General features: G+C 39.6%; 3 protein-coding genes and 1 long non-coding RNA gene across 6 annotated transcripts; all 4 read right to left on the bottom strand.

Moving 5' to 3' along the window:
* Nucleotides 1-3,521: 3,521 nt before the first annotated feature.
* Nucleotides 3,522-6,567, bottom strand: LOC146491389 (uncharacterized). The gene is made up of 3 exons (XR_014872595.1): nucleotides 6,334-6,567; nucleotides 5,709-5,814; nucleotides 3,522-4,591 (listed from the first exon to the last, which is right to left on the bottom strand). It is a non-coding gene; the product is annotated as an uncharacterized LOC146491389 (long non-coding RNA).
* A 13,964-nt stretch (nucleotides 6,568-20,531) lies between these two features.
* On the bottom strand, nucleotides 20,532-34,113 carry LOC146491388 (uncharacterized). The gene is made up of 4 exons (XM_085152870.1): nucleotides 33,625-34,113; nucleotides 31,086-31,181; nucleotides 29,568-29,674; nucleotides 20,532-28,867 (listed from the first exon to the last, which is right to left on the bottom strand). The coding sequence occupies exons 1-4, from the start codon at nucleotides 33,986-33,988 to the stop codon at nucleotides 28,829-28,831; spliced, it is 606 nt and encodes a 201-aa protein (XP_085008996.1). The 5' UTR covers nucleotides 33,989-34,113; the 3' UTR covers nucleotides 20,532-28,828.
* A 385-nt stretch (nucleotides 34,114-34,498) lies between these two features.
* LOC146491387 (uncharacterized) lies at nucleotides 34,499-40,271 on the bottom strand. The gene is made up of 3 exons (XM_085152877.1): nucleotides 36,664-40,271; nucleotides 35,666-35,764; nucleotides 34,499-34,635 (listed from the first exon to the last, which is right to left on the bottom strand). The coding sequence occupies exons 1-3, from the start codon at nucleotides 37,067-37,069 to the stop codon at nucleotides 34,631-34,633; spliced, it is 510 nt and encodes a 169-aa protein (XP_085009003.1). The 5' UTR covers nucleotides 37,070-40,271; the 3' UTR covers nucleotides 34,499-34,630.
* Nucleotides 40,272-41,648: 1,377 nt separating this feature from the next.
* Nucleotides 41,649-67,411, bottom strand: LOC146491386 (uncharacterized). Of its 3 annotated transcripts, XM_085152841.1 has the most exons (11): nucleotides 66,283-67,411; nucleotides 65,829-65,866; nucleotides 52,795-52,868; nucleotides 52,567-52,622; nucleotides 50,368-50,582; nucleotides 49,568-49,839; nucleotides 47,052-47,165; nucleotides 46,328-46,469; nucleotides 45,200-45,289; nucleotides 43,157-43,185; nucleotides 41,649-42,653 (listed from the first exon to the last, which is right to left on the bottom strand). In XM_085152841.1, exons 3-11 carry the CDS (start codon nucleotides 52,816-52,818, stop codon nucleotides 42,375-42,377), a joined length of 1,221 nt encoding a protein of 406 aa, XP_085008967.1. In that variant the 5' UTR covers nucleotides 52,819-52,868; nucleotides 65,829-65,866; nucleotides 66,283-67,411; the 3' UTR covers nucleotides 41,649-42,374. The 3 variants fall into 3 exon arrangements, with proteins under 3 accessions (XP_085008967.1, XP_085008966.1, XP_085008968.1); XM_085152840.1 differs by having other exon boundaries at nucleotides 65,829-67,411; XM_085152842.1 differs by lacking the exon at nucleotides 45,200-45,289 and having other exon boundaries at nucleotides 65,829-67,411.
* Nucleotides 67,412-72,089: the final 4,678 nt, after the last annotated feature.

The following is a 72,089-nucleotide window of genomic DNA, read 5'->3' as shown; positions in this document are numbered from 1 at the left end:
GGTTAAGTCAAATAAGCTTTTTCTTTTAAGGTTTTGGAGACACAGATGAGGGAGCAAGTCGCAACAAAATACCTTTTTTCTTTTTCTGCAACAGAAGTCAAGCCTGCAGTTTTCTGCTGTGAAGTTTGAGTTTGTTTCCTGTGATTGAAAACATGATTTCAAAATCAGAAGAGCAGTAAGTAGCGTCTGTTAGAGACATGCTGTGTCTTGGTTCCATTCTGCACCTTTGCACAGAGACTGTGGAGTTGACCGACAAGAGCTCTACACTTCTTTCTGAAACTGATGACTTGGGCGTTGTACCCACAAACACCTCAAGCCTGACAGGAAGTGAAGCTTTTTCCATCTCCAGACAGTACTGTGCAATTTGGGTTAATACTGTGTTTGACTGACTGGATCCTTCAGGTGTAAAGTTGCATAGACTTAATGTCATGGGCCTGGGTCTGTGTACCCAGAGATCATGGGGTTTTTGTTGGAGTTTTTTTCGGGCTGGCGATCCTCGCAGTTCATCCTGGGTCTGGGTTAGGCTTACTCAGCTCATGTGTCTTGTTTTGTGCTTGCCCGCTGCTTGCAGGGGTATGTGTGTGGGTGGGTGTGTGTGTTTCCGGTAGGCCGGTTTACAGGCACTGTGAGGCCTGGTGAGTGCTGGCCAAGAGGCCAGGAGACTGCCAAACCTGAGGAGGATAATGACACACTCCTCAGCTGGTCAGCCTCGTCTGGAGGGAGCTACTTAGGAGAGTGGCTGAGCTCTCTTTGACGCTGGATCGTTGAGTGGGAAACCGATCTTGGAAACGGAAGGATGAGCAAGCACAAGGAAACAGAGAGACAGAGCGGAGAAACGGATTCAGGGACACGTACTCACTTGGAGCACACCAAGAAGGCCGCTCATGTGTTTTGTTTTTTGCACTGTAAATAAATGCACTGCTTTCATTGAAAGAGTCTGGCATTTGGGTCCTGCATTCGCATCGCTGACACTTACCTGCATGGCCTTCCTAACCTCAGAAGGAAAGAAGAAAGAATAACTGCCTACAAGACCTATCTGCACACTTTACCTCACAATAGGAAAACAGACTATTTCCTGCAATACTATTGCTGCTGTGTATTTACTACATCGGCAGTTGTGGTAAATACCTGCAGCATATATTCCATTAATGTATTTTCCACTCTCTCATTTTACAACCGTATTCTCCACAACCCATTGGTGCCCACTTCAGTCAGAACCCTGAAAGCACACATCTAGATCCACCCACTTCACTTCAGTAAAATTAACTTCATCTGTCACTGAATTTCATCATAATCTCAAGAAATGATCTGTGATCATTACATCTCAGCTGGTCTATTCCTTTGTTGATATCATTAAGATTTGTTTGAGATAATTTCAATATACTGAATGCTTAATGAAAACAATGGCAATGGAGACTTTAGACTGTAACTTAATTAAAAAATGCATTAAAATGAGGCAAATGCCTTTTAGCAAATTGTACATTTTAAATCCACCCAACAGAGAGATAAATGTGTATACTCAGGCCACCTTACAGAAATTTAGAGCAGAAAAGGTAAGACAGCTGTTTAAATCGAATTTTCACTTAACTTTTATTTTAACTGCTTAACATTCATTAGGTCTCAGTTACCTCTTTAAAGAGAGCAGTATAATTTGTCTTAGATTCACATGTACCCGATTTACATCCCCAAATGGAAACATTAAGAAAGTTAAGATAATTTATTCCTGGAAACAGAACTGATACCAAGCAGTGGGTGACAATGTCCTTTGTGAAACCACAACAGATTAAACATAAACTTGTGAGAATGTGTCATAAACTGGTAAAGGAAAATATCTTCCATTTGCAATGCACTAAGATTTTGGTTATTTTAGCCTCTTACTAGACTAATATTCTTTTAGAAACTAGATGATGTCACCTTTCAGATGCAAACTCAGACAGATTGCGGTCTTACATATTTTCTGTTCAAAGCCTTTCAATATGGGTATAACCAAAGAGGCCAAAATCCCACAGCTGCACCTGCTGTTCAGCTGCCTTTTTCTAGAGTAAGTGCAGAGACAAAGATGTGGCCACATAAATCGGACCTGAGATGCTACTCTCAAGCTGTGCACTCCTCTGGAAGAGACTGTCTGGTTTCAATATATTGGAGTGAACAGAGTGAAACTTCTGGTGATAACACATCTGCAGCCTGATGTTAGCTAGACTGAGAAGAACCCACAGGCAGCATCGATGACTGCGACATCTATAATAACCAGGTGGATATTCATTTTAACCACAATTCTTCCCCAATGCATTGGTTTTAAGTTCAAGATGTTTTGATGGTACAAAGAGACAATGAGTCTGTCACTTTGATAGTACGAAAAGGGGAGTGGGCATTTTTGTTTTTTACGTGGCCAGGGAGCTGTTTCTACATGCACCCTATGGTTTCCTTTGCAAAAAATAAGCGCTGCCACAAACCACCACCTCACATAGGCACAACTAACAAAAAATGATCCAAATGTAGACATTTTATCTATTATCCATGTGTCACCTCTGCACCAAGTTTGAGATGCAGTCAGCCTTTTCAAAATATGCTTTACTGCTAATGGATCATGGGCCTGAAGAATAACTAATCCTACAACAATAAAGTTAAATAAACTGTGGTTCTTACCTGAGACGAGGCGAAAAGTCTCCATAAAACAAATGCTGCCACCTCTCTTGATGCCACAGAAGTAAAGCCTGCAGTCCTCTGCTGTCAAGTTTTTAATCACAAGTTTGTTTCCCAGGATTGAAAATTTGGTTTCAAAACCAGGAGAGCAGTAGGTAGAGCCTGCTGAGGAAAAACTGCGGCTGATACATGCTCTGACCTGACTGTGGATCTCCATGTACCAGTGTGGGTCTGATGTCTGATTGGAACAGGTTAGAGTGACATTGGTCCCCAGCTCTCCTCTGACCTCGGTCACGTTCTCGGCCTCTGCACAAAGCAGAAGCACCAACAGGATCATCCACAGGAGAACCATGATCAGCTTCAGCATCCACAACAAGACGGAGTTGTGTGACAACAGCTCAGCTCTGATGAGTTAAATGGTGACTCTGATCAGCGATAGGAAACCTCAAACACCAAGTAATTTATAGGACATGTTGACATCCAGCCCACAGTTTGGGTTAGTATGATGTCACAAACCGAGACCCACAGCTGAATGTGATGCACATCAAAACCAATTACAACACTGTTTTACTTTAAATGAAAGAAACCATAGAACTTAAACTGGTTTGTGATCAGTAAGTCAATGCAGACAATTTTGTGTATTGTTTTCTCTCCTCAACCTTTTGGGATAATGATATTACAAATCCAACTCTACGTTATGCAATCAGTACTGCTATTAAAACTACAGCTCCTACTACATATAATCCTGGTTATTCCTTAACATAGTCACCTCTAGTAGTCATAGTATTTTATTACATCTACTACAGGGGTACTACTCCATTTACAATATTTTTTTACTACAATTACTGGTAATATTGCTGAATTTAACTAGGTGCCAGTGCAACAAAATGATCCCTTTAAGTTTCAAATACTGTTCAAAGTCTGTCAGTACAAAATGGCCTTCACATGTTCAAATGACTGCTGCTGTTAGGAATAAAATTATTACATAAAGCTGTTTTTATTATTTTTATATACAAATTCCTGTGTGCTCATTAAAGAGTTCGCACTCTGTGTTTTTGAGGGTCAAAAGCTTCATCAGTGCTATAACTGAATTGAATTATTGTGATGTGAAGTAGTAGCGCAGACGGTTTTGCAACATGCTTACATATTATAACTAGTTAACAGCCAGGATGATATTTTCTTGGCCAAGGGAGTCCTGACAGAATGTCCCAAACTTAGATAATAAAGAGAATCAGTAGGATAATATTAATGATGAGGGCTAGTCAGGGAGGTGTTTTCTCTTCTCTGTCCTATTCCAGGAAAAGGCGCGGTTATGAGGCGAAGTTGGACATGAATGTGAATGGAGAGAAGACTCGTAGGGAGACAGCAGGACTGTCACGTCGCTTCCGGAAAAAGTTAGCCATAATAATGCTTGTTATTGTTGGGGTATAAAACTGTACAGCCCAATCCAGGCTCATCCTTTTGTGTGAAGACAGATGGCTGATTTCACACAGAGGTCCAGTGCTGTAACCTGTAAGTTCAACTGCTGAAGCAAATTCAATATTTTAAACCATAGACGTTCTCCTGTACTTCCTTCTGAAAATAAAAAACAAGATCACAGCACAGCTTAAAGATTTATTAAAGGATAAATCAAACAAATAAAAAAAAAACAAAGCACAAAAAAATCTAGATAAGTTTAAAGTTTTACATAATAACTGTACAGGTATTTTCTAATGTTTATCCTGACTTAGTCAGCTTTGTGTTGTAGAGAACAAAAATATATACATATTTCAGTTTTTAGTTTAATGTAAACCAATTATTAACCAATTAAATTCTGACAGCAACAATAATAAATGATGAGAAAAACAATATATCCCATCCCCAACGTTTGATGAAAGGCAAAGAAATCTTTCGGTGATGTCTTGTTGGTTCAGCTGGAAATCTACGCCATAATTTGGATCCTCCTATCCTGAAAGACAAGGCAGTTGCTCAGTATAGGGAAGTAGTAATATTGTAGCGGTACTTTTAAGCAGTGTGGGTAGTGATAGTGTTTGTGCTCTGGTATTAGCAGCAGATTGATTATTAAAAGAAGTTATTTGGAAATCGTGTTTTGGAGTCTCAACATTTGTGTTTTGGGTACTGTTATCTATTCTGTTTAAACACTAATAATACTACAAGCTCTAAGCCTGAGGTGAGTCCTGTACAGCTATGGGGGGAGTTATAGACATCAAAACAGTTTTTTAGAGCAGGCTGTAAACATGTTTATTTATCCTGTAAATGCGAATAAAACGTGAAACATGTCACCTTAAAGTGATTATTGTTATCAAAGATTAAGTGAGCAGTAAATCACTTTATCAGAGATGTCTATGTGATCTAACATCTTTTATCAACCAGAGGAGTCGCCTCCTGCTGGTCAATAGAAGGGATACAGGCACAAAAGATTCGGCCTCACTTTTAAGAATTGTTGCCATTTGTGACCATATGACCAAAAGTAGTCACAACACCACTGACTGAAAGTAGAATTAGCAGAACATAAATGCAGACTTAGCAATAATGGCATATAAATAATATCAGTTCAGTTAGTCAGGATTTATGTTTCTGAAATTAAAAGGGGAAAAAAAGCAGTTTCCAAGGTTTTTACTTTCTTTTTACAAGTTGTTGTTTACAGGTGATTATAAGAGAGTTTTAGTATTTTGTAAAACATTTATGAAGTGCAATACTTAATACAGGTCTCATGGTAGTAACTAGTAGTTTCAGCAACAATATTGCAGCATTAGCACCCACAGTTTACTTCCTTTCTCGCCTCACCCCCAACTAGTCATGGCAGATGGCTGCCCCTCCCACAGCCTGGTTCTGTTTGAGGTTTCTTCCTGTTAAAAGGAAGTTTTTCCTTCCTACTGTTGCATAAGTGCTTCCTCACAGGGGGTCATATGATTTTTTTGAGTTTTATCTGTTTTTTGTAATGATGTAGGTTCTTTATATTACAATATTATGAGTGCCTTGAGGCAGCCGTTATTGTGATTTGGCATAATATGAATAAAACTGAGTTAAAAATTAAACTGAAGAATCAGCATTAGTTTGCTTACCTGCTCACCTACAGTGTTATAGAATTCTCATAGATGTGATTCGACGGATCATCCAGCTGTGTGCTGCTGTTTTTCTTCCTCAAGCACAGCAGTGTGAAAACCCCACCTGTCAACAGATCTCTAAGTCACTTTACCTCCAAACTCACAGCTTCATAAGCAGTCTTATGACTAATGAATGAAAACGCTTTGCTCTAGAAGTCAAACTCCTAACAGTGTTGTGCTTTCCAATCAGCAGCAAATTAAAGTTCATTACCATCAACGAATATTAAACTAAAAAGATAAAAGTGAAAATATTGAACTAAAATAAAAAACTAGAACTTAAAGGACATTTTTTTCAGAAGTATGGACAAACTAAAACCCTGAATTGTATAACTGAAATTGTATAATTGAAAACAAAAGCTTATTCATATATTTACAAAAAAAAACAAGACAGATAAAAGACAAATTCTAAATAAAATAAACTAAATGTGATTCCTTTTATATGTAAAGGTATATATATGGATTGGTACAAATATATAAGTAAATCACTATGTTTGGTTTGAATTTGAAGGATCTGGCTGTGAATATTTCTTGTTAAGATCATAAAGTCTTTCAAAATTATTGACAACAAAATCTATACACTGACCCATTATTAGAATGATGACAGTGGCAACAAAGACAGAGATGATGATGATGAAGAACTGACTCGGGATGCAGTTGTTCTGTGGGTTGTTGTTGTCAGACAGAGTGGCATCTGAAAAAGGACAAAGATAAAATTTGAAAGTTGATGATGAAAAGTTAAAACTGTGATAAAGTAAACACATGCAGTTTACACTTGAAGTCCCAAACGTTTTTCCTCAAATATTAGACAAAAATGCAGATGATAAAGAAATAGTTATTTCTTTAAAATAGAAAATATTATTTCGGTTTGCTTTTTCTAACAGCTTCAGTAGACAAACTGATCAAATAATGTTTCTAAAACTTGTACAGACACAAAATAGTTTTGTTGCAAAAAAACTGAAATGATAAGGGCCACACACACAGGTGTAGTAATATAGAGACCAGAGATAGTGGAAGACCATGAAAACATGGCAACATCGTGATAATGAGTAAAGTGACCAATGATGATGTGGATGAGTGTCAAGTTAAACTTATAAAACCTTTAAGGCAAATTGTCTGAAGACAAGTGATGGACACAGCAGCGATCAATTCATTTCCCACAGTGAAATATATCTCAAACTCTACCTGCAGGAATAATCCACACATCCATCTACCTCCCCTATAAGCACTGGCTTTTTCTTTGTGGAAAATAAAGACAAGATCCTCCATGACTCAAAAAGTGTTTTGATGGCCCCCTCCCTTATTCATTTCATATTTATATTCATTTTCTACATATTCTTTATGTTCAATTTGTGCCCATAATGTGGCATCCCACTTATTCCCAGCTTGGCTATTAAGGCCCCAAAAGTCCCTAGCAATTTCTATCCAGCCTTGGTCACATATATAGCAACTCTGGATCTATCTCTGTGTCATTCCACTGGAAATGCAGTCATACTTACTTTTGTTGATCAGTTTTCTAAGAATCTCTATTTCATCTTACCTTCTATTTTTCTAACCTCAATTGCTCAGCACGACAAACCACTGGTTTGTAACTATCCAGCATGTATCACATGTATGAAAAGCTTTATGTTCAGCTCTAGGGGCTCAATTGAGCTTGTCTTCCACCCCCAGATACAATACAGACGAACTCAGTGAATTAATCTGGAGCCGTGAACAACAGTGGTTGGGATCACCTGTCCTTGAAGGAAAATGTTTTCTCCGGGTCACAAAAGACATGTATACTCCCATGAACCCTGAATATCCTTGAGAGGATATGTTGGGAGTGTGTTTGGAGGACTCAGGTGCGGACACAGGTGAGCAGACGGAATTAACTCCAACAAAAGGCGAGCCTTTATTTCGGCTGGTATACGTGGAACATTAATCAAAGCGAAAAACAAACTAGACTGTGAAACTACTACTTGAAACTCAACTGAGACACTGTGACGACTCTGAACTGACTGATTTCTATGACGAGGAGAAGACACACAGACGACGTCATGAGGAACAAATGGAAACACACAGATTAAATACACACAAGGTGACGAGGGGGAGGGAAACACATGTGCAAACAGCTGACACAAATTAACATGATGACACCTGAGGAGAAAGTGGAACTAAAATAATGAACAGAGAACACAAGACCTCTTCAAAGTAAAACAGCAAACATGGAGACTTAGACACGACAACACCAGCTTACCAGACCTGAAACACATGACAGACAAGAAGTGAAACCAAACAGAAAAACAAGGAGACAGATGATAAATAATGGCTAACCTTAACCTCAACTAAAACCTAAATAAGAATAACACACAAACTATAATCACAAACCTAACATGAAAGTCTCAACAATACAAAATAAAATCCAAAGCGCCGAGTCAGAGACCCAGCCTGTGACAGGATAACAGGTTGGTCCAGCGTTCCATGACCAAGATGAAAACCTTAATCCAAGTTTGGACTAATTAATAGATTCTCCTTTCCCATAACCACAAGCCCAGTCCAGAAGAACTATCTTCATGTGACATTGTAAAGGAAAGTCAACCAAGACAGGGCTACAACATCTAGGATGGAATTCAGGGCAATTATCATCCACCTTAACCCTCTCGAGGCAGGCGTTGCCGATTTGCAACAGTTAAAAACTAACAACCTGATTACCCCACATACATATTTTATGAGTTTTTTTTCCCTCAGAAGTACCACTGCAGGACTTGGTTGTGCATTAGCAACAAAAAGTTTAATTTGAGCCTGAGAGGGTTCAGGGCCCTCCCACCGAGGAGGTTCGAACTATCTCAGTGACCTTGTTGTGCAAGTAGTCCCCCTCATCTCCAGACTCTACCTGTTAATGTAATTGAGGAAGTGTTGAAATTATTCATTACACCACCCAACTATATCCTTAGTTGAACTTAGCAGTGCCCCACTTGCAGTGTACTCTGTGTGAGTAGAGCATGCCAGACCTGTCCACCACAACCACCTGATGACAGAAGAGGATGACAATTCAGCTCCTCTCTTTATGCAAGTATAGAGAACACACAGCTGCAAATCTGATGATAAAATTACAAAATCAATCATCAGTCTGCCACCTAGGATGTCCTCGTCCTGCGTGCACTTATGAGCACCTTCACACCACCAACATTCAGGACCCATTCATCAACCTGAGGGTTCAGGGATACATCCTTGTTGTCAACCAGAGAAGAAAATATAAATACATACAGGCTGCAAGCCGGAGAACAGCCCAACAGTCCTGTGGGTCATGGCAGGCCTGGCCCCGGGGTGGGACCCAGAGCCAGGTAACCCAGCTAGACCCAGTAACCCTATCACAGCAACAAAACAACAGCAACCACAATAATAATAATATAATCCACAGAAATAAAAAACAAACAAACAAACAGAACAAAATACCAAATAAAAGGATAAACAACTTCAAACTCCTAAACAAATCCCTAAAAGGTCAAGCAAAACTGAGATACATACTTGACACGAGGCGAAAAGTCTCCTCGAAATGAATGCTGCCATCTCTTCCTGCCACAGAAGTAAAGCCTGCAGTCCTCTGCTGTGAAGTTTTTTATTATGAGTCTGTTTCCCGAGATTAAAAATTTGGTTTCAAAATCAGGAGAGCAGTAAGTAGAGTCTGTCAGAGAAAAACTGCGGCCAATACATCCTCTAAGCTGACTGTGGATCTCCATATACCAGTGTATGTCTGAACTCCTGTTGGTACAGGTTAGAGTGACATTTGTTCCCAGCTCCCCTTTGGCCTTTATGTTCTCGGCCTCTGTACAGAGCAGAACCACCAAAAGGATCATCCACAGGAGAACCATGATCGGCTTCAGCATCCAAAATAAAATGGAATCGCCTCAAAGCAGCACAGCTCTGATGGGACTGACAGAGAAGTGCTCTGCACTTTCCATTTCCTTCACATAGTGATTATGTTGCATGCAACGTCTAATGCCAAACCACAGTTACCAAAAAGGAAATCAAACTTAACCTTGAGCCTACACTCAGCTTAGTTAACTCAGTCTCTAGTTACGACACAAGCGGCAGCAATGATGGACATGAGCAGTACATGAGATGACGTCAGACTGCCTCTACTGTAGGTAAAGACAGTACTGGTAATGTATGTTTTATAGTAACAAAAGAAGTAGCATAGAAGGAAAGTCTAACCAAAGGTCCTCACTTCATTATTTCCTTCTTGATCCGTGGTTATTACAGTTATTATAATTAACTAAAATCAAACAAAAAAATAATAATTCTAACAGAACATTTTGTCCAAAAAAATTAAAGACTTTAAAAAAAGAAGAAACAATACTGAAACAATACCATATAGTGTCGAGTGTATGTATATAACTAACTCAAATGAAATTTAATAAAGAGGAAATGCCCAATTGTCGTGTTTTTGAATGGTAGAAAATGTCAGCTCAATAAGCATCTGGTACATATATGCTGATAATGTTTTGGACAAAGGCACATTTTTGCAGTTTTCCTTTTGTACAACACCACAGTATATTTTAAATTAAACAATTAAGGTTAAATTAAAGTGCAGACTTTAAACTTCAAATCTGGGGGTTTACAAAAATGTGCGAATTACAAAACTTCAAGTCAATATTAACTCCACTTTGAAGGAAAATTGTAAAGTGTAAATTTTCTGAATACAACAAATAGAGAAATTATAAATATATCACAAAAGGTAAAAATACTGGCATAACTACAAACAGTGCCCGTTTATTTAAGGTCATACCACAAACTCCCATATTTCACTCTGGCTTGAAAGTGTCTATAAACCGTTAAAATTTTCAGTTGATCACTATTTAATGTTATACGAATTTGTGGCAATATCCAATTTATTACTGACTACTACACACCCATGTGTATTTCAGAAAAACTCAGGAGAGTTTTCTCCAAGCATGACATCCCAGTGTATTTCAGACCCAGCAACACGCTCAGACAAAAACTGGTTCACCCGAAAGACAAAACGCCAAAACACAGACTTAACAATGTGGTGTATGCTGTACAGTGCAGCGAGGAATGCCCAGACCTCTACATTGGAGAGACCAAACAGCCACTTCACAAGCGCATGGCACAACATAGAAGAGCCACCTCCACAGGACAAGACTCAGCAGTCCATCTAAAGGACAAAGGTCACTCTTTCGAGGATGCCAATGTTCACATTTTGGACAGAGAGGACAGATGGTTTGAAAGAGGAGTGAAAGAAGCCATCTATGTCCACTGTGAGCAACCATCTTTGAACAGAGGCGGTGGTTTACGACACCAACTGTCTGCCATCTATAATCCAGTTTTGAGTTCCCTCCCCAGAAGCCTGAACCCCCACTCACATCCTGGGCCATCTGACCACAGGAATTCGCATGATAAGGTGGGGCCAGGTTTCACAAAGAGCTCACCCGAAACCCTGGCTGATTGGGACCCACACCCAGTTTCACACCTTGGCTCAGGCGATTAGAGGATCATCAGGGGGTCCTTTTGTCCCTCTGTGGGGGGATACTCCCACTAGGTTTAAATCTGGGACTCTCCACCATTTGACCTTAGAACTGAAGAAGCTTCTCGGATGAGAGGTGAAACGTCTTCAAGCAACTTAAAGAAGTCCAGACACTTTTCTTTGCAAGCCATGTTTATAATACTGTATTTTTGTTTTATAAGTAATTCAAGTTTAGGAGTAGGGTAGGGGTGAAAAAACACATGACTGGAACACGACTGGAATCGATTTAATTCCAGGGAATCGTTTGCAAAAATGGCAAACAATTCCAAGGAATTGAAACGGTGGGAACCGGTTCTCAACAAGAACCGGTTTTTGATACCTATCCCTAGTCAGGACAGAACATTACATTACCGGGTTGGTTGGTTGGTGGCTGATTACATAACACTTACATTAGGTTATTTTAGCTAACAAGTAACAAAAATTATAACTCAGTAGAATATAAGGAGACTAACATTAAAAATTGGTTTAAGCGGTCACTTTTGTGCTACCCTGGTTAAAACAGTTTATGTTAAAATCAAGGATTTACTGCCAACTTTCACTCTCTGTGTCATAAGCAGTAAGTGGTTTGGTGTTGTTTGGCTAGCAGCACTAAAACAGGAAAATTTACCTGTTAGCCATAATGTGCAATTTATAAATGAGAACTAGAGTCTGTTTGAATCTCCAGATCAACATGATGGAGTCCAAAACTCCAGATTTTCCTCAACAGATTGATGCTTCAAGCCAACAGCTATGAGCTCAAATTGTGGTCATAAATATTTTGTACTTGTAAATCAGGATTTGTATGTGTAAAAAGAATTTGCGTGTGTGTAAAAAAGATTTGTGTGTAGACTTAGTCAAAAAATATGTGTGAAACTCTGCACAAGTTTTAAATGGTAAATGGCCTGCATTTGTATAGCGCTTTACTCAGTCCCTAAGGACCCCAAAGCGCTTTACACTACATTCAGTCATTCACCCATTCACACACACATTGGCAATGGCAAGCTACATTGTAGCCACAGCTGCCCTGGGGCGCACTGACAGAGGCGAGGCTGCCGGACACTGGCGCCACCGGGCCCTCTGACCACCACCAGTAGGCAAACATGGGGTTAGTATCTTGCCCAAGGATATTTGGCATGCAGCCAGGAGGCAGCCTGGGATCGAACCACCGACCTTCTGATTAGTGGCTGACCTGCTCTGCCACCTGAGCTACAGCCACCCTATTTCTCTTCCTTTCATCTGATTGGTCAATGTCATGTCAATCACACATTTAACTGTCCAATCAGAGAACAGATGGGTTTGGCTGTCGGAGGGGTGCTTTTTGAACTGCAGGTCCTCAAAGGGTAATACGGTTTGAAGCTGGAGGATCTCTATATAAATATCCGATAGCAGCTAGGTCCCCTAACTTTCAGTAGCTGTTGAAAGGATAAAGTTGTGGCATATCAGTGGTTAGAAATACCATTATTATTTTAGGACTAGTTTAACACAAAGTTAGGGCTCACCCGCGAGCATTGCTGTGAGTCACAGTGCGCAGCATAAAGGTCCTTTCACATCGGACGCAGCATGTGCTGCTAATGCTAACTACAAGCCAAGGACCCAGAATTTGTTGCGCTGGCTTCTTGGTAGTGATGGGATTTCCGGCTCTTTTTAGAGATCCGGCTCTTTCGGTTCGGCTCACTAAAAAGAGCCGGCTCTTTCGGCTCCGAACCGGCTCTTCAGGTTGTTTTGTTGCTTTAATTAATTTATTATTAACAATAATATTAAATTATGCACAAAAGGAATTACTAACGTAAAAAAAGTGGTTTTATTTATATATGTTTATATATAAATATATGCGGTGGCCCCTAGAGACAAAACACGTACAAACTCCAAAACACATTTCTAGCATGAACTGAACTTCCAAAGCAGAGCTACTAGATCACTTAAATTACACAATTGAAAGCATGTTTGTGTATTTATACACAGGCACTCATATATATTCAAATAATTTAAAAACAATGTTCATTTACCTGTCACTACCACACACCAAATCCGGTCGTTGGTACTTGCTGGCTTGTGTAGCCACTAGGTAACAAAAGCTCAACACTGCGCCTGCATTCTGGAGCACTTCTGTTGACTTTTGTACGTGTTTTGAGTTTTTATGTGCTTCTGAGTTTTTACATGCTTCGGAGTTTGTACGTGTTTTTACATGTTTTGGAGTTTTTACGTGCTTCTGAGTTTGTACGTGTTTTTACATGTTTTGGAGTTTTTACGTGCTTAGGTAAGGGTATAGTAATCATCCACAACTATTTTCAGTTGCAGATGATAAAGGATTCAGAAAGTTTATTCATGCAGGCCCATATGACAGAGAATATGCATGTTCTTTTTGTTTTCATATTTTAATTTATATTTAATTGTGTTGTGGTTTGCAGTGTTTTGTGTTGTTCCACTTTAAATTTGTTTAAAAGGAAAAAGCTGAAAATTTCAATAGTTAAAAGTTGAAATGTGAATAGTTGATTTTTGTATTATATGATTTATTTATTACATTTTATGTGGAGTGAATAAATAAAAGTATATTTACGGTGGCCCCTACAGACAAAGCAAACTTCAAATCACGTACAAACTCTGAAGCACGTACAAGCTCTAAAACACGTAAAAACTCAGAAGCACCTAAAAACTCCCAAACACATGCAAAACACAACAGAAGTGCTCCAGGATGCTAGAGACAGTGTTGTGCTTTTGTTACCTAGTGGCTACACAAGCCAGCAAGTACCAACGACCGGATTTGGTGTGTGGTAGTAACAGGTAAATGAACATTTTTTTTAAAATTATTTGAATATATATGAGTGCTTGTGTATAAATACACAAACTATACACACATGCTTTCAATTGTGTAATTTAAGTTATCTAGGTAGCTCTGTTTTGGAAGTTCAGTTAACGCTAGAAATGTGTTTTGGAGTTTGTACGTGCTTTGTCTCTAGGGGCCACCGCATATATTCATATATAAACATATATAAATAAAACCACTTTTTCTACATTAGTTATTTCTTTTGTGCATAATTTTATATTATTGCTAATAATAAATTAATTAAAGCAACAAAACCTGAAGAGCCGGTTCGGATTCGAAAGATCCGGCTCTTTTTAGTGAGCCGAGCAGAAAGAGCTGGTTCTCTAAAAAGAGCCGGAAATCCCATCACTACACCACAGACTGTTTTCCTTCCTGGTGATGAAGGAAAACGCTGGGCTGGCATGTAAAAGGGCATTTATTCCCTTCAAGGACCTGAAGCTCCATAAAGCACCCCTCCAATAGCCAAACCCATCTGTTCTGTGATTGGATAGTTAAATTTGTGATTGACATGACATTGGCCAATCAGATAGAAGGAACTTGAGTGCAGAGTTTCACACGTATTTTTTGGCTAAGTCGACATACATATCTTTTTTACGCACACACAAATTCTTTTTACACATACAAATACAAAATATTTATGAACCCAATTTGAGCCCATAAACAAGCTACACATAAGCTAGCACAGCAGTTGGGAAAATGTGATCAGAGCTATTTTATGGATTAAATAATTTCTCTTTTCCTAAACACAACACAGCTTTATAACACAGCTTACTACATTTGTATCACACCGCAAACACAACTACTATCGAAATCCTGATATCCGTCAGCATATCCACATCTTTTTCACTTCTGTTTGGGCTTCACTTTTTTCGCTTCTAATATGAAGTAATTCAGCCAGTAAGATGAGAAAAAAAGGTCACCAAAAAATGTTCCATCTCTCCCTCTGAACCTCCATTTTCTGTGTTTTTTTCCCTCCTTTTTCTCAGAAATTGACCTAATTTCCCTGCAGACATTCTGATGGGATGTTTGTGGTGTTATTAACATGTAGCAACCTGTTTTGTTGTAAACTGTTTGAATTTTCTTTGGAAAAGACAGATTATCGTATTGCATAAAATACCATATCACATCAGCTGATTGCCACCTCCACACAGTCCTTATTCATAAAGTGCTTTACAAACCCACACATTACAACTAACAGGTAGAATTTCCTATACCAGTGCAGCTAGCCAACAAGCTACACAGCAAAGAACTACTTACTGCTAAAGATACAGAGTGAAAGTGGAGAGTACAGCCTTGCACCAGGGGACAGCACAAAAGTGACCCCCTTTAGTTACCTTACTCCTGAGTTATTGTTAGCCCAAAAACTCTGGTTGTAAAGTTTGGTATACGGTAAACATGTCTATGAATTTTTTAATTTTACAATGGTTAATTTATTGAACACAACCAACCAGCCAACTCTGTGACGTAATGTTTCGTACTAACACAACGGTGAACATGTTTTAAAACTTTAAGCACTTATTTCCTGCCACACAAACACTGTTGCATCTATATCGGTTTTTGAGAGCAAGGTTCAGTGGTGTAATTTAGCCTTTACGCATGAAGCTTTTAATGCTGACTTTAAGCCATTAGCATTAGCAGTGATATCAGCATAAAACAGAGAAAAATTACTTAGTTACTGTGACCTAAACTCTTAACCCATTTTGAAGCCTTTAAGGTAACATTTTGCCAATGGTGTGTTTTTTTTGTTTGTTTGTTTTTTTGGAGCCAGAAGTGACCAAAATTAACCTATAGGGTAAAGTGTTTCTAAATAGTGGAATCTACAGCATTCTGTGTCAGTATCAACTCAATTCAATTCATACATGTCAAACACAAATTGAATGGCCGTAGCTTTAAGTGATAAGAAAACCCTTTAGAGTTGTTACAAAGGGGGAATAAGCTATGGAGATCAAAAGTGAATTGTGTAGTAGCTCCTAAACATCTTTATTTTGGATGTAAAGGTTTGACAATTTAACTTGGGAGTCTATAGAACTGAGTGACTTTTGTAGCCTGCCTTAAATAGACATTAGATGAACTTCTGTTTTTGGCACTGTTACACGTCATTTGTCAGCCACAAAGGTTGATCTCAAGTCTGGAGTTTCATCATCAGTAACTTCCATTTAAGACTGAATGAAACAGTGCTGAACCTCGTTGAGGACATTATTCATTCCCACGATGATTGAAACTAAAAATGAAGATCATGAACTAATCATGAAAGTGTTTACAGAGCTCATAAATCAAGTAAACAGTCTTTTTTTCATAGACATGTATGCAGTACACCAGACTTTACAAGCAGAGTAATCGCCCCCTGACATCAAAGAAAATGCAGGGTTAAGGACTTCATTTTCAGACATAGGGGCTATATAAACACGCACACTAGCAACAGAAGCAACAATAACTGTACCCAATGTCACACCTGACATTAGGCCCATTATTAAGCATTCAGTGTTTTTAATAATGAAAAAAGACATCACATTTTCACTTCGTCATTGTGACTTTGTACTTGAAAACTTTTGGAGTCATTTCAAGGGACAGTGGGTAATTCAGGTCTGATAGTGACAAGAACAATTATCCTTCACAGTATCAGTTTTGTCAGCACCAGCAGTGGTTGAATTACCTTGACAGTGTGCAGTATCACTACATTCTTATAGGGAGCTGAAGGATCTTCCAGGTGTTTGCTTCTGTTGTTCCTCCTCAAACACAGCGGTATCAACACGCCGCATGCCAACAGATTACAAAGTCACTCCACTTTCAAACTCACAGATAAACATTTCATCACAAATGTATGAAAACAATCTGTTTTGAAACCCAAGCTGCTGCCAGCAGATCATATTCAGTAGGACAAGCTTGTTACAGTCCACTAAAACTGGTTGTAAAAACTACACATTACTGGGCCCCGGTGCCGCCAGTGTCCGGCAGCCCGCCTCTGTCAGTGCACCCCAGGGCAGCTGTGGCTACAATGTAGCTTGCCATCATCAGCGTGTGAATGTGTGTGTGAATGGGTGAATGACTGAATGTAGTGTAAAGCATTTTGGGGTCCTTAGGGACTAAGTAAGTGCAATACAAACCTCAGCCGCAGCTTCCTACGTCCAAGGAACATTGGTCATTGTGCCAAAGGGCAAAAATAAGTCATAGCGCATGTACCTACTGTAATATCCAAATCCATGCATTATGCACACAGTCATGATATTAGGGCAAATAGTGCAGGTTAAAGCTGAGCTTAAGATTGAGCCTAACCTGTTAGTAACCACACATTTCAATGTTTGTCATTGAACTAGATTTATTAGAAGAAGAAGCTGGATTATATATTATTTATGAATGAGTATGCCTGTTATTGGAATTAAATATGTGTTGTCATTGGTGAATACTGGGACTTCTCTTGGAGTGGCTGTCAGTATTTAGTAATCAGACCAAAGATTCTGCTAAAGCTATCTACAACACAATTTACGCACTCATCCAGGACTAGAACCATCAGGGCAACAGAGACGGATATATATAAGATGATCGTGATACTGAACTGACTCATGGTGTTGTCATTCTGTGGGTTGTTGGTCAGCAGATCTGTTTATGAGAAAAAGAAAAAAAAGGGTTAGGGTAGGAAAAAGAAACCTTACAATTTTGCAAATCAGCCAACTTCTCTTTTTCAAAAACTGTTGTACTTCTTTAAAAGAGTTACATTGTACTCAACGTTTCATCAGAGGCTTTTTCATTTCATCCACAACAAGACGGAGTCGTCTGAATGGAGCTCAGCTCTGATGGACTCTGACGTCCTCTACACTTCCTGTCTGAAATGCTGACTTCAGCCGATATGACACCTGATAAAATCCCACAAGTACCAAGTACCTTAAAGGAAGTCCAAGCTCAGCTCTGATGGTAGAGAAGCGCTCTACACTTCCTTTTTCAAAATTCAAATATGTTTACAACAAGCAAACAAAAAAAACTCCACCACACAAATACCAAGAAATTAAGAAAGTGTTCGATGATGAATCCTAATGAACAGCACAAGCAGCAGCACTTTCATTAGAAAAATGGTTGTACATCTTTCTGACAGTGAATGTCATACTTGTCGAGGAAATACTGACTAACGGTTACAAAAATTACATGAAGCAGTATGTTGTAGTAGAGGTAATAGGAGTCTAAATAATAACATTAACAATAATAACAGATCTTCAAGCTGTTTCTACACTTCTAGTGTGTTTACAGTAAAACAAAAGTCAAACCAAAGAGGAAATATATATAAATGTGATACCTTTGCCACTCAAAAACGTCAGGAACACTTTGGTGTGTGGTTTGTGACTGGCATGTCTATGTGACCAAAGGCTGTGTTAATTATATTATGTATAAAATAAAACAAAAAGAACTTTGACCAGAACTACAACTTTATTGGATTGGAGAAAAAACAAACAAGAAAAACCCCAAAAGAGTGTAAAGCATCTGATACTGTAACAGTGCAACAAATCTAACTCTATGTTACACTATTTGTAATGAATGAAAACTACATCTCCTACTACAAATACATAGAATCATGGTTATAAATGCAGCTATTAACATTACTGCCACTGTTAAATGATGAATTTGAGGTTTTCCATCCTAACCAGACTAGATGGTATTTTCTAACAATACCATGAAAACATAAAGGCTAGTCAACAACAACTGCACAGAAAATAACTACGATACAACGGTTGATGAAGGATAAAGTCATCTTTCAGTGATGTCTTGTTGGTTGGGAGTGGACTGCCCTACCCTGAAAGGAAACACAAATATTTAGTACAGGGAAGTACCAGTACTATGGAAGTATTTTTGATAGTAGTAGTAGATTAGAATACTAGAGTGATACTGTTTGTTGCATTAGTAGGTACTGTTATTGGATAATTAAAGATGGTCTTGGAGGCTGTGACATCCATTATTGGTGAAAGCTATATAGGTCAAAAATACTTTAAACAACATGAATGGGATGGGCGCGTTTGAATCTATTGTGGATTTCCCCCCACATAGTCAAAAGTATAGTCACATAGCCAACAATCGAATTTTTTTTTTCATGTGCAGAGGTGTTTTTTTCTGTTCTCAAACTGATCTCCCTGTTGGAGCTCAGTCTGGGGGGAGTTATTTTTTTCTCCTTATCTTTCCTCATGTGGTGCATTTTCCATTGTTATACCTCTCTGACCTGTCTTCCCCATGTGATGTTTTTGTGTAATGTATGTATGGTCGGAGGGTAAGATGGCGCCGCAATTGCGTGCAATAGGTCGGCAGCCTTAACATGAAATTTCCCCTTGTGGGACTAATAAAGGTATCTTATCTTATCTTATCTTATCACCTTGAGCAAGCACTTAAAGACAGCAGGAAAGAAAAACTCCCTTCTCACAGGGAGGAACCTGAGGTAGAATCCTTTTACAGGAGTTGTTCAACCCTTCTAAACAAGCCATCCTGGTTGAAACATTTTTGTTTGTTTATATTTGTTACGGCCCTAGCAGGAAATTGACCTCTTGTGGGTGTGTCCTGGCATCTCTCCTGCATTAGGTGCCACCCTTTTTGTACAGCTGATGCTAATCAGCTATTAAGAATACCAGAGGGCCTTGGTGGTATTGTAGCTAGTGAGCTGTGTGTGGTGGTTGCTTCTGCTCTGTGGAGAGGGGTCTGTTTTGGTGACTAAACCTTTTTGGACCTTTTAGTTTAGTGACCAACCCCTGGATTTATATGTTTTCTTTCGTTAAAATATTATAACAGCTTTTCCATCTCTTGTGGTTTAATTATAATAGAAACATTAATAAAACCCTTTAACCTGGCCAATTCTGCCTCCCTGTATCCTTTTTTCAACCCGGACACTTTTTTATTGCTTTACCACATCGCTTGGACAGTTTAGGTGAACATACCAATTTGTTTAGTCATATTTTTCACAAGCCTTTACACACAAACAAACACACACAAAAGTAGTACCTAATAGCAAAAGCTAATAGTACAATAGTATAGTTGTGAAAAGTAGAATTATAAAAAGTATCAAATAAAAAATGTTAGAAAACTTAAATGAAATAATCTGGGTTTTTTTATCATTCTAATTTTTTAAAGACAAAATAAGCATGTTTTCATTTTGTGATTATATCACAGTGCAGGTTAATAACTGTGAATGGGACTGAAAACATTCATTCAGTTTACATTGTAGTTTCTAGTTTTTGAAGCCTTACCTTTCAAATTATGAGTCTTGTTAGTAATAGCAGTGGTTTAATTACCTTCACATCCTGCAGCGGCTCTGGTACATCATAGATGTGAAGTGAGATATCATCCCTCTGGTTGCTGTAGCTTTTCCTCTTCAAGCACAGCAATATACAAGAAAAAGCTGCCAACAGATCACTGAGTTACTTCATCTTTCATTCAGCCCAAATGTTCAATGAGCTTTTATTTAATTAGATTCATTAAAAAAAATAACCCATATGGAAAAGAAATAGTAAAAACTTACATGATTTACTCATGAAAGTGGCCACTTTCTCATTACTTTCATATTTTTTTTAGTAAGTATACAAAACATACAAGTTTTATTATATAATTTTTCAAGGGATCTTATATGTGTTTTCACTCTTGTATGCTTTACATACAAGTTTCATACAAGACAGATACAAACTTTATAAGATTTATATATATCTTTTCCATATGGGAACAGCCTTTAAGGCTAGCTGTGGTGGCCAGGATAACTTATCTAGGTCATGGTCTAGAGTTTAGTGACTCCATGTTTATGTTTTGCATTTATTAATTTTTAATTTTTTTAGAGTTTTCTGGGGTTTTTTTTTTTCCATTCTGTAAGTGTTCTCTGTGTTCCCCTTGTGTTCATGCCATTTACATTGACGGTTCCTTGTCTCATGTCTTAAGTGTGAACCCTTCCAGCTGTGCTCTCCTCTTGTGTCCCATGCCCTCGTTATCCCTCAGTGCATTTTAACCCTGTGTTTTTCCCTGTCAGTTTCATGTCCTCCCTTCATGCTATGTGTGTCTCTTCTCCTGTGCTTCCTCAGGTTGCCGTCTGTAGTTTCCCGGTGTTTTGTTATTAGTTCCAGTTTCTGGGTTTTGGTTTAGTTTTCTAAGGTTTTTTTGTGCAAGTTGCCACTGCAATAAAGCAGCCTCTCTACGTTTATGAAGTCAGTAGTGTGCAAAAAAACTATAGTAGTTTTCAGGGCCTTTGATCACAGGAAATGATTAAGCTAGGTGGTATCTGCTGTATATACATGGAAATGTGTTAATAATGTCTTTTAAATGGTTTTTGGATGATTATTTTCAAAGTGGTTTGAAATAAGATATCTCCCTCTGCTGTTACTGCAACTTCTGCATGTGTGTGTCCATTTCAGGTTTTGGAGAGGCCAAGTGTGAAATGGACACAGTGGACCGGTATGTCTATTACACGCTTTGCCATGATATTGGGTTGGACCACAAAATCTACTAAAATTGTAAAATAACAGACTCACTGATTATTAGAACAATGAAGGCGACAACTGACACAGATATGGTGATCAACAGACTGAAAAAACAGTTGTTTTGTGGGTTGTTGGTAGGCCGAGTGACATCTGGAAAATAGAAAGGACAAAGATAAGTTAAGAAGCATTTATAAGTAGCATGGTGGCACTGGTTAAAGCACTCTTATGCAGGCCAATGTAAACAAAAAAACCAAGCCCTTTATTTCAAGCTTGTGCAAAATCTTATAAAAGAAAGCAAACTGGGAGAAGGCAAATTGAAAATCGATAACAAAACACACAGGGTGGAGAAAGAAGTGCTACGACTGGCGAAAGGCAAGGTCAAGATTACAAGTATCTAAACACATGAAGGTAAACAGTGTAGTCGGATTGGAAGGGTAATGGGTCACAGGCAGTGAAGGAGGTGAAACAAAGCAAGGTCTAAATCGCTACCAAACCGAAACAGGAATTGAGAAACACTAAACAGGAAACTCATATACTCATATAAAAACAGGAGTATGGCTCATGTGATTAGGCAGATGATCAATAGTGGGTCTGTGACCCTCATAAGGGACAACTCGCAATGGTCTCAGAAATACTCTGTCCCAATTAGTCGTAGAACTGATTAAACTTCTCAGATAAGACATGAGACGTCTTTAAGAAACTCAAAGAAGTCCAGCCGCTTTTCTTTCCAAGCTCCTTGGTTTGCAGGAGCAAGTCTTAACAACGCACCAGTTTTCCTAAACCAAAACAAGTAGTTTCTGGTAGCTAAATGTTTAGTGTGTGTGTGTGTGTGTGTGTGTGTGTGTGTGTGTGTGTGTGTGTGTGTGTGTGTGTGTGTGTGTTGTGTGGGTGGTCACAAATTTGAAAACTTACCACATGAACTCATTTCCTTTGTGTTCATAATAGCACGTAGTAATGCCTATAAAGGTCAGACTTAAAAACAAACGTTTGCATGTAATAATCTTGTGCTATCACAAGACAGTATAAGAAGTTGTCCCAAAATTCCTCAACATCAAGTTATAATAAAAAAAGTAGATGGTTTCCGACAGTAACATAAACTACTTTCTTGTGTATTTAAGATGCTGTCAGCCATTTGAAAATGTGTATTTAGGCCTAAACACTCACTAATCCAACAGCAATAATCAGAAATAAATTCTTGTACTTACCTGAGATGAGGTGGAAAGTGTCCACAAACTGATTGCTGCCATCTCTCTTGATGCCACAGAAGTAAAGCCTGCAGTCCTCTGCTGTCAAGTTTTTAATCACAAGTTTGTTTTGCAGGATTGAAAATTTCATTTCAAAACCAGGAGAGCAGTAGGTAGAGCCTGCTGTGGAAAAACTGCGGCTGATACATGCTCTGAACTGACTGTAGATCTCCATGTACCAGTGGATCTCTGATGTCTGATTGGAGCAGGTTAGAGTGACATTGGTCCCCAGCTCTCCTCTGACCTCGGTCACGTTCTCGGCCTCTGCACAGAGCAGAACCACCAACAGGATCATCCACAGGAGAACCATGATCAGCTTCAGCATCCACAAAAAGACGGAGTCGTCTGAAAGCAGCTCAGCTCTGATGGACTCTGACACAGAAGTGCTCTACACTTCCTATTTGACATGGTGACTTTGGGCAGTGGTATGTCTGATAAAGAAAACCCACAAACACCTTACATCTCTTACAGGATGTTAAACTTTATCGCTTCTGGCTAGCACTTTGCCCTTTGGGTCAAAAGAGACTTTAAATTTAAACAGGTTGTAACAGCTTCATGCTGCTTCCTTTCCTTCTGCTGTTCTGTTTTAATAACAAGAGCGAGGCTATTTTATTTTCAATATATCTGTGCAAGAAATAAACCAGCAGTCCTAAACAAATCATAAAACCATCCTAATAGGTTTCAGCTGTTTATTACTGCTGTGAAGAAGAAACACTCAGTGCATTGTGGAAATCTCACAGCAGCCTGGGCCTATTGCAGAGTAGGGGAAGGTTCAGGGTCACCTGATCCAGTCTTACATGCTATAGGTCCATATAAAAAGGAACGTTTTAAGCCTATCTTTAATAGGTGTTTGTCTCCTCTATCCAAACGGTAAACTGCTAGTGAGAAAGAAAAGTGTGAAGAACACTGAAGGGTCCTTAATCACCAGAAACGATTAACACTTTCCTGTGACTATTTTCCTGCTTGAAATTCAATATCTCCCTCTGCTGGTAATGCTGTTACCAGTACCAGCAGTACCAGCAGATTACTGTAACTTCAGCATGTGTGTGTATTTGATGTTTTGTGGAGGCTAACCTTGAAATGCACATGGTAGATTGGCATGTCTGGTGCACCTCTTGCCCTGATACTGATTTGAATAAACATTTAATCAGAAGTTCACTGGGGGTCAATTCTTGGCTCATCAATTTCTTCATTGCTCTAAATTGATACTGTCAAGAAGAATCAAAATAAAGCCTGCCACTCTAATGCAGAAGATTCACAGTTGTATTCATATTTTTCCTCTTATTACCAAACTCCTGTTCACAAATGATTGAGCAGCACTGATGACATGAACTACTGGATTTCTGAAAAACTTTTAAGATTTGCACAGCGATAAGATGGAAATATCTTTGCTGATCCAAACAGTCAGAGAGATTCATATTAATCATCCCTGTCTCAGAAGCACAGTGAGCAAGTCGGGAATCTTGGCCTTATTTTGGACAAAGATCTGGATTTTTACAAAAAACATCAACAAAGTTACCAGAACTGCTTTCTATAATATAAAAGTGTGATCTGAAAAGGGCTCTGAGAAATTGGGAAAACTGTGATGCTCTATTTCAGGATTCAGCAGCAGCAGCAGTATGTGTAGGCACTAAGAAAGAGCTTCCACAAACATGGAAATCTGACCATATTACTCAAGCTGTCTGCTCACCTGAGTCCACACATCTACTCATACACTTAGAAACAGACTCAAAACCCTTTAGTTATCATAGGCTTACACATAATAGCTTTCTGCTTTTGTGCGTGTGTGTGTGTGTGTGTGTGTGTATGCTAATTTGTATTGTTTTTACTTCTTTGTTTTTTATTTACAGTGAGACACTGTGGACCTATATAGTTTCTTATGTTTTTATCTCTTGGTGAACACATTACATGCAATGGAATTTGCTCTGTAAATAAATTTGGCATGTGCATTTTTTTGGTTGGTTTAAACTTGGTTTAGCTGATATAAAAGGTGAATGGAGAGAATTTTGTAAAGGAGCTACGGTCAGTGTTGGGGAGTAACGGAATACATCTACCGCCGTTACGTATTTAAAATACAAAATATGAGTAACTGTATTCCGTTACAGTTACCGTTTAAAAAGGTGTTATTTAGAATACAGTTACTTTGTTGAAATAAATGGATTACACTGCGGTACTTCCCTGTTTCATATTGTCGCGGGTCAGGACTGTTTGGGTTTTGTTTGACAGCTAGGTTCTGTTGTTCCAGGCGGCAACGTTGCGGTTGCCATGGTTACAGGGTGACGCTGTTTCCTGGGTGAGAGAGGCCTTTTTGTTGTTGTTGTGCTAAGCTAATAGGCAGAATGCTACCGGTATAGCTCTAAAGAATGTAGCATCATAGGCAGCGTCTGTGAGCGAGAGAGGGAGAAAAAGGAAAAGTACGAGCTGTCATCGAGCAAAAACGGGAGCTGGAAGCATGTAAATATAATAATAACCACTGCAGCCAAGAAGAGTGCCTGACAAGCCCAGTTGTAAGTAAGCTATTAAGACTCGACTGTACACCGTGTTCATGTTTTCCTCCAAAAACAACAAGTTCCGTTGGAGCAGCCTTTCAATGCCTCTCTCTGTCTCTCGCTAGCAAAGTTGACCCAGACAACAAAGTAAAGCTAGTTTTCGGCTACGAGCCTGACAAGGAACCAGAGTCAGAGGTCCCTTTAATACGGTTCGGAGCCGTGGACCTTCAGTAACAGTAATAAATCACAGCAATAGTACATTCATGTAGTTGTAAACAGCATGATAATATATTAAGTAATCCAAAGTATTCAGAATATGTTACTCTCATTGAGTAACGTAACGGAATACGTTACAGAATACATTTTGGGGCATGTATTCTGTATTCTGTAATGGAATACATTTTAAAACTAACCTTCCCAACACTGGCTACGGTGCATCGCTATCTAGTACAGATGTACTCAGCAGGGGAACTCAAGACAAGACTGCTCAATGAAGTTCCACCATTAATTAATGCTTCAATCATAAATACTATATCTATTAATGGGCTATGTGCCACAGGAGTTAAAGCTGGCAATAATTAAATAATTTCTTAAATAATTTCTTAAAACGCCATCACTTTGAAACAGCCATCTTGGCTAATTACAGGCCAATCTTTAACCTTACTTTCATCTCAAAATGTCTTGAAAGAGTAGTTGTAAAACTGCTTACTGAGTTTTAATCAGGTTTCAGAGCTCATCACAGTACACAAACAGCTTTAGTGAAGGTTAACAACTAGTGGCAAGCCATTGCTGTCCCTCGTTGCTTTGGAGAAGCTCAGGGGAAGAAATGTGTAAGGTAGAGGACTCAAGCTTGAAGGACAGACCGCCTGATTTTTTAAAAATATCTCTCTTTTGGGGGGAATCTAGACCAAAATGTGTGGTCTGAGAAAAAAAATCACATTTCTATACATTTAACTATAGTTTTTATTTCAAAATGTAACATTAAGTCCAACAGTGATCTGACACTTCAAGTAATGTAAAGAGTACCATAACACTGCTACAAAATAAAACACAAGCGTGCACCCTTTGGTACTACCAGTGGCATGCAATAACCTTTATAGGAAGTAAAAGAAGAAATGAGGAATAATCTTTTACATGAAAGAAAGCAAGAGAAACATGAAAGCTTGCTACACTCCTTCCTTGGCTGACAAACTGTAAAATCTGTCACTTCTACAGTGATCAGCTTAAAATTTGCCTCTAGCAGACAATGTCAATGACAGGGCACTGGGTATGGCTACCCAGTGTTTGTGTTTTTTGGGTTTAGTTATACTTTTTGAGTTTTGTATTATACAGTTCCTGGTTTCTAGGTTTCTGTTCTCGGTGTTTTATGCCCAGTTTTGTCTTTATGTCTTTCCTGTGTCCTGGGTCTTGTTACTTTTGTCTCTGTGCTTCATGTTCCCACTGTTCCCACTGTCTGTCATGTTTCTATGTCTCAGTATCACGTCCACGTCTATGTGTCATGCTTCCTTTGTTACTTTGCTACTCCAGTGTTCAGTGTTTTTGAGTTTTGCTTTTCCCCTGTCTCATCACGTCGGATTAGTCCAACATGTGTGCTTCCTGTTCCCCATCCTCTTGTTAGCCGGCCTGTGTATGTTAGTCCTCAGTCTTCCCCTGCTTGTTGTCATGTCTGTAACCCTCGTGGGCATCCTCTTTGCTGTGTGTTTTTTCCTCCGTGCTCCTCTTAGTTTTCTAGCTCTCTGTTTCCCAGTTTAGTTCCTTAGTGTCCAAGTTTAATTGTGTTTTGATTTAAGTTCATTTTTTCTAGTTCTTTGCTTTTGGTTTTTGTTTCCTGTATGTGTGAAGAGTCTGTTTAACTTGTTTTAATAAATCAGACATTACAGGAGCTCTTCATTATTAAGGATTTCTTTGCAAATTACTCTGCATCATATATATGTATCAGACATGTTATTAGTAAGAGGAAATGTAAGTGTTGAGATGGTAAATCACAGAGGAATGACATTAAACTGAACTTAAAATACAAATTGAAATAAAATGAAAAAAATGAAGTTCTGCTCTGATCGTAATGTATTTTCTGAACATTGTAAATCTTCCCTTAACAACAGCTCATAGCTGATACTGAAAAGAAAGTGACTTAAAGTGACAGTTAAATATAAATTAAAATTAAGTAAAAAGTATAAAACATTTGACTCCATTTACATTTTTTAAATTACACAGTGAAACAAACAAGTGGAAACAGACAAATGAGTCAAAGACAAACTCCATCTTGTACTATCTGCATGGTTTTACAGGTCCTGTGCTACAACTACCATTAACCAAGGGTATTACTACTTCTAGGGCAGCCTTTACTATATCTATTAATAAGTTAATCATTAAAAATCCTACTACCATCTATGTTGCTAACAATAAGAGAAAACTAAAAGCAGAAGTACAAACAGTACAGTAGTTAATGTTACTGCTATGATTGTAAAACATCTGAAACAGTCAAATAAGAAAAAAGGTCTGCCCTCCATCTACACCCTGACAGAGTTATAAACTCTTATTCAAGGCAAAAATCTACTTTTTATACATGACTGTAGTGACCATCTGTTACATAAGTGATCAGCTGCACACCAAAATATGTGGTACGTCAGATATCTCAGTGGGTCTGACAAACCTGCCAACACACTCAGCTGGTGTATCACAAACACTGAGAGCGAAGACTTTAAAGCTAAATTCAGCCACGTTGTTGTGTGCAGAAGAAGTGATGACACTAGGATTTTAATGGTGAAGTCATGCGGAGTAGCCATATTTCCTGGAAAGGTTTGTAAAATTAGCACATCCAATTATTTCCTCTTTTCTACTTTTTCTTCAGGCGTTGCCAGAATCTTTACAGAAAAGAAGAACCAGGAAATGTTATACACACTAACCCCATCCTGTCTGACAGTAAAGCTATAAAATGTACAGGTCCTGCAAAAAACTACCCATAATCCTTACTGTTATTATTACCCTCAATTCTACCACAAACGTAGACTTCACTACACCTATTAATAGGTTACTACTCCATTTTCAAGAGCTTTAACGAAAACTACTACCTATGATGTAAAATTTCTGTTACAATCATAAATACTGTTATTGCCTCCACCTTGTACTAATACTGCAAAATAAACCCTTAAAGTTTGAAGCATTGTCTGCTTTCAGATTCCAGCTTGACACGGTTTGACAGCAGCTTATAGTTTATCTTTTAAGATACACAACTTTCCATATGACTTGAAAGTGGACAGATGTCTTCCAACAAGCCTGATAATACACAAAATGTAGTGCTGTCAGCGTTGATCTCGTTAAAATGACGTTAGCGCCATAACCGCATTGACGTGGCAAATCTATGCGTTGACGCTGCGCAGCCCCAAGCACAGGGCGATCCGCATTAACTCGCTAATGCAGATTTGTCGTGTTAACGTGGTTATGGCGTTAACATAATTTTAACGAGATTAACACTGACAGCACTAACAAAAAATTTATGTATTTGCTGCAGAGAAGAAACGTGCACAAATGTTTGTATGTTTTTCAGTGAAATACAGCAAATGAAGTCTTGTAGCGTCTGAAAGAACTCGTTCAGTGATGTCTTGCTCGGTAGGGGTGGATCACCTTGCCCTGAAACACAACATAAGTATAGGGAAGAAGCAGTATTGTGTTAGCACTTTAAGCAGTGGTATTGATATCATAGGTACCAATAGCAGTGTCATCACCAGATGCAAACATAAAACAGTTTTTAGAGATGTTAGGATTACTGTGGCTCAGCAGATTCAATGCATTGTGGGTGCTCAGAGTAGAAAAGTGCTACACAGCTCAAAAAGATAATGTGTTGACCTCTACGGCTGGTTAGTTAAGTTCCTTGTTGAAGGCCTAAAATGAACATTTTCAGCACTAGTATCTGTGTTTTGAACTGATCATAATCGGACAATAGTCTGAAGTGTGGTTCAATGGTGCCAGCTACATCTAACTGTGTGGACATGGAGCAAACTCAAGGCCATGAAGACGTCATACAGTTTAAATTGACTAGAGTAGCAAACCCACACACTGTCCATGGGAAGCAGACAGCGTACAAACCTATTCACATACACTATGATTGTTATAGTATGATGCTATTTTATATTGTGACACAGCATTGTAATGTGATATCCTCTTCTATGTTACGACATTACATGCTATACTAAAGCGCTCCATTTGTTACTCAACTGAACTACCAAATATACAGATATATGGGATTGTGGAGTTGCTAGAAAAATATTTGTAATGCAAAATTAAAACTCACAGTATCAGTTCTGTCAGTAACAGTGGAAGGTTTGTTTACCTGAATAGCCCACAGTGTTTCTGCGTTCTCGTAGATGTGAGCTGAAGGCTCTTCCACCTGTTTGCTGCTTTTGTTCTTCCTCGAACACAGCAGTACCAAAACCCCACCTGCCAACAGATCATTGAGTCACTCCACCTTCAAACTCACAGTCAGGACAGAATGTCTCATAATGAATGTAAGAATATGATCCGGTCTGAATACTGCTGCTATTCTCAAAATGATTTAGTCAAGTAAAATAAAATAAAAAAAAACCCAAAATAAATCAAATAAGATATTCAAGCAAAAGAAAATTACTGAAACACTAAAATAAAATAAAAATATACAGGTTATTTGTCAATTTGAACATCTTTGTCCACACTTCCTCTCTGAAGAGGTTTGTGTCATCTTTTCACGGAGACACAGGGTGTCTATATGACTAACTGGCTTTTCAGAGAGAGGTTGGGTTGTAATGTTTATTCTGAAGTTCTGAAAATCCCATGATAAATGTCCTCTATATCACAATATTTAAGTGAACTAAAAGTAAAACTGAAACTTAGAAAAGCTAAACTGAAATGAGAGAAAACAAACAAACTGAAGCTTTACTGACTTGAAATCAAAAACTCAAAATAAAAAATAAAACCCACGTCAAAAATACAAACTGCAAGAACTCCGTTAGATCAGCATTGTTGACTAAGGTGAATGTTGTTGACATACTTTTTTAAGTGATTTGGATTGGCACAAATTATAAATGATGGACTCATCATCATTTTCCTAGTCATAAACTTACTAATCCCACACTGGGGAAATTCACAGACAATCAGGGTTCAGCAAGAAAACCTAAATTAGAGATATATTAGAAAAAATATATATATATATTATATTAAAGAAATAAATAAGAAAAATAGTGTACAAAAACAATCTAGCAGTTATTTCTACCACTAATGGTTGCTGGGCAACAGATCAGTCGATTAACAACAGACATTAATGAAAGAGCAGAAATTGTGTTATGATTGTGATTCAGTCAATGAAGGATGTGGGTGTTCTTGTAGAGGCTCTTTTTCCTGATATTAAAAGAACTTTTTGATCAAAGTTAATCAGAAAATACTTAAAATATCAAACTTTAGTGTGTTTGAAAAGATAGAATCATGTTTAAAAATACATAAAACACATCAGAGCACTGACATTAATTAATCATGGGCGACAAGCCTCAGGTTAAATGTGACTAACACTATTAGTATGCTCTTCTCAAAAAGTCTGTGCAAATATTACCAAACCAGAGGTCACGATATGAGGACAGAGCATGTAGCTGAGCTCAAGTATTCGTGTCCTAACTGTTCCTTTAGTACAGATGTCAGTGAGTCATTTTTCATTTTATTTTATTATTTTTTTTAAATTACCAGCTTTTAAAGCTCCAGTGAACGCTGTGATAGATAAATTTGGGTCGTGTTCATCAGTGAATAGTGTGGCTCGTCTAGTAGTGGATGTCGGGATTAACAGTTCAGACCAGAATCTCCTAAACTTATCTCCACTCACACTCACCCATTATCAGGATGATGACAGCGGCAACTGAGACGGATATCATGAGGATGAACTGAGTCATGATGCAGTCCTTCAGCGGGTTGCTGGTGGAGGCATCTGGAGAAAGATGATAGAGGAACAAAGGAGAGATAATCAATGGAAAAAAAGAAAATATAAAAAAGTATTGTTTTATTTCTTTAGAACAGTTACAGTTATGATAATTAAAGTTTCCAATCGGGGCATTTTGTTGACAAATTATTCTGAAAACAGTGCAGAAGATTCACATCTCCAATCACAACCAAACTAAGGTACTAACAAGTTAAATTAACTCAAATGTAGAGAAAAGGAAAATATTTAATTGACACACGAACAAGGATGTCAGCTACCTACCAACTGTAAGTATACAACTCGTTCTTATTTAGATATGCACGAGTCTTCTGGTGTTGGTGCCCTGATCTCATGCTCACACATAAAGTACAAACACAAAGCAAATGGGACGCGAGTTCCTCGCCACTCATCCTAATGTGACTAAAGAGGACTGTTTTTTTTTTTTTGATTTGTGTTTAGTATTACCATGGAGCCAAGACACCAATGGTCAAGCACACTTTCACACCATCTGTGATGACAGCAGTATTCAGCAGAATAGCTCTTCTGATGCTTTTTTAGTGAAGGCATTTGAAAGAAGGGCCAATTTTTAGTTTCTGCTGTCTATTGGTTGTGGGGGCGGGGGAGGGGCAATGTAGCACTTGAGCTCATTTCTCAATGTAATAATTTCATAATTTTCAACAGAATGGTTATCAGAGTCAAATTATTCTGAATCAGGAACCATATGACTACAGCTCTTGCTACAATACTACTGAAACCCTCACCTCGAGCTAGATCCAACAGTGACCTCAAAGTAATCAGTAAAGCACAAGTCAGTAGATTAGAGACAACTTCTACATTCGTTGACCCAGATTAAGATGATTTATAAAAACTAGACATGTTTCCACAAACAGGCCGTTTGTTCAGCCTCATCGCCACCATAATTGTAAAACAATGCTTTACTTATTGAGTATTATCACAGTTTTTTTCCTGTTGCATAACTGCTGTAATGATGAAGAAGACAAAACTATTTTTGCCCCTCAATTTTATTTTATTGTTAACAAACACATTTGCCATATTGTGTGTGTTTATTGCCATATACCACGAGTCTATCCATGCTCACATGCACATGGGCTTAAAAGACTGTCACCATAGCCCAATAGTATTGTTAGAGGTTAAGAACAAATATTCACATATGTTAGAGTGAATTGTTAAATGTTTGTCATTTTTATGCTTAAATATTGTCATTTTTATGGAATTCCACTGTCCCCCTCCCCAGGTTCTCGAGGTTCTGGGTGGGGGGCTGTAGTCTTTTATTACAGACTGTCATGGGGCGGCTGTGTGAAGGCAAGAGAGGACCCAAATGCACAACTCTAGACACACGGGGATGAACTCAAAGGCAGGTCTTTATTAACAGGAACATAAGATAAGATAAGATAACCTTTATTAGTCCCACACGTGGGAAATTTGTTATAAGAAGTCATACAAAACTATACTGGGAGAAACTAAAGCTGAGGCGCTGGGAAGACACGGGAAATGCACACAACCTAGAGGGACGACGCAACACGGAACAAAGGGATACTTTGACATAAATACACAGAAGGTAATGAGGGAAGTGGGAACACACGGGGAAGGCAGCTGAGGACAATTACTCGTGACAGAGCGGGGAGGACACGAACCTGAAAATACTGACACCAAGATGTGGACCTTGAACACAACACAGTACACAGAGATAAGCACAGAGAGAGAGGCAGAGAACAAGGATGAATACACGAGGGGATGAGGAGAACACAAAGGACGGGAACACGGTACCAGAACAAACACCACAATAACAGCATGGACACAGGGGGGGATCCAAATACCAAACCAAACAATCCAATGAACATAAGGAACAAAATACAAAACCACAGGAAAACTAAGAACACTGGGTCAAAATCACCCAGGACCATGACACAGACACATCCTTGTGAAGGTCTTTTTGATGTAAGCTTTCTGCCCAGCAGGAGGACACACACACACACACACACACACACTCTTACTTACATACAGAAGTTCACACATATACATACAAGGCCTTGTCTTAGAACCATGTGGGCGTTGCTTTTGCTGTGATGTGTTTTGTGTGAACTGTTTCTCATTAAAGGCAGCGAGAGGAGGCCGTCGTTGGGGTCATTTTCGTGGTGGACACAGACAGGCCTCCCTTGCGCAAGTAATTGATCGATCGCTGACTGTCTTGTTTTCTTCCATGATGAATAAGTCTCTAGAACTAGCGGGGCTTGTGGAAACACAGACCCAACAACATACATCCCACATTACTGCAAGGATTGTGGTCACAACTTTCCTAAACATGTTGAAACAGTCAAAACTCCTGTTAGACAGTTCAAAATGTGCATTTCTACAAATACATCATGCGACCTGAACATCAACTAATCATTTGTTTTGCAGCAATAAAGTAAATTGAAACTTGGGTACTTACCTAACAAAAGTTGGAAAATCTCCACAAACTGAATGCTGCCTCCTCTCTTGATGCCACAGAAGTAAAGCCTGCAGTCCTCTGCTGTATAGTTTTTAATCACAAGTTTGTTTCCCAGGATTGAGAATTTGGATTCAAATCCAGGAGAGCAGTAGGTGGAGCCTGCTGAAGAAAAACTGCGGCCGATACATGCTCTGAACTGACTGTAGATCTCCATGTACCAGTGTGGGTCTGATGTCTGATTGGAGCAGGTTAGAGTGACATTGGTCCCCAGCTCTCCTCTGACCTCGGTCACCTTCTCGGCCTCTGCACAGAGCAGAACCACCAACAGGATCATCCACAGGAGAACCATGATCAGCTTCAGCATCCACAACAAGACGGAGTCGTCTGAAAGCAGCTCAGCTCTGATGTGATTCTAAGAGGGAAGTGCTCTACACTTCCTTTTTCAGATGGTCACTTGATATGACATCAGATTTTTTTAAAAACCACAAAAACGAACAAGCGCTCAGGAAGTAGAATTACACTTAAACTCAGTAGCTTGGTTTAGTATTAGAGATATTCAACTGTTTTCTGCAGCTCAATGATTTAATGACAATACTGCAGTAGTGACACTAGTAATGAGAACAACAGCAACTTTAACAGCAAAATCATTGTACCAGAGATGACAATGACATGTTTAAATTAACAGTTTTTTGTTTTGTTTTTTGGAACAAAAACATGCTACATGACATAAAAGGCTCCGTTTAAATTGTACGGTGTCTTCTGATCTTCTTAAATGTTCCCACGGTCAAGAAATAGATTAGAAATAGAAACATGGATTAAAATAAAGAACAAATACTACATTGTAATGAATGTAATTTTTATTACACAGTGAAACAAAGTGGAAGCAGATAAATAACTTTTTAATACTGTTACAACAAATCATGAAATATACTGTGTACTGATACTACACATGAAAAAATGAAATGAATGAATCAAATCCCGTGATGTCTTGCTGGAAGAGGGTCGCCTACCCTGAAACAGAAAATGAGTAATCAGTACAGGGTAGTACAAGTAGTACTATTAGAGTACTTCAGTGATAGTCTTTGCAGCGTTAGCAGCAACACTGAAGGAGTAAAATAGCTATAGAGATCAAAACTTTTTAGCATTTTAACATGTGGGTCTGTGGGCAACTGTCTTTTTTAGAGTCAGACTCAAGTCTATATTAGGAAAAATTAGGTTTTTGCTGCTTGACTTTGGCTTTGAAGATAATATTTTGACCCTGGTTCATCTCATTCATTTGACTTGATCATCATGTTTTTCGTGCCAAAAAACTGGTGTTCCTGAAGAAACCATACCTCACAATTGAGTAAGGCGCCAGCCCTGCCCTAAATTATGCCCTGCTTTTCATTCTTTCTGCACTAATGTTACCATGACTTCCTAAATGAGCATCATGTTTTATTCAGTAAGACCTGAAAGGAGCTCCTGAGGCCATAAACCCACCAGAAAAGTGTTTGCTGAGTCCACTGGAAGTTGGAAGGAGTTTTGTGAAAAACTAAATATAATTTATGATTTAATAGCTCACAGAACCAACTTTAGGAGCAATAATTTGAAGTAACCATTTCTGTATGACTTTAACCCAACCACAGTGAGACCTGCTGATGTACAGTTGGGAGATGATGGCTGAGAAATGAGTATATCAGAGGGACAGCTCAGACTGAGCGGTTTGGAGGTAAAGTTAGAGAGGCTGTGATGTTGCATTACTTCATGTGTGTCCCTGATGCAGCTCATCCAAATGCACATGAAAACATTAATAATGGGGTAAATCAAAAGTTATAGAGACAAGGCTGAGATGTTTTGGGCGCACATAGAGGATGGGTAGTAGATATATTGGAAAAATTATGTTAAATATGGAGCTGCCAGGCAGTAAAATGATTAAAATAAATACGGACTGAAGTTTGATCAACACTTCTAATATGTGCTGCCAGAAACATCTATTCAAACATTAGATACTGTGATCTGAAGTTAGAAAATGTGCTAAATTTATCTACAGTGACACACTCACTGATTATTAGAATGACAAAGGCAGCCACTGAGACACAGATGATGATGAGGTGACTCTTATAGCAGTCGTTCTGTGGGTCGTTGGGAGGAACAACGACATCTGGAAAGAAAGAGGCAAAAAGATCAACTGAGAACATGTTATAGTTACAAATCAGCAACTTGAAACACACCCACCATCTATAAATTTTCATTGAAAAACATACTTTTCATATATCAGATATATAAGGTAGTATACAGCCACGATAGAAAAAAACCTCTTATTTCTTTAAACAACAACAACAAAAAACCCATCTAGTTACCTGTATCAATACACCATCCTATTGCTAACCACTATAACAAAACTCTGCTGGGGTTTTTGTGTTAATTATTTATTTCTTTTTATTCTTTTTATCCAAAGAAGGGATCGCTTTCACTCAAGAAATCAAGGAAATCAGAATAGGTGCAGCAGTTTGCCTTATGAAATCCAACCTTGAAGCTGCAAGGAACTTTTTTGTACCCAGTGTAAGTGCCAAAAAAGGAAAAAGAAAAATATATCAAGCTCACAAGTTGAGTTATTACTTGTTAGGTTCTAACTGCCAAAGTTTTCTTTTACAGTATCTCAGGACATGTTAAAACCCACCACGCTGGACCTTCACAGAGGACAGTTTGACTGAGTCAAAAAAAATGGTGGGAAGTTTGGATGTGAAAAAAAACCACATGATCTCATTTCCTTTGCATTCATTCTCACACTTACTAATACTAATGACTATGAAGGTCAGACTTGAGAACAAAGTGAATGCAAAAAATAAAGAATGTGGTCATAGATAACAAGTTAAAACATGCAAAACAGAAAAGAGAAATCCTGTTAGCCTGCTCAAAACCTGCTTTTCTGCAAATACGTCATAAAGCCTGAGAACTAACTAATCATTTGTTAGTCATATGTTCATATGTTTTACAGCAATAAGCAAAAAAAAAAAAAAAAAAAAAAAAAAAAAAAAAAAAAAAAACTTGGCTACTTACTTGAGACAAGGTGGAAAGTTTCCACAAACTGAATGCTGCCACCTCTCTTGATGCCACAGAAGTAAAGCCTGCAGTCCTCTGCTGTAAAGGTTTTAATTATCAGTTTGTTTCCCGTGATTGAGAACTTGGTTTCAAAACCAGGAGAGCAGTAGGTGGAGACTGCTGTGGAAAAACTGCGGCTGATACACGCTCTGAACTGACTGTAGATCTCCATGTACCAGTATTTGTCTGATGTCTGATTGGAGCAGGTTAGAGTGACATTGGTCCCCAGCTCTCCTCTGACCGCGGTCAAGTTCTCGGCCTCTGCACTCTGCAGAACCACCAACAGGATCATCCACAGGAGAACCATGATCAGCTTCAGCATCCACAACAAGACGGAGTCGTCTGAAAGCAGCTCAGCTCTCATGGGCTCTGATACAGAAGTGCTCTACACTTCCTACTTTACATGGTGACTTCAGTCAGTGTGACGTCTGAAAAAAACAAACAAAAACAAAAACAAAAACAAAACCCACAAATCCTCTTAATGTCGCACAGGAACTAAAACTTTACCACTTCCAGGCAGTAGTGTGGCATGTGGGTTAATAGGGACTTTAAATTTAAACAGGTTCTAACAGCTTCATACTGCTTCCTTCAACTGGTCAGTCTGTAACAATAGTAGAAACAGAAGGGAGGTCATTTTACTTTATTTATGCCTGTGTGAGAAATTGTGCAAATGAACCTGAGCAGGTAAACCAACAGCTTTAAACCAATAACAAACTCATCCTAAATTATAAAAGAAATGCTGTCTTCCTCAGCTTTGTCCCAGCACTTGTCAACATGACACAACCACAAAACGAGAGAAACAACACATTTACTGAGTGGTAGTTAAGCTAGCTCCCCTTAAGACAGATGTCCAGTCCAGCTGCAACTTCCAGGTCTAGGGCCCATTTTCTTTCCAATGGTAAGCACAGCTCTCTCTTCAGCACCACAGAGTGGCGCAGAGTCCCCCCCCACTTCACATGCTGCACCAGTCTGTCTGATAAGTTTCTGCTCCGATATTCCTAATACTTCACTAGAAACAACATCTTTTACCCAGTTAGAAGTGGGTACTCTGCACGTTTCCACTTGAGAATCATGACACGATCACCATGCCAGTCACCTCACACTCAGCTGCACCCAACAATGATGGTTTTCCAACTGAAAACCATCAGCCAAGTGGGAGCACTGATTAAAATACATTTTAAAATAGGGACTTAACTCTTTTGCTTAAAAATCACTTATCACCCACGCAGCTTCATACAAATGCAAGACAGTTAACTGTTTTAAGGCCTCAGCCTTCAGACGCAGCACTCTCCTGTTTAGAAACAGCCAGTCATTCATAGGCTGATCAGATCATAAATGTCTCCATGACACTCTGACTCAGATGGACCTGCAGCAGGGAGCTCCAACATACTGAAACACGAAAACAATCAAAGGATAGAAAGTTCAATCTCAGCATGTTTGCTGCTGGACTTGGAGGCTCTGAGTTCATAAGAACGTCTTCTTCCACATGTGTATATAAGTGCATAATGGTGCTTTTATAGATTAGAGTTCATTCCTACAGCTCTGTCATCATTTAAGCTTCAGTAAAATTATTTAAGTGAGGTCCTACTGAGCATTGTTACCACCTGAAAATAAAGTACTTTATTTCCTGCTTTATTTTTACACATTGCAACTTAGAAGCTTTCTTTTTTTTGTAAAAGAAGCTGGGTGCTTATATGAGATGAGGCAGAACATGTGCACAGCATAAAAAATGTCCTTCAGTCAATCCAATCACTCTGTGTTTCTCAGAATTAAACGTTGGCTTCAAAATCAAGAAGCAGTACATAGAATCTGTAAGTGACACATTGCACCTGATGCATCATCTGAACTGACTATACCAGTGTTTACCTGAACTGCCATAAGAGCAGGTTAGAGTTAGAATCACGTTCTCGGCCTCTGCACAGAGCAGAACCACCAACAGCATCATCCACAGGAGAACCATGATCAGCTTCAGCATCCACAACAAGACAGAGTCGTCTGAAAGCAGATCAGCTCTGATGTGATTGACAAAGAATTGCTCTACACTTCCTGTTTCACACAATTAGTTTGGCTGTTGTAATGTTGCACAAAAAGCCATTCCAGCTTTTCACACCTCTGCCCTAACATCTGCAGTTTCGGTTAATACAACAGATTTTCAGCTCTTACTGACTGATTTTTGATGATGGTACCAAAATAGTAAAACAACACTTCAACAGCAACATTGTTGTACATCAAAAGCTATCAAAAGCTGTGATAGCATCATAAATAACTTTCAGAAGAGGACAAACTGTCTCTAATACTGACTCTAATGATAAAAAAAGTAGTACAAGTAGTATATATGATTTGATAAGTAACGAAAACATGAGAGCCAAAACTGATCGTCAGCTCATCATGTCCCAGCTGATCAAGTGGCTCCACGTCTTGTCTCCAAGCTGTTACTGCAGAAACACATTCATACCCATATTAAGTAAAACAAATCAAAGTAGATAATAACTTCAATGAGGTGGCACATTTTCTAGTACCATAACACTGCTAAAACACGAACTACACCATTTGGTAGTACTGACACCACAGACCCAACTCTATCTTGTACTTCTAGGTCTGCTAGTCAGGGTACACCCTGGAAAGGTCGCCAGTCTGTCGCAGGCTAACACAGAGAGATAGACAACCATTCAATTCATAACCAATTAATCAAACCACACAAAGCACATGTCTTTTGACTATGGGAGGAAGCCGGAGGACCTGCAGAGGACATGCAAACTCCACACAGAAAGGCCACGGCCAGATGGTGGATTCAAACCCAGGACCTAACCACTCGGTGCTACCCACCATGTTGCGCCTTTTGCAGTACATAATCGACTTATTTGTACACATGTGTAATGATCATCAGTATCTGGAATATTAATGACTTTGTGTTCAGCTGCACTGTAAACACCAGCAGATCCAGAGTGATGGGCCTCGAAGGGATCATTTTATATGTGAATTGGCCTTTAAAAGAGGACCTGAGGAGACAAGTTAAATCCAGGCACTTTGATCAGGAAATGATGACAACAAAATTTTAGTGACATCATTTGGAGTATGTGCATTGTGTACGATTACCACATGAAATCACTTACCTTTTCCTGTGTTATTTTTTACAGTTATTCCATAGAATTCTTGCAAGAAAGTAAAAGTCTTTCCACAAACACAAACAAGAATCAGCACTTTTAGAAAGTTTACTACATCTATAATTAGTCTACCCCTCTATTTGTTCTATTAATGGGACTTCTACTATTCTAATTATTGAGAACAACAGTTGCTCCATATTGATCATGACAAATAATGAAAAAAACAGCTCTTTCTGAGTAGTCGTGTTTTCCTTGTAAGCTGTACATGATGACCACATTAAATCACTTCCCTTTGCTGACTTTAGTTTTACATAATACACTTTTTTTTTTTTCAGGAAACAGGCCATGGCATAAACAATGGAAACAAGCAAAAACATCATTATTTTTATATCCAGTTCGGTCACATAGTGCTGCCATAAATCCTACCATAGGCTTAGGGATGGGGCAAGCAGGGCTAACACAGAGGCTACGTCCACACTAGCCCGGATAAATTTGAAAACGGCGTTTTTGTCTGAAAACTCTCCGCGTCCACACTAGCGTTTTCAGTCGTTTTCGCAGAGTTGTGCGTCCACATTGAAACATTCCAGTACTGCGCATGCGTGAAACGCAAGAAGATTCAACCTGCCTCATTTCTGTCTGCCACTTATTTACTTTCCGGCTCTTTGAAACGTTGTGGCAAAATGTTGAGGAAAAGCACCGAGTTTTTTAAATAGACTAACAATGAGGTGGAGTTGTTGCTGCGAGCAACACAAAAGTACAAAGTTGCAAAAAGGAGAGAGAGTTAAAGAAATAGAAGAAAAGCTATCTGGAGCATGTACAGACTGATATTAATCTTTAATAGGGCTGTCAAAATTGAGAGCATACAAAACAACTGCTATATAATGCCCTCCGCTATCTTAGTTTAATTGCATCATATGACTAACATGCGTCATCGTTTTAGAAAGTCTCAGTTTTCACGGTCCATACTGTGACGCGAAAGCACCGTTTTCAAATCTATGTATTTTCTAGAGCGTTTTCAAACGTAGTCTCAGTGTGGACGGGAGGCCAAAACGGAGAGAAAACGATTCGTTTTCAAACAAAAATGCATTAGTGTGGACGTAGCCAGAGAGACAGACAGACGTTTGCATTTACATTCACACCTATGGCACCAATTAACCTAACCCCACTAATTGCATGTCTTCGGACTACCTAGAACTACTCACGATCCTGCTACTACTGCTATTAATACTACCACAAGCATGGACTTTATGACTTCTATTACTAGATTTCTATTGAATTTACAAGCATTTTACGCCAAATTGTTAACACAACAGAGGGTGTACTTAGGCCTCCTTTAACAATTAAGATACTTGTAATAAATGTGGGCTGTTTGTAGCTGTGGCGGAAAGACTAAGTGAATTAGAGACCTAGTTCCCCACCCTCGAAAGTCCTGTATGTAGTCAATATCCTGTAGTCACTGTAAGCAAAGGTAGCTTAGTTAACATTAACTAGTCCCCAGTAGAAACTCCTGAGCATCCAGGAACTCAGGCTGGCTGGATGAGGATGAGGATATGGGTGCAGTGTAGCCCTAAATAGAAGCCTCTGTGCTGACACACTACCAGTCTGTTCACGTTTCAAAGAGCTTTTTCCCAGTTGGTGAAACATCTACGAGGAAGAAACAAACTCTGGTTATTGGCGACTCTATTCTGAGAAAATGGAAAGCAAGACAATACATCAGCTATTGTCCATTGTCTTCCAGGGACCAGAGCAGCTGACATTAAATAAATTCTGAAACTGCTAAAGATAAACATAGATTTAGTAAATAAATAATTCACCAGTAATGACACCTGTCTACATCAATCAGAGGTCAGTAAAAAATAATTTCAGCAAACAAAATTACAAAGAAAGAATATTTATTGAGGTATCCTCAACTGAATCAAAGACAAAAGAAACAGTTAAATGTGGATTCTTCAACAGTTACGTTTCACTCTTCAAAGCCTCTTAGTACATGCTTTAATAGTTGACCAAGATATGACTTAATTTTATCTTACAGAAACCTGGTTACTGGCTAAAACGGGTTCTATCTATTTTTTAAAGATAGCTGCTAATTTGTCCAATATTCCTGTTTCTTCAGGAATGTGATCTATTGAAAGCAGCAGTGGTGAGGCAGGTTTATGTTTCAGTCTATGATTACATAAATAAGATCTCTCGTTTTTTAAAATAAGTACACATTAGCCTCTCATTTGGCTTCTTTAATAAATTGAACTGACTGAGAGAGTTTTGCAGGCACATGATGGGGTTTATTCATCTGTGTTAATTACAGGAACACAGTACTGTGACTATTTTCTCAGTACTGTGCACACAAACAAAACAAAGCTAATTTGACAGACAGATGTCACTGAGTGCACCTCTCTCTGCACACAGTAAAAATTAAACAAAATTAAGAGCCAGAACACATTATCTTACCATCTGTCCAATAAATGCCTGAACAGGATTTAACTGAATGGACTGGTCTTAAATTTGTTTTGTTACCAATATTAAATTCAGATATTCTAGTCAGGATTTGGACAATATCTGATCTAAATGTCAGATTGGTGTATCCACAGTTAAGAGTCTTAACTTTTCCACCAGGTCATTCCTGCTGATCTTCAATAAAACGCTCTCCATCACTTCTACAGCTCCACTTATCTCATACTTCTGCACCATGAGATCCACCATTGCATGCCGCTCTGCCTTCGTAAGCTTGTTTTCTTGGATGGGCTTGATGTTTTTCCACAGCTCAGACTTGAGGTGCCACTTAAAGGTGTCAAAGTCCCCATCATCTAAATCATTCAGGATCTCGAGAAGCTCAGTTGAAACTTTCAGCTAAAAATCAGAGTTTAGTGTTAGTTGTTTTCCATGTTACTTATATTTAGGCAATATTATGTTAATGTAACTTTGTAACAGTTCAGACGGGACTTCATCCCATCATCCACAAAAAGATGTTATTTGTAATTGATCTGTGTTGGCCTTTTCCTAATTTCCAGTATCTAGAGCAAGGAGGAAGCATGTCACTCGTCCTGGCTGTTCATTGCCGCAGGAGTCCAGCTCCTTGACTCGTTCTTGCCACTGATTAGCTTTCCCACTGTTCTGCAGTCTTGACCTGATTACTGGGTCTAATTCATGACCACTTTTGCAATAAAAACATTATTCCATCTATTATTTCCATCCACAGTAATTATTACTTTGAAGCATGGAAATATTCTTAGGTCAACAGATATGACACTGCAAACACAGAAACAACAATAACGGTGGAGCCAGGGTAAAAAATCAAATCAACACACAGAAGAGCAGCAACAGTGGGCAGGCTAACAGAGCTTAAAACTCACCTTTGGTGCGACACTCACCTCTGGAGAACCTGAAATAAAAAAGGAAAAGACAATACAAAAATTTACAAGTCCTGAAATATATTTTTGCTGCTGTAAAACGGAAAAGAGTCGAAATGGAATCTTACAGACTTTTTTGTTTGTGTTTTTGCTTTTTAAGTTTTGAATTGTGCAAATTTATTGTAACAGGCAGTGGACCAAGGACAGTTTCAGATCACACTTTCTGATGTGGTTCGTATGATTGGTATGTGTGGGCAGTGTTGGGAAGGTTACTTTTAAAATGTATTCCACTACAGATTACATAATACATGCCTCAAATGTATTTTGTAATGTATTCCATTACGTTACTCAATGAGAGTAACGTATTCTGAATACCTCGGATTACTTAATATATTATCGTGCTTTTACAACTACATGGATGTCCTATTATGTACTATTGGTTCAGACTTGAATTTCAAACACTGTACCTCATAAAATGTTATTTGACATAATCAAGGTCCACTGATCACTGAACACTGACATGTTAATGATTATGAAACTAACCTCGTGGTCAGTTACAGTCAAATATAAAACTGTTTTCAGTGTGATGATCATAACAGATCATTACTGTCCACAGTTTTTTTTTAGATATTGATATTAAAAACTGCAATGTAGTCACTGTGTCCATCCTTTTATATTTAGAATTGATTGTAAATCGACTCATGGTAAATAAATATAAAAAATAGCAAACTATGATATAACTGGGATTTCAATGTTTTTTTAAAAAGTTTAAAATAATGTAAATTAATCTGCTCTGCTATAGGATTTTATAAGTGTCAGTCAGCTGGTTCAGGTGTAGCAGGAGGAGAGTAGTCAGAGGGAAACCTGCAAACGAGCAGGTTTAGGTCACAGAGACTGTTACCGTGGTAACTGACTCACAGTTGACTCTCTTTATGGAGCACACCCAAAACTCTGAACTTAACCTGATCCTGTGAGTTTTATTTTGTATTATCTCAGCTGCAGACTCATATTTATTTAAGGATGAGAGAGTAGTGTGTGCAGCTGTTTCCTGTAGGCTGGGTAACAGTCACCTGCAGGCCTGGTGGGTGTGGCCCTGCTAGGGGGCTGGCCACACCTGAAGACCATGCCACACACCTGCCGCTGATCAGGCTCATCAGGGGAGCTATTTAAGAGTGTGATGGAACTCCCACCGGTGTGGGACGATTGTGAGAGACTCCATGTCAGTGTCTTGAGAGCAAAGTCTAAGTTAGTGTATGCCCACAGTCTATTGTTTACCCCAGGAGGAGCGTGGGAAGCCCGAGAGCAGCAAGCACTGGGAGTGCAGACACACGGGAGCAGAGAACGTGAGGCAATTGGGAAGAAGAGCACAGGGTTTTTTTGTGTGAACTGTTTACATCACTGTAAATAAACACACTGCTCATCATTAAGAGTCCTGCATCTGGGTCCTCATTCCCCACTTCCCACGGTCTGCCAGACAGACTTTGACACATGCAGCTTTGATATGATGTTAACAACTGCAGTGTATGTGTCCTGTCTTAAGATCAGACAAAAGTGCTTATAGAATGATAACATTGTTGGAAAATCATTTGCTGCAAAAAAGAAAAAAAAAGTATAAATCAGTGAATAATAAATAAAACTTCTTATATTTATGTTCATCTTTTGCACTGAATTAAACTGGAACCTCATGATCTCATCTCTATGCATACTGTACTGTATATGGGAGAGATCACAAAGTTTACTTTGACTTTGAATAAAGTTGCATCTAAAAATCAGGAAAACAAAAAGACTTTAGATGCAATGGAAGAACTTTCAACCCTGGTACTCTCCCAGCAGGGGTCTTAGAAATCCTCCAGGAACGGTGATGTTACTTTCTGGAAAACTGATTGGTCAGTAAGCATTGATTTTATATCTGCTGACTTCTTATTTGAAACCAAACCTGCTCCAGAGCTGGTTAGGCTCACAAAACGAGTTACCGTGGATATTTACCCTGATAAGATGCAAACTACCTCCATAGTACAGACAACCTATGGACAACCCCGAAGTTACCTGGATGAGGCAACATCCTGCTTTGCGGTACACTCTTCTGGTGAAGCGTCTGACAACTGCTACAGGAGACAGGTGGAGAAGGAGACACAGCTGAAAGTGATTAAGACAGGTGAAGACAATTAGGGTGGGCCTGATAAGAAGAGTGAACAAAGATTAGTAGGGGTGAGGGGAGGAAGACAGGACAAAAGACACACTGTGGAAAAGAGACAGATATTAAAGCATGTTGGTGTGGTCATTACCACTGTTGTCTCACAGCCTGAGTTTGTTTCCACCACTTGGCCGAGGCCTTTTGGTGTGAAGTTTGCATATTCGCCCCATGTTTGTGTGGGTTCTCTCCGGGGACTCCAGCTTCCCCCAACGTCCAAAAGCGTAGTTAGTAAGGTTAGGTTAATTGGCGATTCTTGATTAAATGCAGAGTTGGCGAATAAACACATAGTGAGGTGAGTAAATAAGAAAAGCTCAGAGCATCAATGGATCTCTTAGTTACAGTGAAAACTAAAGGAGCTTTATCAAAAATTAAAGTTTTAAGCCTATTCTTAAATAACTGTCACTAACACTGTACACTCATACGTTTTGAAACTCATCATGTATAATTATTTAGACACCTGTGTCAAATTAAACCTTTTTAGGTAATGGTTTAATTATCGCTACATTAATACGTAATCTAAAACAAAAATCTGCCTCCTGGTTACAGCTCTGAATTGTCATGTCTTGGGGGTTTAATAAATTTGGCAAAATTCCTATCAATGAGAGCTTCTCTACTCCAAGTTTAATGGATGCCGTCTCTCCTGATATCACCAGGCTTTCCCTAGAAAGTTTCCCAGATCATTTTCTGGACATCACTAAGACAGCCATGGATTTAAGGAGTGGCTCAATATGTTACTCCTGATCCAACTGGGGAGGGTACCAGAGGAAACTACATTTCAATATTGTTTTGGCAACATTAACACTGATTCAGTATTAATTTTAGTTCAATTGGTGTAGCTGAGTGACCATCCTGCCACTCCAATCGTCCTGTCATTTCCATTTTTCATGAAGAGCCACAGAGAAATACGAGGAGTCTTCTTTTTATTTCTACAGTATTGGACACTGAGACAAAATGATGTTGCTGCAGGATGAAGCCTTTACCTGCCATATCAATGTCATGCTCCCAGACTTCTTCATTGGTTTGGTCTTGAACTGTTACAGTGACTTCTTCTGTGTTTACATTAAAACGGATCTCAAATGTTGCATAGTAGTTTGGTCCAAACTCCATGTCAAATTCAGCTTTCTGAAAACAAGAATCGAGGTCAATGCCTTTATCCATGGCACGTTTATTAAGCTTTAGCAAGGTTATCATTCACAGTGGATCACCAGGGGCCTCTATATCAGTCATGGTTCCTACTCAGTATATGCGTGTCCATTTTGAACAGGTGACAGTTCTACATGATCCCTTACTCTGTTTGTGGGTTAATTAACTAATAGGCCAGTAAAATGTCTTCTAGTACTTGCATCAAATTTAGCTTAACACTAGAAAATGACTTTCATTCAGCATATCAGTCTACAGCAAAACTGTTTTGGAGTTTAAGGATGTCAGATTTTTTCAAACACAGCAGTTTGATTCTTCTTGATGGTTGATATATTTTGTCATGTTTAGCAGCTCAACCTACAGAGCTTTATGTTTTATTGCTAAAGAGAGAATTCAGTGTTCTCTTATTTCTCTTTCTGTATCAGATGGGTATGAAAAACAAAGCTATTAAAATGCCTCCCGTCTCTGTTTATATTTGAATTCAACATCCTCCAGGAAGAACTGGTATTCTGTTCTCTATAGTAGTACAGGTAGCATTAGTCATTTTTCTTGTACAATATTTACCTTGGGTTGGATTTTCCTGGCTGTTGGACAGAGAACAGTGTAAGTCTCATTTTTGATGAGTTTACAGTTGGAAGGCACCGGGACGTAAACAGAGTGTGGATGCTGTGCTTTCACCTTAAGGAGACACCAGAACATTTTATTTAGAGGTTTAATTTTCAGTAGAGGCCAAGTGACACATCAGAAATCAGATCACTTTCAACATCACAAGAATAAAAGAACAAAAATAAAATATTTTTAATGTTTAAATGATTCCATTTGAAAGTTTCTGAGCTCTAATACACAACCATAACCTTTGAAAATAAACAGCTCTGTGAGTGTGCTCAGTGATATAACTGGAAAGAATGGTCTCTTTCTTTATTTACTGACCTACGGATGCTCAGATTCCCCAAATTATTTTCTCACCATTTTGTACTGTTTTTTTTTTTAAATTTCATGTTAAACTATGGGGGACGGTGGAGACACCAGGTGTCAGAAGAGAGGAACCTTGGAGCACATTCTAAGCTGCTGTTCAAAAGCCCTGTGCGAAGGGTGATCCCAGCAAAGTGCCATCAAGTTGGCCACCAACGCAGCAGAAGTGGCATCGAGGTGGTTGTGGATCAAAAGAAGAGAGGAGTGGCATGTAGGGTAGAGCTACCTGGACACAAGCTGGGGCTTGATCAACCTTAGCTGGGTCACCTGGGAGAAGGGGCCTGATTGTTGAAAGACCCGGAACCACTTATGAGCCCAGGTTACATCATTGATGATGTGTCCAGGGCAGGGGTGGGCAATCTCAGTCCATGAGGGCCGGTGTCCCTGCAGGTTTTAGATGTGTCCTCGAACCAACACAGCTGATTTAAATGGCTAAATTAGCTCCTCAACATGTCCTGAAGTTCTCCAGAGGCCTGGTAACGAACTAATCATGTGATTCAGGTGTGTTGACCCAAGGTGAGATCTAAAACCTGCTGGGAGACCGGCCCTCGTGGACTAAGATTGCCCACCCCTGGTCCAGGGGCACCAGGCGGTGTATCTAAAACAACTAGGGTTTTTAAAAAAATTTTAAAAAAAATTCAGTTTTGCATTTCATTACAATTTTACATCTCATAAGTGTGTATGCACACAAAGTACATTTTAGTGATTAGTATAATTACTAAATAGAGTTTAGTACAAAATTTTCTTGCAAGTTTGAAATGCACAAACATCTCAACCATTCTGCTGAGTATGACGTTATTTTGTGCCTCTATTCTGAGCACACGTAAATAATTTTTGCAAATACAAATGTTACATTTTGAGAAGAAAATTATTTTGAGCAAAGGAAAGTTTAATTTGAGTGAAAAAAATTATTTGCTGCGTATAAGAAATGTATTTCAGTGTTTGCTATTAACCATATACACACACAGCCCCTTTCGGTCAGTTGTTGGCATTTGCTCTTGCTCAGATCTCTGCTCTGTGTGCTCACAGACATCTGCAGACCTGCTCTCAGTGTGTCGCTCCCACTCTCAACATCTCTGCTCCCTGCACGCACAACTCTTTCTGTACATTGTTATAAATGTGCCACAAATCCAACCAATTACAGTCTTGGATGCAAAAATTTATTGGCTGTTTTGGTTGTAGCTAAATCCATTTTTGGTTAGTATTATTAATTATTTTATTTTAAAATATATAATTTTTAGGACCATTGTTGGTTTAATTCTCCACTGGATTTAGCTATACTTAGGACAGTGTTCCTGGAATGCACTAGCTAGCGAGCTGATTGGAGACCAAAACAGCCAATCAGAATTGTTGCATCCAAGTCTGTGACTGGGCGAGAGGGTCTGTTATTGTATGTGTTATGGATAAAAGCAAACACTGAAATACATTTTTTGAACGCAGCAATGAATTTTTTTTTCACTCACAATTTCTTTGGAGGGGGGTAAGTCGGAGGGGGTCCTATTCCTCTGCGGGGCAACCTGCATATGGCCAATAAAGCATTCATTCATTCATTCATTCATTCCTCAAAATGCAAAATTTGTACTTGCAAAAATTATTTGCGTGTGCTTAGAATAGAGGCACAAAAATAATGCCATAGACAGGGGCTTCCATTCCAGTCAAATATTTGCTTGAACAATGCTCTCCTAGTGGATGCCAATTGTAACATCACAATCTCAAGGTATACTGGAGTAGACGACTCCCAAAATCATTGTGTATGAAAAAGAGTCTGAAGACAAATGAAATGTGAACATGTGAACAGCATAAAACAAAGTGCAGCTGAACACAGAAAGATGCGTGATACTCGTCATCTCCAGCTGGCGTTGGGGGTTTTGCTCAGCCACCTAACATAATGAAAGCTTAGCTGTGTTCAACTTCCTTCATACACCTCAGGAAAAAAAGAAGGTAAACAGACTGGTTTTTATATCTCACTTTTAACTTGACACACAAAGCACTTTATACACCTAACCTCATTCATACCCATTAATAAAAGCACTTTTGTTTTGACATTATATTTAGCTTCCACTAAAGTATTGAAAGCGATGAAGATATAGCATTTGATCCAACTTTACCTCGTGCAGAGGGACGTTGCATGGCAGGAGAAAAACATCAAGGTTTTGTGTCTGTGCTCCCATCGGTGTTGCTCTGACAAACAGTAAAACTTGGCCCTTAACTGGATTCTTTATGGTCAAAAACCTCTTTACGAAATCCCAGATAAGCCCAAAGGCAGAGAGGTGGGAGACTTCTACAATCACATGAGTATCTGTGATCTTCAGTGGCTGTAGGACGCTAAATCCATCATCGAAGAAGTTGATGACAGACAGCGAGTCATCAGAGAGCACAGCTGTGAAAACAGAGACAGTTTTTGTCACTTGCTCCAATCCAATTCTGAGGAAATGGCTAAGCACAACTGTCTATAATTTGAACAATAATTGGCTTTATGTGTTGCTAGGTTAGATTTTTTTCTCAGTTGGATAATTTTATTCAACAAAAAATACAAACCCAGATCTCCAGTACGGAGCCCCGCAAGGGACACTGGAGGGAAAATAAATGAAGATGAACTCGCAAAGGTTTTGCCCCTTGCGGGGTTCCATACTCTAGAGCTACAAAACATCTCAAATGCTTAGACATTTTACTGTTTCATGAAAAAGATTGGCTCATTTTCAATTTGATGGCAACGGCACATGTCAAAAGGTTTGGAAAAGTATGCGGTTCTTAAAAAGAAACAGCTTTTAATTGTGGATCAATTTCAGAATAAGCACTGCTGTAACAGTGTTTTGTTGTTTTTCTGTTCCCAAGTCTGCAACCATGACCTTTGAAAATAAAAGCTCTTCAGAGTGGAACTTTGCAGTCAGTACAGTAATTTGTTCACCTTCATCTGTTTCACAGTGTGGGAAGTGGAGTTGACGAATTGCATCCTCACAGCCCTTTATCTCAAACAGTGGTCCTGCTGCTGTCTTTCCAGTTGATTGGAGGATACTCTGATCCCACTGGATAATCCTGTACAGAACTTCCACCTCCTGAGTCATGTCAAACACCAGTCCAGTCAGAGAACACTGGAAGAGACCCGAACCAGGACACTTGAATCTGTGGGGAAAAAGAAATGAAGAAAGAAGAGGGAAATAGATGCATGGAAGTAAAATAAAGTCCATACTGTAGCACACAGTCAGGAGATGTTCTATCTACTGTTGCTGCACTGGCTATTTGAATAAATCAATGCAACTTTAGAGGTTTAGACATTTCTAGATATTAGTGCTGGGCAGCATTTACATTTTCAAATAGTGATTAATCTCATGATTCTTTGTGATTAACTGCATTGTCAAAGCAACATTCAATAATGAATTCAAAAGTAGTATATTATGAACTTATTATACTGTATTTTCTGGAATATAAGGTGCACTTGAAATGCTTACATTTTCACAAAAATCGATAGTGCAGCTTGTAATCCGGTGCGCCTTATGTATGAATTCTGGTTGTGCTTACTGACCTCGAATTGATTTTATGTGGTACACAGCACTCAAAAATCTGTCAAAAAAATGTTTTAAGTAAGACTTTGGTAAGCTACAAAGCTGCACTGCTTGATGGATTGTCGGCGCATTACAGCTACTGTAGTCAGGAGCCTTGCGGAGCAATCTGGGTCCAAAAATCCATCCGCTTCACGTCCCAAAGTCAAATCAACACTGCGGCGTCACTGAGAGTTAAAAACTGTCCAAATTCTTTTATCTTTAATAAAATGATCAGCGTTGCTGCTTTACTGTCCTGAAGCAGTGCAGCTGTGCACCACTGTTGCACAGTCACAGGCACTCAGGCCATCTCCGAAGTTGGCATCCTGAAAGAGGACCTGACTGACCAGGGCACATTTTTGGTGTCTCGCACACTAAAACAGCTGTACAAATTACTGGGCATTAAATCTGTCTGGAAATGCATCTACCACCATCAGACAGACTGGATGGTGGAGCAGCTGAATAAGACTTTGAAATCTGTGATGTGTAAGTTTATTCACAAGGATCAGTGCAATTGCAGTTACTGGTTAGACTCTCTGTTGTTTGCAGTGCAGAAGGTGGAACCTTGAGAACCTTTGAGTTACTGTTCAGCAAAAAGCTGCAAGGGGTGTTGGACCTGATTTTAAAAAAGAGACTGGGAGGATGATCCAAGCCAAAGCAAAAAATGAAATTCAGTACATTTTTAACTGGACTGCACAGCTGCACACTTTGGGGAGGTTATCACGAGAAAATATGTCTCAAGCCCAGGAATATCAGCTTGTCACAGTGTAATCGTGCCTTCAATATTTGAGATATGATGCTCAAGAACACACTAACACACTAACTGGCCTCACACTAACACAGGTTAGTAGAAGATCTGGCATAGACTCATTGAGAACACTGGTCTTATATGCAGGCAAGCCATTTGCCAACAGGTGCAGATGGTGATTGGAATGAGCCTAATCAGCCGGCAGTTTGTAGATATCCACTTCACTACGATGAATGTTAGCTTGTCCTGCTGTCTTGCTATACTGCTCCCACATGCTGCATCTAACATAGTCTTTCGAAAACTCCTGCCACTGCTTGTTTGGGTGGGTGGTTTTCTGGCATCAGTAGTGTGTAAAGCATTAAAGTGATATTTCAGGTTTGAAGCACTCCGGTGAAAAGAAAACTCAACCTTGCAGTGCTTACAAATGCTGTCTACAACACTGCTGTCTGGAACAGTTTTATAATGAAAATGTCCGTGTAAAAGAGCTGTATCTTTTTTCTGGCTACTACTCCTTTCACCACCTTTTACTTCTCATTAATTGAGCATTTTAAAATTGAATTTTATACTCTAAAGGTGTTTTACACGACATCTCATGGGACTGGTCATGAATCCCTCATTAAAAAAAGCAGAGAACCCCCAGCAGATAACTGTGGGGTCCGGAGAGACTACCTCACCATTTGGACACAAGCTGAGACCTGATGAGCTCCAGCAGTGTCATATAGCATGAAAGTTGTATTTCTAAGTATTGTAGTCAATTTGGAAGACTATTACTTGTAGCTGTCAAAATAATGTAATAGAAATTTTTATGCAGAATGATTACCTGTAGGAAATGTTTCCAGATTCAGTTTCCACTTCAGGTTCAAAGATGGATGTGAGCTGGAACATAAAATCCCGATAAAATACACTGACGTTTTGGTGGTAATGTACCAAAATGTGGAAAAGTTCAAAGTGTGTGCGGTCTTGGATTCAGAACAATAAAAATTCTGAAACCAAGATTTGAAGATTCACTCTGTTACAGCAGATATTTAAGCAATTTGATTTAAGGTACCTGCTGAGAATCTTTTTGGACCATCAGCTCAGAGTAGTTTCGATTTTTTCTCCTCACAATGGCGTCTGAGTCACCTAATATAAGAATATGAAGAACCTATTATCATATATTCACTGGAATTCGCTCACTAAAGTTAAAGCATATTCGGGATCTAAATTGGATCAATATTTTGATACCAGGTTCATTGTTTGATCACAATTGTTTCAGGGTCAGAATAATTTTCTGTATAGTCATATAGCTGTGCCAGTGCCTGAGGGGATGCTGAAGTGGACTGTAGCAGAGAAATGTGATTTATTCATTTACCAGTATAGTTCTTGATCGTGCACCCTTCTCATGAATATTTCAATATTTGCAAGTATGGCGATTGTAGTGTGATATGGACTTCAGGGTGTTTTTGTTCTCCTCATGGTAATTAATCACGACACTTTCCTATGTGTAATTTGGCCCAATTTCTTGAAGTGCAGACTTTGAATAGTCTTTACCAGTTTATTATGACCTCCATGTGATGTTTATATAAGGTGCATAACTAGCGGCTAGCTTAATTACTTTGTTTGTGGAGGCGCGTGAACGCCATGTCTATCCTGCTATTGACCTGTGTGGCCACTAGATGGCTCTATTGGATTGTATTTGAATAGAGCAAGCCCATAATGCAGGTATGTCAAACTCATTTCACACCATGGGCAGCATACAAGCGACTTTGACATTAATTGGGCCAGACCAGTGAAACGACATGAGAAACGTGTAAAATTCTAGAAAGAGTTCTGGTAATAAGTGATGGTAAATTCGATTCTTTTTACTGAATCGGGTTTTTTGAGTCATTTGAGTCACTGAGTCAGTTGACCAGAGAGTGCAAAAAAAATGTACATTTTCACTCAAACTTAATTTGTTTCTCTTTTCATGTAAATCCTACTGCTAAGATGAGTGATTGAAAAAGAAAAACAACTATTTTTATAGAGCAAAAAAGAAAAAAAAAGATTTCTAAAGGGAACATTTATTTTATTTATTTTTATTTTTATTTATTAGTATTTTCCTCAAATGTGTCAAATATATATTTTCTCATCTAAATGTCCACTGAGCTGTGAGCCAGGGGGCGGTAATGCTCCTTAACACTAGTTGCCAAACAAGAAGAAGAAGAAGATGCTGCGAGCCAGGGAGGAGGGGTTGAGTGACTGATTCGTTGATGCTACGATTCAGCGCAGAAGGGAGGGGGTGAGTGAGTCCTGAGTGATTCGTTTACACTACGATTCAGCACAGTAAAGGAGGGGGGGGAATAACTCAAATGTGCTGTTAGCATGTTAGCAGAGCGATGCTACTGTGAACCGAGGAGCTATTGTCTTGATGTGAGCTTCTACTGAGGATTTTTTCTTCCAGTTCAGAGCACAAATGTTTTTGTTAAGAAACTGGCTGTTGTTTTTTTCCACACAATTTTAATTATAAGCTAGATATATTTCTACTAATGAAATTAGTTTTCTAACAGCAACAGGGATGAGTCAGTGAGTCAGTTGGGCTTGTGAATCATGATTCACGAGTCTACTGGTAATTCATTGCCAGATTAAACAATATATACTTATATAATAAGTTTTCATTACTTCAAAGAAAGAAGAAATACACAGCAAACAGTAAAAAAAAATCGGGAACTTTCTCTCATTTTGTTTTGTTTTTTTATCGATGACTTTATTACTTTGGTGTAGTATGAATGATGGCGCTTCTGTATTAGTAGGAAAAGTTGTAAAACATACACATAAGCAGGGGCACACTCTTGATCTGGTGTTATCATATGGCTTACCTGTTAATTTATAAATTGGGGATTCAGTGTTTTCTGATCACAAACATGTTTTATTTGACATTTCTCTTGGGCATGAGTTTAAAATTTGTGCTCCACGCAGGCGCTGCTGTATGTTTAGCTCTTCTGCCGCTGCTCTCTTCTCCTACACTTTTATGAAAACATTTTTTACTGACCCTGAGATCACTATTGGGCTCAGCCCAGAGGAGCTGCTTTTGAGGTTACAGGAAACCTGTACTGAGACCCTAAACCAGGGGTCTGCAACCTTTAACACCCAAAGAGCCATTTGGACACGATTTCCACGCAAAAGAAAACACTGGGAGCCGCAAATACTTTGACATCTAAAATGAAGATAACACTGTATATATTGTTTTTACCTTTATGCTTTGTGTGAACAACTAAGGTGTGTTGCTTATGAAATCCATGAAGTGCTACAGAGAAAATTACATTTTATTTATGTAATTAACACATTTTGAACTCTTAAAGAAATATAACAAAAGGAAAGCTGAACTAAAACGATCCAGCAAACAAAAACTGCTGTGAGCCTCCACCCTTATATCGCCTTTGGGCTTTTGGAGCCTTCACCTCACTTTTAACAAATAATTGGAAAAAAAAGCACTATGCTGCTGAAAAAAATAGATATTTGCAAATTCTGCCTAAATATGTATTTTACCAGGTTAATGTGTGTGGCGGGGCGTGGTCTGCAGCGCCGCTGCAGTGGAGGCGGACGCACCTGAGCGGCACTCACAATCACGCCTCGCCGATTTAACGTCTGTACTCTCTGTGCTGTTGTGTTGGTGTGTGTCGGGCTGTGAGCTGAAAAGCTACAGCCGGCTGGGTGCCTACAGCAACCGTGTGTGAAAAGCGGTCAATAAAGAGATGCTGAAAAGCGTGTTCATGCAAACATCGTCGGGTCTGCCGTGATATGTTTACAATAAGACTTATGGTCCCGAATCACACAGCGAAGTCACTTTCATCTTTACGCAGGACTGTCATCTGTCACACATCATCTGTCACGCCTCACAGCTGTCGTCTGTGAGGCGTGAGCGGTGTTTGTTTTAACACAGTTCACGGTGGAGAACAGCTGCTGACATAATGTGGATCCGAAGATCCGAAATTGGCCTACCTGGGGATGAAAGTCGCGATAAATGCACGGCGCTTCAGCGGGTACACCGGCTTCTGCAAGTGCTGCTTATTTTGAGCGATCAAAAAATAATAGAATATAATTTTATATTTATATTTCAATATCACAATAATCTTCCAATTTAGAACTACAAGTTAAAAAAAGAAGTAACGTAAATAAAATACACTTCAGCTAAATACTTAAAAAAAACGAATATATATTTTCCAAACCACGCAGAGCCGCACTAAAAGGACTAAAGAGCCGCAGGTTGCCGACCCCTGCCCTAAACATTGTGGCCCCATTAAAAAACAGGCGCCCTAAACGTATTCCTCATGCCTGGTTAAATGAATCCACCTGAACAGTCAGGCGTCAGTGAAGGAGAGCAGAGCGAAAGTGGAAGAAAGACAAATTGCAGGTTTCTTTTGAAATGTAAAAGACTGTTGGAAATTTTATCAGAATACAGTGAAAAACGAGAAAAACAGATATTTTTCTCAGATCATTGCGTTAAATTGTCATAATCCTCCTATACTTTTTAAGACTGTCAGGTCTATTCTAAATGTGCCCCAGTCTACCATCCTGAAAGGCTCTGCTGACTCATGTTATCAATTCCTTACTTTCTTTGTAAACAACGTTGAGTTTATCAGGTCAGCAATAGTACTTGGCTTTGTTCCTATTTGAGTGGCAGAACATTCAGTGTTAATGTTGAAAATGTGTTGTCCACCTCAGTCCCCCTGTCTTGTGGGGTGCCTCAGGGCTCAATCCTTGGTCCTCTTCTTTTTTCTTTGTACTTGCTCCCTTTGGGCTCTATTCTTAGAAAACATGCAATGTCCTTTCACTACTGCACAGACGACTGCCAAATTTACTTGCTTTTAGCACCTAATAATCCAGGCTCCATCCAACTCGTTTTAAACTGCCTTAAAGATGTCAAGGCTTGGATGGCTCTGAACCTTTTGAGCTTCAATGAACGCAAAACAGAGGTAATTATATTCAGGCCTAATAATACCTCACGCAACCCAGTTGTTAATTATGGTTGGCTTGTGTCATATATCAAACAGTATGTCACAAATCTGGGAGTCATTATGGACTCGGATTTTAAATTTAATAAACAAATCAGTTCTGTGTTGCAAAAAGGCTTCCAGCTTTCCAGTTAATGCAAATAGCAAAGCTTAAGTCAGTTTTGTCAAGGCATGACTTGGAGAAACTAATACATGCTTTATCTCAACTCAGCTTGAATATTGTAAAGCACTTTATGCTGGAGTCAGCCAAGCATCCCTCTTATTTTTTCAGCTTGTTTAAAATGCTGTTGTCTATCTCTTAACTGGTACACACAGGCATGAACATATCTCACCTATCTTGACCTCTTTTCATTGGCTTCCTGTTTATCACAGAATTAAGTTCAAAGTTCTAACGTTGGCTTATAAATGCCTAAACCATGGCTATTCAACTACGAAGTTAGTTGGGCCAGATTTTCAAACCGAGGAATTTATCTGGGCCAGATATATTTTTTTGAAGCCAGTAAGCAGCAGATCATGATCAATTTCAAACCCACACAACTGTATTGAAAAACAAGTAATTTGTTTTATTCCTTTTTCCCCTGTAAATCTGTTGACCTCACAAATGCACACCAAAAGGTCCATTTAAAAAAAAAAAGGGAGCTATAACTAAACTATTTTTTGTACATTTGAAATAATAATAATAATAACAAAAAACATTTTGATAATTCCCTTTCAAATTAAAATAAATATTTCGCTGACCACTCACTTTTCCTGCCATGAATGGAGCCCCATCTGTCACAAGTATACAGACACGCTTCATATCCAGACCATTTTCCTCAAAAACAGCTTAAATCTTCTCAAACATTATTTCGCCAGCTGTGTGTCCCTGTAACGGTAGCAAGCCGAGCAATTTCCCATCCAAAAAACGGACATATACGCACAACTGTGCATTATCAGTTCTGTCTGTGATCTCCTGCTATAGACATTACATCAGTTTTCCTCAGGTCATCTAACAGCATTTCAAACTCGTCTGACGCCAGAACTTCAACTCTACGAATATTTGAACTGTCCTACAGGGGTACGTTTTTAATAGCAGATGTCACACTTACTTTAATTTTTTCATCACTTTTCACCGCATCCACCAGCATGCAGTATTTCACTGTTTCAGAATCTGTGAAAGGCCTTTTCTTCTTCGCCAAGAAGCAAACACGAAGGGAAGATGCTGCAAATGCAAATGTGGCAAATGCAAATGGTAGACTCTCCTGTCGGTGGCGCTGTCACTTGGTGTTCGCTCGCTCTGTGGTATAGTATCACTTCCTGTTCCTGCTCAAACACAGTGGTGTTTCTGAGTAGCTTATTTGCTTAGCAGTTTAATTAACAACTTTTAAATACATTCTTTTTTCATAGTATAATCTTCACGTGCTTCACACACTTTCTGTGTACTCACTACCTAATTTATAGCCAAAGTATTCACTCACTGTCTCTGTACTGTTTCGCTAGCTTAGCTCGTAGCCGACTCGTTAGCACCATGGCTACTTCACCTGTCCCTTCTGCACTTTCTTGCTCATTGTGTCAGATGTTTAGTTACTCCTCGGCCTCCTTTAGCAGTAATGATATCTGTAACAAATGTAGCATATTTGCAGCTCTGGAGGCCAGGATTACTGAACTGGAGACTCGGCTTTGCACCCTTCACTCACCCTTAGCTAGCCAGGCCCCTGTAGCTGGTGCAGCCGAAGATAGCGTAGGCCCCGCTAGCTGTTCCCCGGCAGATCCCAAGCAGCTGCGGAAAGAGGGCGGCTGGGTAACGGTGAGGAGGAAGCATAGTCCTAAACAGAAGCCCCAGGTACACCACCAACCCGTTCATGTGTCTAACCGTTTTTCCCCACTCGGTGACACACCCGCTGGGGGTCAAACTCTGGTAATTGGTGATTCTGTTCTCAGACATGTGAAGCTAGAGACACCGGCAACCATAGTCAATTGTCTTCCAGGGGCCAGAGCAGGCGACATTGAAGGAAATTTAAAACTGCTGGCTAAGGGTAAACGTAAATTCAGTAAAATCATAATTCACGTTGGCAGTAATGACACCCGGTTACGCCAATCAGAGGTCACTAAAATCAATATTGAATCGGTGTGCAATTTTGCCAAAACAATGTCGGACTCTGTAGTTTTCTCTGGTCCCCTCCCCAATCAGACCAGGAGTGACATGTTTAGCCGCATGTTCTCCTTAAATTGCTGGCTGTCTGAGTGGTGTCCCAGAAATGATGTGGGCTTCATAGATAATTGGCAAACCTTCTGGAGGAAACCTGGTCTTGTTAGGAGAGATGGCATCCATCCCATTTTGGATGGAGCAGCTCTCATTTCTAGAAATATCGACAAATTTATTAAACCCCTCAAAATATGACTATCCAGAGTTGGGACCAGGAAGCAGAGTTGCAGTCTTACACGCCTCTCTGCAGCTTCCCTCCTCCTGCTACCCCCCCAAAAACCCATCTCCATAGAGACTGTGTCTGCTTCCAAAAAGACAAAAAACAAACTAAAAACCAGCAACAAACAACTTAAACATTTACAAAGAAAGAATAATACAGTATCCACATCTGAACCAAAGAGTAAAACAGTGAAATGTGGATTATTAAATATTAGGTCTCTCTCCTCCAAGTCTCTGTTAGTACATGACTTAATAATTGATCAACAAATTGATTTACTCTGCCTTACAGAAACCTGGTTGCAGCAGGATGATTATGTTAGTTTAAATGAATCAACACCCCCGAGTCATTCTAACTACCAGAAATCTCGAAGCACAGGTCGAGGGGGCGGTGTGGCAGCAATTTTTCACACCAGTCTATTAATTAATGAAAGACCAAGACAGACTTTTAATTCATTTGAAAGCCTGATGCTTAACATTGTCCACCCCAGCTGTGAAACTCAGAAACCAGTCTTACTTGTTATCATCTATCGTCCACCTGGGCCTTACACAGAGTTTCTGTCTGATTTCTCAGACTTTATATCTAATTTAGTTCTGAGCTCAGATAAAATAATTATTGTGGGTGATTTTAACATCCATGTTGATGCTAAAAATGACAGCCTCAACATGGCATTTAATCTGTTGTTAGACTCAATTGGTTTCTCTCAAAATGTAAAAGAACCCACCCACCACTTTAATCACACTCTAGATCTTGTTTTAACATATGGCATAGAAACTGAACATTTAACAGTGCTTCCTGAAAACTCTCTCCTGTCTGATCATTTCTTGATAACATTTACATTTACAATAATTGATTACGCAGCAGTGGAGAGTGGACTTTATCAAAGTAGATGTCTTTCTGAAAGCGCTGTAACTAAGTTTAAGAATATAATCCAGCCACTGTTATCATCATCAATGCCCTGTACCAACACATAGCAGAGCAGCTATCCGAACGCTACCCCAACAGAGGTCGATTATCTTGTTAATAATTTCACCTCCTCACTACGTACGACTCTGGATACTGTAGCTCCAGTGAAAACTAAGGTCTCTAATCAGAAGTACAGTGGGGCAAAAAAGTATTTAGTCAGCCACCGATTGTGCAAGTTCCCCCACTTAAAATGATGACAGAGGTCAGTAATTTGCACCAGAGGTACACTTCAACTGTGAGAGACAGAATGTGAAAAAAAAATCCATGAATTCACATGGTAGGATTTGTAAAGAATTTATTCGTAAATCAGGGTGGAAAATAAGTATTTGGTCACCTCAAACAAGGAAAATCCCTGGCTCTCACAGACCTGTAACGTCTTCTGTAAGAAGCTTTTCTGTCCCCCACTCGTTACCTGTATGAATGGCACCTGTTTGACCTCATCATCTGTATAAAAGACACCTGTCCACAGCCTCAACCAGTCAGACTCCAAACTCCGCCATGGCCAAGACCAAAGAGCTTTCGAAGGACACCAGGAAAAGAATTGTAGACCTGCACCAGACTGGGAAGAGTGAATCTACAATAGGCAAGCAGCTTGGTGTGAAAAAATCTACTGTGGGAGCAATCATCAGAAAATGGAAGACATACAAGACCACTGATAATCTCCCTCGATCTGGGGCTCCACGCAAGATCTCATCCCATGGGGTCAAAATGATCATGAGAACGATGAGCAAAGATCCCAGAACCACACGGGGGGACCTGGTGAATGACCTGCAGAGAGCTGGGACCAAAGGTCACCATCAGTAACACACTACAACGGCAGGGAATCAAATCCCGCAGTGCCAGACGTGTTCCGCTGCTGAAGCCAGTGCATGTCCAGGCCCGTCTGAAGTTTGCCAGAGAGCACATGGATGATACAGCAGAGGATTGGGAGAATGTCATGTGGTCAGATGAAACCAAAGTAGAACTTTTTGGTATAAACTCAACTCGTCGTGTTTGGAGGAAGAAGAATACTGAGTTGCATCCCAAGAACACCATACCTACTGTGAAGCATGGGGGTGGAAACATCATGCTATGGGGCTGTTTTTCTGCCAAGGGGACAGGACGACTGATCCGTGTTAAGGACAGAATGAATGGGGCCAAGTATCGTGAGATTTTGAGCCAAAACCTCCTTCCATCAGTGAGAACTTTGAAGATGAAACGAGGCTGGGTCTTCCAACATGACAATGATCCAAAACACACCGCCCGGGCAACAAAGGAGTGGCTCCGTAAGAAGCATTTGAAAGTCCTGGAGTGGCCTAGCCAGTCTCCAGACCTCAACCCCATAGAAAATCTGTGGCGGGAGTTGAAAGTCCGTGTTGCTCGGCGACAGCCCCAAAACATCACTGCTCTTGAGAAGATCTGCATGGAGGAATGGGCCAAAATACCAGCTACTGTGTGTGCAAACCTGGTAAAGACCTATAGTAAACGTTTGACTTCTGTTATTGCCAACAAAGGTTATGTTACAAAGTATTGAGTTGTATTTTTGTTATTGACCAAATACTTATTTTCCACCCTGATTTACGAATAAATTCTTTACAAATCCTACCATGTGAATTCATGGATTTTTTTTCACATTCTGTCTCTCACAGTTGAAGTGTACCTCTGGTGCAAATTACTGACCTCTGTCATCATTTTAAGTGGGGGAACTTGCACAATCGGTGGCTGACTAAATACTTTTTTGCCCCACTGTACCTGACCCCGTGGTATAATTCTCAAACACGTACCCTAAAGCAGATGACTCGTAATCTGGAGAGGAAATGGCGTGTCACAAATTTAGAGGATCATCATTTAGCCTGGAGAAATAGTTTGTTGCTTTATAAGAAAGCCCTCCGCAAAGCCAGAACAGCTTACTATTCGTCACTGATTGAAGAAAATAAGAACAACCCCAGGTTTCACTTCAGCACTGTAGCCAGGCTGACAAAAAGTCAGAGCTCTTTTGAGCCAACCATCCCTTTAACGTTAACTAGTGATGACTTCATGAACTTCTTCACAAATAAAATTTTTATCATTAGAGAAAAAATTACCAATAATCATCCCACAGATGTAATATTATCTACAGCTACTCTTAGTACCATTGATGTTAAGTTAGACTCTTTTTCTCCAATCGATCTTTCTGAGTTAACTTCAATAATTACTTCCTCCAAACCATCAACGTGTCTTTTAGACCCCATTCCTACAAAACTGCTCAAAGAAGTCCTGCCATTGATTAATTCTTCGATCTTATATATGATCAACCTATCTCTAATAATCGGCTATGTACCACAGGCCTTCAAGGTGGCTGCAGTTAAACCTTTACTCAAAAAGCCATCTCTAGACCCAGCAGTCTTAGCTAATTATAGGCCAATCTCCAACCTTCCTTTCATATCAAAAATCCTTGAAAGAGTAGTTGTCAAACAGCTAACAGATCATCTGCAGAGGAATGGTTTATTTGAAGTTTCAGTCAGGTTTCAGAGTTCATCACAGCACAGAAACAGCTTTAGTGAAGGTTACAAATGATCTTCTTATGGCCTCTGACAGTGGACTCATCTCTGTGCTTGTCCTTCTTGACCTTAGTGCAGCATTCGATACTGTTGACCATAATATCCTATTAGAGCGATTAGAACATGCTGTAGGTATTACAGGTACTGCACTGCAGTGGTTTGTATCATATCTATCTAATAGACTCCAATTTGTGCATGTAAATGGAGAGTCCTCTTCACACACTGAGGTTAATTATGGAGTTCCACAGGGTTCAGTGCTAGGACCAATTCTGTTTACATTATACATGCTTCCCCTAGGCAGCATCATTAGAAGACATAGCATACATTTTCACTGCTATGCAGATGACACCCAGCTCTATCTGTCCATGAAGCCAGATAACACACACCAATTAGTTAAACTGCAGGAATGTCTTAAAGACATAAAGACTTGGATGGCCACTAACTTTCTGCTTCTTAACTCAGATAAAACTGAGGTCATTGTACTCGGCGCTGAAAAGCTTAGAAATATGGTATCTAAGCAGATTCTTACTCTGGATGGCATTACCTTGGCCTCCAGTAACACTGTGAGGAACCTTGGAGTAATTTTTGACCAGGATATGTCCTTCAACGCACATATTAAACAAATATGTAAGACTGCATTCTTCCATTTGCGCAACATCTCTAAAATTAGAAATATCCTGTCTCAGAGTGACGCTGAAAAACTAGTTCATGCATTTATTACTTCCAGGCTGGACTACTGCAATTCATTATTATCAGGATGTCCAAAAAACTCACTGAAAAGCCTTCAGTTAATCCAAAATGCTGCAGCAAGAGTACTGACAGGGACTAGAAAGAGAGAGCATATTTCTCCTGTTTTGGCTTCCCTTCATTGGCTTCCTGTTAAATCCAGAATTGAATTCAAAATCCTGCTCCTCACATACAAGGTCTTAAATAATCAGGCCCCATCTTATCTTAATGACCTTGTAGTACCATATTACCCTATTAGAGCACTTCGCTCCCGCTCTGCAGGCCTACTTGTTGTTCCTAGAGTATTTAAAAGTAGAATGGGAGGGAGAGCCTTCAGTTTTCAGGCCCCTCTTCTGTGGAACCAGCTTCCAGTTTGGATTCGGGAGACAGACACTATCTCTACTTTTAAGATTAGGCTTAAAACTTTCCTTTTTGCTAAAGCATATAGTTAGGGCTGGACCAGGTGACCCTGAATCCTCCCTTAGTTATGCTGCAATAGATGTAGGCTGCCGGGGGATTCCCATGATGCATTGAGTTTTTCCTTTCCAGTCACCTTTCTCACTCACTGTGTTAATAGACCTCTCTGTATTGAATCATATCTGTTATTAATCTCTGTCTCTCTTCCACAGCATGTCTTTTATCCTGTCTTCCTTCTCTCACCCCAACCGGTCGCAGCAGATGGCTGCCCCTCCCTGAGCCTGGTTCTGCCGGAGGTTTCTTCCTGTTAAAAGGGAGTTTTTCCTTCCCACTGTCGCCAAAGTGCTTGCTCATAGGGGGTCATATGATTGTTGGGCTTTTCTCTGTATCTATGAAGCTCCTTGAGGCGACTTTTGTTGTGATTTGGCGCTATATAAATAAAATTGAATTGAATTGAATTGAATTGAATTGAATTGAATTGCAGCTGTCTCTTGGGCTGTACAGGACCCACCATGGCAGTACAACTCCGGTTGTAAGATTATTAAACTCGGTAAAATGAATAAGTATTTGTCAGTCCAGGCAGAGTTAAACCGACAGTTTTCATTGTCAATTTTGCGCTTTTGGAGAGAGAAAGACATGCTGTTGTCGCATCATATATTACGATGATTGTTTAATATGTTTACATCACGGTGCATTGTGGGTTAAATATTGCTAGGCTACTAGGAGTGTTGCATTCACAATCTACACTACGCTGTAGGAATTTTTTATTTTTTTTAATTAATTAATTTTTTGCGTTTTCTCTGTGTTTCTGCCAGGACCACAGGCAGGGCCACTCGCAGGTTGCTTCTGGGCCGCATTTGGCCCGCGGGCCGCCATTTGAATAGGCTTGGCCTAAACGGTCTTGCTCCTCCATACCTTTCTGAGGTACTTCAGCCTTATATTACCTTGCGGGCCCTTAGATCAGCTGACCAGCTGCTTTTGGTTGTCCCAAAAACTAGGCTGAAACTTAGATGAGAACGAGCTTTTTCAGTTGTGGCTCCCAAACTTTGGAATACATTGCTTTTAAATATTAGACAGGCACCTTCGCTTCCTGTTTTTAAGTCTCTTTTGAAAACACACCTTTTTTCAATAGTGTTTAGACTGGTGTGATTTGACATGCTTTTTATGCTTTTATGTGAGTGTTTTAATGTGAATGGTTTTATCTTTTGTTTTATCTCTTGTTTTGTTCTTGTAAAGCACTTTGGGTAAACTTTCTGTATTTTAAATGTGCTATACAAATAAGTTGGATTTGGATTTGAAAAGACAAAACACTGCATCACAGACCCAGGACTGTGACAGGGTCACAGACCCAGGACCATGACACTTAGAGCCTTTTGTGGGCCAATTTTGGATCCTTGGCCTTATGTTGGACAACTCTGCCTTAATGTCTATAAAGCTGGAGCAATTTGCTTCAGACAAACTGTTGGAATAACACTGATTTACGAACTGTTAACAGTTATTTAACTAACTTAGGATGTTATATTCATATGTACTTGTCATGCTCCTGAATCAGGCAACCCATTGTTTATGTTTTTTTTAAAGAATTAATATTCTGTAATATTCTTTAGTTGAGTATTCCTTGTGGTTCTGTGTCCCGGCTTTCGCTGTGTCCACGTCCCATGTGCAGTCTGTTGTGTCTCGTGCATGTTTAGTTCTGTCCCCGTGTTTATTCTTCTGTTTGTCTAGTTCTAGGTTCTCCAGTCATGCAATGTCAAGTCTCGTCGAGTTCAAGATCATTAGCCTTAGTTTGTCTTTGTTTCTTTCATTAAGTATTGGTGTATTTTATTTTTAGTTTGTCCTATTTTTAGTAGAATCCTCTGTTTGGGTCCAACCCCTGCCTGCCACACAGCTCACCATGACAGTATATTATATTTCATTAAAATTCATCACCTTCACTGAAAAACTCACATTTCATTAAAAACTCACATTCCTATGTATGCTATTGTTATGGTACTATACAAATGCTGGAACATCAATTAATTAGATTGCATTGCCATCTACATGCATTATAGCTAAGGTGTGTAGGTGTGTGTGTCCTCTTACCTCTCCTCTCTGGGCGAATACTGACCAGAAACTGAACGCTGTTGGTTCGACAGTACAAGAAGAAACAACAGAAATACAGACAAACAGGAGTAAAAACATCAGTATAGTGACAGCTGGTGTTTTTACTACTTTCATGCTCTCATGGTTATTTAATATGTTACGTTATTTATTATTTTATGTTAATGCTATAGCTTTGGCATATCGCACTTAGAGCATATTTGTAGCTTTCATATGATTTGGATTGATCATTTTCAAACATAGTGAATCTGCTTGTGTGTATCTCACTGCTGACAGACACCATCCTGCAGCTGAAGTTTGCTGGTGACAAAGCAGTGGTGGTTCATCACATTAGTGGTGTTATAGATGAAATGTGAGGAGATTTTAAACTTGGACTAACAACAGCCTGGAAAAAAAACATTTTGTTCTCATTTCATTTCGCATTGGTTTAAATTACCTTGTGCCAATTAATTCATATGTTGAATCTCTGGTTCGGTCCCCCCTGGTAAAAATAAACTCAATAAATAATCTTTACAACAAAGTAAAACAGATGACATCCCTGATCATTACAAAGTACTAATACAGACTAGAATACTTTTTACATCACACATGCTTCCCTGATCTCATATATTATTAGAAAACACTGCATTGCACTTCCATTGGTGCCCAGTTATACACAAATCCATTAGCTAAACGGCAGGCATATCTTAAAGACAAATAACTGAATTTCATTTAATTTCCTTCTCGTAAATGTTATCTAAATTCAGAATATAAAATATGATTTTTCATACTTGGGCCAAAAATAAAATCTTAAAGATTCCTCACGGTGTTAATAACATAATGCCATCCAGAGCAAGCATCTCATTAGACACCATGTTGAGTATGAGGTGTCCTTCAGTGTGCATATTAAACAAATATGTAGGACTGCTTCCTGTCATTTCATTAATATTTAATATTACTATAATTAGAAACATCTCATCTCAGGGTGAGGCTATGAAACTACTTCTAGCCTGGACTGCTGTAATTCCTTATTATCAGGATTCACTAAGTGAAAAACCTTCAGTAGATCCAAAATGCAGCAGAAAGAGTACTGACAGGGACTAACAGGACAGAGCATATTTCTCCCATATTCTTAGTAGCTTCCTTTTAAATCCCAAGTATAAAGTCAAATATTGCAACAGGACAACGCACCGTTCATATGCCATCACAATCATAATAATGCTTCCCTCCTCCATCCAGCAACACCTGGAACACCTGAGTGGAAGCTCCTCCCTACTGGAGTCCTATAGACACTCACCCTCTTTACTACAGAAACACCTCCTACAACATCCATTCTTTACACTCTGACCGCTTCACATATGAACATGGAAATGTGTGTGAAAAAGAGCTGAGCTGACATTAAACATAATGAAGGATTTATTCACAGACACTGAGTCAAAACAACATTTAGACACACATTATCTTTTTTTTCTTTTTAGATTGTCGGTACAACCTGAGGGACGCTGAAATCAAAGGTACGAGAGAGAAATAAAACTTTTATTTAAATGCATATTTTTTTTTAAATTAACTGAAAATTTAAATAATTGAATAAAAAAAAAAGACAAAAATGTCAGACTTGGTGGACCAAATAAAACCAAAAAATTCATATCACTGACAAGAGTCTATCCTCTAAAATACAATAGTTATATAATAACTAATATAATAATAAATAATCATTACAGGAACACCTTCTCCTAATTTATTCAGAGAAAAAAAACACTGGGTCAGATACAACATTAAGAAACAGAATACATCACCCAGTATCGCAAATGGTTAAAGCCTCATATTCAGGTACAGGATGTCTACCTCGATGTCCAAGTTGGTTCCTGTGAATAATGATGGAGCAGTGATGTGAATGCTGAGCTGTGACATGGAGAAGAGTCATGCACAGTTTAGAGATGGACCGATCCGATATTACGTATCGGTATCGGTCCGATACTGACACAAATTACTGGATCGGATATCGGTGAGAAATAAAAAATGTAATCCGATCCATTAAATATCAAAAAAGCACCTCACAAAACTTGCTACACGGCGTAACTCGGCTCATAACCGTAGCACGTAGCAGCAGTATGCATCACGTGATATAGCTGTGTGTATTTGTAGCCTTGCTAGCAAACCAGCATTTCATCTCCGAGGAAGTTATCCCAGAGAGAAGTAAAGCAAGTGTGTAAGTTCATCTCTGAATGTTTGTAAAGCGTTCCCACGTTAAGCTTAACAACCGAGATATGGAGCGACTGCCTCTCTCTCTCCCTCTCCTGCTGCTGCTTCAATCGTGAAACTGCTTAATGATCAGCTGATCGGCTTTTCTGTCGCGAGTCCGTCTCTCTTGTTTGTTTTTGGCCCACTTCTCACCAGAAAGAGGAAACCAGCGGCTGAACAACAGCAGCACGTTTAAGCTTGATATGCTGTTGTTAGAATTTATTTAATATTACTTTCTACACCAGGATCCTTTTCTAGCAGCTGACCGCTGGTAACTGTGCAGGGGCGGATCTAGCAAAGTGTAGCCAGGGGGGGCCGATAGGGCATGAACAGGCAAAAGGGGGCACAAAGACATACTTTTCTTTCTTATTCTCATTTAAAATGTCTAGCTTTTAATAAATAATTATCTGACTCTTACACCCAAAGTTTTAATCTGATATAAAATATATAGAAGTCCATTACTGTATATAGTAACTGTTAAGTCTAATATAGTAAGCTATACTACTTTTTCCTTCGGGAAGATACCATCCGTGCAGTCTGCAATTCTGTTGAAGAAAGATGTTGAATCTATTTAATTATTCTTGAAAAATAATTTATTTTTGTGCATTTTCCCCCCTGCATCAAATTAATTTTGATTACATCGATTAAGCATCATGAGGTGGAGGGTGGTTCCCTTTTTCTTTTTTTGCTGGGAGTTTGCAACCCTATTAGTATAGTACTCATACCAGAATAGGGAGGATGGAGCAGGTTTAAGTTTATTAGATTGATCAGTATTGCTGAACTATGAAATATTTTGGGCGCAGTGTATTTTTTACATACAGGTTTAACAGAATAGCTTTAGTGTTGTTATTTATTTAAACTTGAGTATAAACTTATACAAAATGCAGCAAGATATTAAAAAATTTTATTGATTAAAAAACACACTATATCGGATTCGTATCGGTATCGGCAGATATCCAAATTTATGATATCGGTATCGGTATCGGACATAAAAAAGTGGTATCGTGCCATCTCTAGCACAGTTAGAGATGGTCATCTCACCTTTGAGCTTGCTCTCTTCCCACACACTGACCCATGCTGCTGACTTCACATCCACATCAGCTCACACACACTTTCTACCTTCACCTGCAGAGGAAACACAAATCATTCATGTGCACAGCAACTGAAATCCTCCTTTCCATCATGTGTGCTGTCCAAATATCAGCTGCTTCTTTTCTGCTTCATTTCACTGTCACCTGAATGCAGTCAGACAGCAGTGTGAGGCAGAGGAAGCTGAAATGCTGTAGTGAGAAGAACAAAGTAACGACAGTTTGCTTTTCAAACAAACAGAAAAACATGAATAAAACCTTCAAATTGTCTATGTATGTTAATCAGTAGTTTAAACAAGACATGCCATCTAATTGGTGGCAGGAGAGTGGACAGAACAGCTGGATAGGTTTTTACCATGAACTATAGAGAAACATTACATTATAGACAATACGACAACACAAGGAGGTGAGAATAATGAGGAAGAGAGCAAGGAACCAGTGATGTCACACATGTCACACTAGAATGGTGTCGCAGGAGCTCCAAAGTGTTTACAATCATAGGGAAAATCCGACTTCGAAAATGGCGCCGGTGAGGTCGGCTGCCGTGCTGGATGCTCTGCCCCAACTTCTCCACTTTCTGCAGTTTTTCGTCACTTTTTGCTATATCTGCCATAATCTTGCATGGGCATCATGCAAAACACACAAATTCGCTACAGTAGAGACACTTTGGTTTCTATTGGTCTACAATACACGAATATTTCACCATGTTTAACTCCGGACCCAACCTGGCCAAAGGAGATCCTGAGAGAGAACAAAGGATGCGACCCTAAGCGACGGCTTCGAGGTAAACGAGCCGGCATCAGGAACAGGCTACGGGCTCGCGCACACCGCGCACCCATGCCCAGTATCCTGCTAGCCAATGTTCAATCCATCGAGAACAAGCTTGATGACCTCAGAGCCAGAATCAAGTTCCAGAGAGACATTCGGGACTGCAACCTCCTCTGCTTCACCGAGACTTGGCTGAACCCAGCGATACCAGACCACGCCGTGCAGCCGACGGGGTTTTTTTTTTGGTTTACCGCATGGACAGGACAATGGAGTCGGGGAAGAAAAGAGGTGGTGGAGTGTGTTTGATGGTGAACAACAGATGGTGCGACAGCACAAACATCTCCCCACTCACACGCTCTTGCTCGCCCAATCTGGAACTTTTGATCGTTAAATGTCGCCCTTTCTATCTCCCTTGGGAATTCACTGCGGTCATTGCCTGCACTGTTTACATTCCGCCACACGCGGACTCGGACACTGCCTTATGTGAGCTACATGAGGCTCTCACACATCAACAAACACTTCACCAAGATGCCGCACTCATTGTTATGGGAGTGAATCTCAAACGGACATTTCACAACCTTCACCAGCACATCAACTGCCCCACCCGGGGCACTAGGACATTAGACCACTGCTACACCCCATTCAAGAACTGTTACAAGGCTCAACCCCTGCCGGCATTTGGGAAATCGGACCATGCCGCCATCTTCCTCATGCCTGCTTACAAACAAAGATTAAAGCAGCAATCACCAATCAGGAGGGAGGTCGCTCGCTGGACGGACCAATCAGTGGCCGCGCTGCAGGACGCACTGGATGACGCAGACTGGGACATGTTTCGGCGCAGCTCTGATGACATCAACATGTTTACGGAAGCGGTTGTGGGATTTATCGGGAAACTAGCGGACGACACAGCAGAAAGAACTATCATCCGAATGTTTCCCAACCAGAAGCCGTGGGTGGATAAAAACATCCACGACGCTCTGAGATCACGCACCGCTGCCTACAATGAAGGGCTCGTCTCCGGTAATATGGACCTATACAAGGCTGCGTCCTACAACGTGCGCAGCGCGGTCAGAAAGGCAAAGCGGAGCTACGGGGAAAAACTAGAGTCACAGCTACGACAGTGTGACTCTAGGAGCCTGTGGAGAGGACTGCGGACTATAACGGACTATAAACAACCAGCTTCTTCAATGATGAATGCCGATGCTTCACTGGCTGATGAGCTGAACACGTTTTATGCTCGCTTCGACGCCACAGCAATTAAAACAACAAACGGCTGCGTGCGCTCGGAGTGCACCAGTGAAGAAAATGCATTCATCATCACAGAGCATGCCGTGAGGAACACCTTCAGGAGGGTGAACACCAGGAAGGCAGCAGGATCAGATGCAATCCCTGGCCGGGTCCTGAGAGCCTGCGCTGACCAGCTAACACCGGTGTTCACGGAGATCTTCAACCTCTCCCTGGCCCAAGCCGTGGTTCCCACGTGCTTCAAACAGTCCATTATTGTTCCTGTTCCAAAGAAACAACGGCCCACTTGCCACAATGACTACTGTCCAGTAGCACTGACTTCAATTGTGATGAAGTGTTTTGAAAGACTGATGAGAGATCACATCACTTCTTCACTTCCTGCCACCATCGACTCACTTCAGTTTGCTTACCGGACTAATCGTTCCACAGACGATGCCATATCTCACCTGCTCCACACATCCCTGAGTCACCTGGACACTGGCAGAGGGAATTATGTTAGGATGCTGTTCGTGGACTACAGTTCAGCATTCAACACAATAATTCCCTCTAAGCTTTTCACCAAGTTGACGGATCTAGGACTCAGCTCATCACTGTGTCAGTGGATCCTCAACTTCCTCACAGACAGACCCCAATCAGTCAGGGTGGGAAAACAAGTCTCCCCCTCCATCTCACTCAGCACTGGAGTGCCTCAGGGCTGTGTTTTAAGCCCCCTGCTGTACTCACTGTACACTTATGACTGTGTAGCCACATCAGACACCACCTCCATTGTCAAGTTTGCTGACGACACTGTTGTTGTAGGCCTGATCGCCGACAACATCGAGACGGCCTACCTGGAGGAGATTAGGAACCTGGAGACCTGGTGCCAGGAGAATAACCTCCTCCTAAACATCAGCAAGACTAAGGAGCTGATCGTGGACTTCAC

This window comes from Neolamprologus multifasciatus, chromosome 23 (genome assembly GCF_963576455.1).
Source record: "Neolamprologus multifasciatus chromosome 23, fNeoMul1.2, whole genome shotgun sequence".
Lineage (NCBI taxonomy): Eukaryota > Metazoa > Chordata > Actinopteri > Cichliformes > Cichlidae > Neolamprologus > Neolamprologus multifasciatus.
Note: the sequence above shows the minus strand (reverse complement) of the source record. Positions and strands in the feature narration are given on the sequence as shown.

Excerpts from the sequence above, each read along its gene's own strand:
- LOC146491388 (XM_085152870.1), bottom strand. The coding sequence starts at position 33,988 with ATGCTGAAGCTGATCATGGTTCTCCTGTGGATGATCCTGTTGGTGGTT. Across the intron at positions 31,182-33,624 it reads GATTTTCCAACTTTTGTTAG|ATGCCTCCACCAGCAACCCG; the intron begins GTAAGTACCCAA and ends ATCTTTCTCCAG. Across the intron at positions 28,868-29,567 it reads AAACACTGTGGGCTATTCAG|GGCAAGGTGATCCACCCCTA; the intron begins GTAAACAAACCT and ends GTTGTGTTTCAG.
- LOC146491387 (XM_085152877.1), bottom strand. The coding sequence starts at position 37,069 with ATGAGAGCTGAGCTGCTTTCAGACGACTCCGTCTTGTTGTGGATGCTG. Across the intron at positions 35,765-36,663 it reads AACTTTCCACCTTGTCTCAA|ATGTCGTTGTTCCTCCCAAC; the intron begins GTAAGTAGCCAA and ends CTTTCTTTCCAG.
- LOC146491386 (XM_085152840.1), bottom strand. The coding sequence starts at position 52,818 with ATGGTCCAAAAAGATTCTCAGCAG. Across the intron at positions 52,623-52,794 it reads TCCAAAAAGATTCTCAGCAG|CTCACATCCATCTTTGAACC; the intron begins GTACCTTAAATC and ends TTTATGTTCCAG. Across the intron at positions 46,470-47,051 it reads CCAGGAAAATCCAACCCAAG|AAAGCTGAATTTGACATGGA; the intron begins GTAAATATTGTA and ends TCTTGTTTTCAG.